Source organism: Lutra lutra, chromosome 10 (assembly GCF_902655055.1).
Source record: "Lutra lutra chromosome 10, mLutLut1.2, whole genome shotgun sequence".
In the NCBI taxonomy this organism is placed as follows: domain Eukaryota; kingdom Metazoa; phylum Chordata; class Mammalia; order Carnivora; family Mustelidae; genus Lutra; species Lutra lutra.
This window is the reverse complement of record NC_062287.1, coordinates 15,768,313-15,840,094: the sequence shown is the minus strand read 5'-3', so window position 1 is coordinate 15,840,094 and position 71,782 is coordinate 15,768,313.

The following is a 71,782-nucleotide window of genomic DNA, read 5'->3' as shown; positions in this document are numbered from 1 at the left end:
TCAGAAACCTAATTTACCAGAAGAGGTGAATTTAGGCTGGGAGGCTGACAATAATTATCACTGACAGTGATGATCATGATAATAATGACAGCTAATACTCAGCTTGGGCAAATTAATTAGGCAAAATATTTAAACTCTTAAAGTCTCCATTTCCTCATCTGTAGAATGGGGATAGTAGGGTTGATGTGAGGCTTAAATGAGATAAAATAGTCACAGCCTATATTTCAAGCCTGGAAAGGGCAAGAATTTAATACAAGTGAGCTGTTATTGTGGTATTCACGCAGCCCCTGGATTCTAGTACAGCTCCCTCCACTGCCCTGACCTCCCCCCTCCACAACCTGCCCCGATACCTCCTGCTCATCTGTCAAGTCGTATTTTAGATGTCACCACCTCCAGGAAGTCTTCCCAGATCCCTTTGACCTGCGTCAGGTGCCACTTCCGGGTATTCCTGCTCCGAGCCCTGCTACAGGGTGGATTTCTCATCCTGAATTAGTTGTCTGTTCCCTCTGCTAGTCTGGGAACCCCTTGAGAGCAGGACATGCATCTGACTGTTACGGTCATCTCATACCCCGTGTAACACTTGTAGTGGATGAGCAGGAGACATATGGTGTGGGAACCAACAAAGTCCTATTGGGCTCCACATCTACACATGCTGGTCCCCAGGGCAGGACCATCTCTGTCCTTGAGAACTTCTTCATCCAGATGGGCTGGCAAGAATAATAAGTATCCAGCAATGGTGACAGGTTCAAGACGGTACATGGGAGCATTACGGAGTGAGCAGAATGGACAATCAGCAAGCCGAGTGCTCAGAGAAGGGAACTATCACTGTCGGCATATTGAATATTGTTTGAAATAAGTGGGCCATCGACTAGGACATGGAAATTGCTTTTGTCATACAGAGAGTTTCATTGCAATGGTACTTGCGGTAACAGGATTTGACTTGTAATACAGAGCACTTATAGGACCTTTGTGATTCCCAAGCACTTACCGAACATTCGTGAAATGCCTACTGTAAAAAAATACCTCAATTGTTAGGAGATTGGCAGCTCCAATTTCCTGCAGCAAGTCTTCAGTTGCTCCTTGATCTCAACCTTCTGACTGGAGTTTGGGATTTCTCCTCCACGGGTTCATCCGAGGCGGGCGCGGGTTTCCCGGTCTCTGCCCGGGGTCGGTGGGCCTGTCTGCCCAGAGCGGTGCCTCTGGTCTTCCTGAGGACGGGAGAGGCTGGAACACCTCAGCCCAGACTCTGGCTCCTGGTAGCTTCTCAGCTAACAGGAGCTTCCCCTCCTTGCTGAAAGAGGACACCAGGCTTCAAAGTAAGGCCATGGCTTTTCTCGCTCCTGTAGGAAGGGGACCAGCACACCTCTGCTGGGGGCTTTGGGACACCCCAATGTGGCTAGCTGATTCATTCTCCCAATGAGCTGTCCTAGTGCGGAGGAGCGCCCGTCACCTCACCTTAGCATTTCTGTTTGCTGTGACTCACCACTTGCTGCTGGCCCCGTCCCCAGGCTTTCTGGTTACCTGACTTGGTCCCGATGCCCTGGCCCCCTGCTGCCCCTCCTGCCCCTTCCTAGGACAATGCTAGGCACCTGGCAAGCTCCGTCCAAGGGTGGGCTGTCCTCATCATCATTATCACCACCTTTCTCAGAACCCAGCTCTATCTCCACCTCTTATGAATAGGTTACTGAGTGACATCACCTAACAAGAATGGAGCCCTCTTACTTGGAATTTTCAGCACACGAAGCATTTCCACGTATAGATTCTTAGTTCAGCTTCACAGCAAACCGGGGATGTAAAGAGCAGGGCAGGGAGCGGCATTCACATTTTTCTGGCCAGGAAGGGAGTTGCTGAAAGGTGAAGTCACGTGGACCAAAGTCAGTCCTGTGCTCATCTCAGACCCAGAGCTTCGACTCCCCGTGATGCACAATTTTTAGACCACAATTCACAGCAAGAAATACATTGTACATCAGGGCCTAGTGCCCCCACAGGCATGCATGCGCATCCCACAAAACTGGAACAAAAGTTTCATAAAACAATACTTCCTTCACTGCCTGCAAATCCCTGCCCCACCCCTCCCGTCCCTCTTGTCTCCCCACTAGCAGGGCATAAGGCCCTCGAGAAGGGGAATCTGTCCTTTCCTACCCTACCTTCCCACCCCCCAGCTCTGCTTCTCACCTGAAATTTTTTTCTCCTCACCACTTCCTCAACCCTGATTCACTCCTTTGCACTTGTCTGCATCACTCCCATTATAGGTTATGAAGGAGGTGAGGTCAGGGACTGCGCTCTATGGTCTCTGCGGCCCTCGCGGTGCCTGTCCAGACCTGAGGCCACACACGGGGCTCTGTGCGCTGGTCTGGTGGGCCCTGCTGGCGACTGGCAGGGGAGGGGTACTGCCTCCCAGCTCCCCTCTGGCGCTCTTCAAATGACCTTGGCCGCTCTCTTGACAGGGCATATCTCACTGTGATTAATACAGGCCCCTTTGGAACCCTGACACCTGCCAGCGACAAATGTTTACTGGGCAGAAGGCACTGGAAATGCAGCATCTAGAGATAGCAGGACTGGGACCAGGATGGAGGGTGGGAGAGAGGACAAGGCGAGGAGGTGAGGTGGAGGAGGGGAGGCGGGGGGCTGACCGTTCAGCTTCAGCATGACTAGCCCTGTGAGTCAGAACGGAGCTCGGCATGGGACGCTCACCAAGGAGACCCTCCCAGCACCCCCTTGGGCAATGCAAGCCCCCGGTATGTGCTCAGCACTTAGCGCCCAAGGAAACGTTCATACCTGCTGCCTTTCCCCAGCCCACCCTGCAGGTGTTCCCAGAACGTCTGCCCAAAGTCTGCCTTCAGCTTCACTGTCACCCAGTGAAAGGGCTATTAGTTCTCTCTATGGCCAGTCAAGGAAACTGAGGCTGTTCAGCAGTGTGCCAAAAGTGGTGAGGAGCCGAGGTCGGTGTCCTTTTCCCCCTCACAGGGACATCTGCTTAGAGCACTGGGTCTCAGCTGAGGTGCTAGAAATAATTCTTTTTTTTTTTTTAAGATCAAATTTATTTATTTATTTTAGGGAGAAAGAAAGAGCAGGGAGAAGGGGCTGGGGAGAAGAGGCAGAGAGAGAGAGAGAGAATCTCGAGCAGACTCTGCACTGAACAGGGAGCCCGATGCGGGGCTTGATCCCCGAACCCTGAGATCATGACCTGAGCTGAAATCAAGAGTCAGACGCTTAACTTCCTGAGCCTCCAGGGTGCCCCCAGAAATAATTCTGATGGCTGGGTCCCCCTTCTACGCATTCTGACTTAATTGATTTGTGAGTGGCCGGTGGAGTGTCAGCCATGGGTGGGAAGCACCAATGTGCAGAAGGTTAAGAGTGCTTAACCTTCTTCCGATTTAGATGCTACTAGAAGGTAGGTGTTGGGGGAGGGGAGGGGGCAGATACAGTGACCTTGGGCCCGAGGGAAGCAGCTGGGATAGGATGGTGCTGGAGTCATGCCACTGGAGGGCAAGCTGACCATGCCCCACGCTGTCTTCGGAATGCCATTCTTTTTCTGTGACCTCTCTCTTGTCCCTAAGGGAGTCATATGGCCACGACCTGTGCAGGACAGCCATCACATCTGATGGCAAGCATCCTTATTAGCTTCTCAGCCATTTCTTCCAGAAAACTCATGAAAACAGTAGGTTCAGTGAGGTCAGAGAACCTGTCTGTCTCCATGATCATTACTCTGTGAGTATGACTTGTGGGAGTGTGTCTGCAAAATTTGGTGTAATGTGGAGTGAGCAGGGAGCAAAACAAAGAGCCTGCTCAGCCCTGTTGGATGGACACAGAGGTGGATCTGGAAGGGGAAGGGGAATGATAACAATAACATGTGCAGTAGTTCCCTTGGGCCGGGCACAAATGAGGCTCACCTTTACTAACTCCCTAGAATCTTCCCTGCAGCCCTGTGCATGAACCTCCTCAGCCTATGCTGCAGCCTATGCTGCAGAGAAAGAAACAGAGGCTCAGAAAGGTTCACATTTTGCCAAAGTTTGCACAGCAAGTGGGTGCTCAGACCGACAGCACCCTACCCCACTGCCCGCTCTGGAATGTTCTAGCACTCCTCCCTGCCCTGCTCAGGCACGCTGGCCATGAGGCAACTGTACCTTCTAGGTCCGCCCCTCTTCACCGGTTTTTGAATGATTAATAAATTCCATAGCAGTTCCTGTACGGATCGGCACAGACCTCTATTCCTGTAAAACAGTGTCTTCTCTGGCCGGCGGCCGAAAGTGGTTTTCAGGGTCATGGCAACCCTGATGGGAGGAACAAGGGGGAACTCCATTACTGAGAAGAACTTGCACACGGCCCCTGGGGACAGCTGCTTCTGAGCTCGGTGTCCTTTCTCCTCTGTAATTTCTGTGATTCCGGGATTCTACGTAAGCCTTGTTTCGCACGCAGCACCCTGAGTCTTGGTCCCCCTGAACCTTAGCTAAAGAAGGTCAAAGTGTTCAATCACGCCCGGTGCTGATTAGCAAGGTGTGGGACGGCCCATTCCTGGGGCGCTGCTCTCCTTTGGGGGGCAGGTCTCATCCATAGCCCAGCCTCTCGCAGCCAGGGGCCAGGCCTGGTGCTCTCCTGACCCCATGGAGCCCCAGCTGACCTGGTGCAGGTGTGTCAGAGGCACAGACCAACAAACACATGGCCTCCCTCTGGAAAGCCTTGCGATGTTTCCCGCCTGCCTGTTCTCTCCTTGCCTGCTTTCTCTTAGGCTCTGGCTTACTTTTTTAGGTCACAGGCTAATGGATCCAGCTTCCTCAGTGAGATAAAAATGTGTTTCCAAATACATTTTCCAAATACAAACAGGGTGGGTTGGGTTGAATTTGGTGCTGTGTGGAGGAAACAGCACGGGCGGTGTTTTCTGCAATCAGCACCCCGCACAGGCTGGCGGTCCCAGCTTCAAGGTGGCCGTGGGGTGTCACAGTCGGGCTTTCGGGTGCAGCAGGAAGATTCCTGGAGGTGAGGCTGAGCCTTGAGGTCAAGGCTAGTCATTACTTAGGTAAGCTTGGGAAATGACTTAGCATCTCTGCATCTCTGTTTAATTATCTATAAAGTGGACCTAATCATACAAACCACTGCATCTAATTAATATGGGACCCACAGAGCACTGTGTATATGACAGCAGGTTGCACATACCATCCAAGTGTTAGTTAGGCCTTGTGCTTTTAAACGACTCCTTGATTTTTTTTTTTAAGATTTTTATTTATTGATTTGAGAAAAAGAGAGAGAAAGAGAGAGTGTGTGCATGCATGAGCAGGGGGAGGGGCAGAGAGAGATGGAGAAGCCGACTCCCCGCTGAGCAGGGGACTCCAAGCAACCAAGCGAAGCTACCTGGGACTCGATCCCAGGACTCCGGGATCATGACCTGAACCAAAGGCAGACCCTTAACCGACTGAGCCACCCAGATGCCCCAAAGGCCTCTGTGATTTAAAAAGAGTCCCTTCTGGAGGGGATGAGGACATCCCCTCACGTGGGATTCGTTCTCCCACTTCTCCTGCACCCCGTGTCCCCTGTGAGTGTTCAGGCAGGAATGGGGCCTGGTAGGGACAGTGCCTGGTCTCTGCTCAGATCATTCAGCCCTTTCTGGAACTGAGTCAGGGGTGCCTCCTGATAGGCGAGGCCGTGGGAGAGAGGGGTGTCCAGAACAGGGAGGGGTAGGGTCCCGAAACCTGCTCAGCTCAAGTGCCAGTCCCACAGAGCCTCGGCACCCTGCGTCAGTCCCGGGAGAGAGGTCCCCCCAGCCCCACGCTGCCTGGGCCCTGAGCATCTCTCCTGAGCTCTCTCATCATGAGGTTACACTGGAACCATTGACCGTTGGGGGGTTCCAGCAGGTCGGGATAGAGCCCCGACAGGCACGTAGCCAAGGGCACCTGTGTGCACATGCATGGGGGCGTTGTGCATACTCGAGAAACCCCTGCTCCCTGGCATTTCAGTGGGCGGTGCCAGTGTCGCCCCAGGTACTGGGCTGGGCTTCGGGGCCAAAGGATGGATGGATTGAGGGCCGATCCTGGGCCCTCCTGGCTGGCTTTCCACCTACAGGCGGCCTCCTTTGTGGCTGCTGCGGAGGACGAGCTGAGAGAGATCAGGCTTAACAGGGAAACGCCAAGTTATGAATGACTCCAGAGGCTGTAATTAGCTGGTTCTCGGCTGCTGTATTTTTAGACACAAATATTGTCACCAGACGTTTCGCAGCCGCCCCAGAAGCTCTCTCCTCACAGGAGCCCCGATCCTCCTTAGCGGGAGGGAACTTTCCCTTTTCAGGTAGGGCTGGGATTCCAGGACCCCCGGGGAATTGCAGTCAGTGCTCCCTCTTCCATCCTGAAAACCCTCAAAGGAGGTCGAAGAAGCAGCCTGGGGCTGGTAGGCCATGTACCCAGCTTCCTTCCCCCGCCCATCACATCCTCGCTTGGTGACGGGAGCCATCTGGCATCCATGAGCCCCTTCTAGAGCCCAGAAACAGCCAGGATGGGCTCCTTTCTATTGTTGAACAAGAAACGGTGCACCCAGCTGGTGGGGTGCTCATTACCTACTAGCTGTGTGACCTTGAGCAAGCTAAGCCTCAGTTTATCCATCTTAAAAATGGGAAACAAGGGCAGTCACCATGTTATCCTCTTAGGAAAGTGGTCAGGATGGTGAGAGGTACTCCCACATGGGGACACTCCTGTCCCAGGGAAATCCCTCGGTGAGTGTCCCCTTCCTTCACTGCTTCATCTTGGGGAACCCAGCATCTGGAGGCCACCAATTCGCAGAGGTCATTTGTGGACACACCTGCAGCTCTTTCCTGATGGACATCAAACTGAGCTCCTGCCTCCATAGGCTGCCCCCAAGTCCCACCCCCAAAACCCCCTGGAGAAGAAAGGAAAAATTCAGCCCTTTACTGGTTATGTGCTTCCCTCAGTGCCAAACACCCAGTTTGACTGATGTCTCCCCATGTGAAGTGACAGGCTATCTGAGAGCTGTACTAGAACCAGACTGAGTAAATGTCATTTATGTTGGGACTTCTGCCTGGCGTCTTTTAACCCAAAAGAATCGAAACTTGGTGTCAGAAAACCTGGTTTGAGTCCTGTGTCTGCTAACTGCTAGCTCTATGGTCCTGGCCACTTATCTGAGCTCAGCATCCTCGTTGGAGAGAGGGAGATGCTTCTGTTCCCTGATTTCAGAATAAATGAGCTAATATATTTGCAAGGCCCTGTGGAGTGCAGTGTGCTGTAGGAACACATGGGATTTTGAGCACCAGAGCAACTGTTTGGGTCCAATTGGGTGAGAGAAAGAGACAGAGAGACAAAGGAAAGAGGGAGAGAGGGAGGGAGGGAGGGAGGGAGAAATAATCACAATAACCCTATGAAATAGGTTACTAAGATGACACCCATTTTACAGATAGAAGATTGAGCCACAAGGAGGTGGCTCACGTTCACATAACGAGTGGTAGAGTTCCAGAACCAGAGTCCCCCATGCTCTCACCAAGAGTCTGACCTGGGCCAGACACTGTGCTGGGCTCTCAAGATAAAAGATGGGAAGGACCCAGTCCTAGTTCCCAGGCAGCTTACCACCTGGGAGGGAGAGGATTCAAGCTGGGATGCCTGACTTAGACTGGCCATTAGAGATAATCCTGGCCTCCAGGTGAGTTTTCCTGGCAGTGATTCATTGAAATGAGGTGTCATCAATAGGAAAAAAGAAAAAAAAGAAAAAAGCCATTACAGATTTGACCAGAGCATAACATTATTAAAAGTGTCCATGCCCAGAATTACATTTTTGGGAAGACAGTTTGTGTTTGCTAAATAGCAGAGAATCTGGAAAAAAAAAAAAAAGGAAAAGGAAAAACCCAAACCCTACCCATAGCACAGAAGAAAAGTATTACAAATGTATTTGCAGTGCTTTATGGTTTGAAAAATGACTTCATCGGCGCTCGCTGTGTTTCATATTAACCAGGAAAAGGACAGGGGAGAGCTCTGCAGAACCCTCTTTGTGTGAGGAGAGCACTGAGTGGTGGGCGTTTCCTCTCTCCTGTCTATCTGCCCTCCTGTCCAAGCTGGAGTCCAGTCCTGAATCTCGCTGAGGTCACCCTCTTCCTATGGCCCCTCTCTGTCCCTAAGAGTCCTCCTAATCACCCATCCTGCGGTCACTAGCCAACAGAGAACAATCACTTTGTCTAGCTTTTAAACTTCTTCCTCAGACTGTCCACAGGAGCCGTGGGAGCAAGGGACCGTTTCCCACGGGAATGATGGTGGCCGAGGACTGAAGTCTTACGGCGTGCCAAGCGCCGTATGATATTAGATGTGATACATCTAATACCATTTCTTCTGCAATAAGTGCTCTCACCATTCCCCTGTTCAGATGTGCAGTGGAGTCTTGTAGAGCTTAAATAATTTGTCCCATTGACACAGTCAATAAAAGTTGGGCTGCCATATAAGGGAGGATGGTGTCCTAGAAGGAGCAGGGCTCGCAGCCTAGGGGAATGGGGGCCACAGGGGTCCCCAACAGAAACAGTGAGCAGAGGAGGAGAGACCACCTGGAGGAAAGGTGTTGATGAAGTCTCTACCTCTCTAGGCCTCGGAAGGAGAAGCTGCCCTTGCCCACCCAAGCCTTGGACTGATGTCTGGTGTCTTGGCCTCTTGGGACTGGCCAAAAGACAATACTGCTCAGAGAAGCTCGGCCGTGAGCAGGGTCCACCAAGAGTCCCCCAGGACTGGGCCCATTCTGGAACTTGGCTCTCCCATTGCTAACCCTGGGTAAATCTGCTGTCCGTTTCCCTCCTTGCTGCCCTGTCTGCCTTTCTCATTTTAGGATCAGAAGTCAAGAAAGAAAAACTGTCGAGACCCCAATCTGCCCACGGGAGTGAGAAGCCCCTTCCTGGTCTGAGGAAGTGCGGGGGCCAGTTCCAGGAGGCTTATTTGGGTGGGAGCTCCTGTCCTCCTGGGAGAGGTCCAGGGAACCAGTGCCCGTGGGTAGGCTGGGGACCCCTGGGAGGCGGGGCAGTGGTGTTGCTAAAGGTGGAGCCCTTGAAAAGCCAAGTGCTCCCGCTTCAGGTCCAGTGGGAGTTACAGCAGAGCGAGGATAATGGGAAGAACCCAGCTCCAGGCTGGGGACCCCCAGACACAGTGAAGAATGGAGCTAGCAGCTCAGGGTGTCCCCTCTACTTTCTTTTTGTCCCCAGTCCCTAGCACAGTAGCTGGCACAAAGGAAATGCTCAGTAAATCTGAACACATGAACACACGAACAGACAAATGCCAGATCACCAAGCCCTTTCCACGTTGTGTGGGACAGGCGACAACAGAGCGGTCATGGGCAGGACCGAAGGCACACCCTGCCGGGAGTGGGAGGGAGCTGGGAGACTCAGCTGAGCTGCCACTGTCTGGTGGACTATGGATGAACAGAGGAGCAGGCACCATGGGAGTGGCCTGTGCGGGTCATAGAGAGTGTAGTAGCAGAATCCAGAGTGACAATGGCCAGGATGGGGAGCTGCCAGGCTGCTGGCCAAAGAAAACCAACCTGCTGACCAGCTTGGCTGCCCAGCCCCAGGTTGCAGACCCTGGGATAGAAGGCAGCAGAGGATATGCAAATCTATGCAAATGATGCCACAGCCATGCTCTCAGGGTTGCCAGAGAAAGAATGTCAGGACTTAGCGCTGGACAGCTGGCCTCTGGCAGCAAGAATATGAGTCATTACACCACCATCCTGTGGCAAACATCCTTCGACCTCCCTCAAATCATGCCGCATTGAGGTCTCAGTTTGGGCCACCAGAGAGAAAAGGAGGGAGTGGCATTTGAATTGCAAATGTGCTGTATTGTTTAATCTATGCCAGTGTTGTCTGACATGAACTGTGACCCCAGAATGGAGTCTGGAAAGCCAGGTGATGGGCCTTGTGAGCTCTGGGCCTTTCCCTGAGGGGTGATGGAAGCCCAGGCCAGCCTTGGAGGTCCCAGAGCTCCAAGGGAGGAGGAGACACAGCTGGGAGGGGTGGAGAGGCTGACACCCTCCCCAGAGGAAGAGGCCAGTGGGCCAGGGTCCTTGAGCCTTAAAAAGCCATTTCACCCTGAAGCCCAAGAGGAGGTGGGCTTGAGGTCAAAGCCAGGACCTTGCCCTTCCAGGAAACAGAAAAGACCAGGAGACATGGCTATGGTTGAGGGAGTGTGAACAGAGGGCAGACATTGCTGATGGTGGAGGCAAGGCCAGAGGCTGGAGATAGCAGAGCCTGGGAGAGAGGAGTCTGGGGAGACCACCATGAAGATGCTGGCCAGGCCTGGGGTTCGATTCTCTCATGTGCGTGCCCCCTCATTCATTCATTCCTTCCACAAAGGGCCCTTCTGTGGCCATCTCTGTACTCACCACTGGGGAAGGAACAGGAACAGGACACAGTCCCACGTCTCATGGACATGTTTTCTGCTGGGGAGAATGGATAAGCAAACCGTTTTAGGTGTACGATAAAAAGGAGAAGTCAAGGAGCTACAGGAGAGCATGGCACGTCTAGTCTGATCTGGGGCAGTAGGGAAGGTGTCCTGGGGCCCTGGCAACTTAAGCTAAGACCTAAAAGATAAATAGGAGTTATGTTAGTCCTGGAATGAAGTCCATGCCAGGCAGAGGGACTAGTAAGTACAAAGGTCCTGGGGTTGGTAGAATCAAAAATCTCCCTAGAGGCTACAAGAAGACCTGTGTGGCATGAACGAGAAGGAGGTACAAGAGGAGAGTCAAGGTCAAGGGCAGGCAGAGGCCAGGGCACAGGACAGGACACATTCAGGACTTTGGGCTTGATCCTGAAGACAGTGACTAGAGGCCATTCAAGGTTTTTAATCAAAGGGGTGGCACGATCAGATTTATGACTTCAAGGTGTCCCCACAGCTGCTGAAGAATGGATGGGGGAGAGGAGAGCTGGTAGTGGCATAAAAAAAGGTAGCTATGGTCCCGAACTAAGGGTTAAACTAAGCTGAAATCTGAGGTCTTCTTCCTGTCTTCTTTGCTTCTGGGCAGAGTAGGACGGGTGGAACCCTGGTTCCTGCCTGTCTGGCCCCCCCACGGGGCCCTTCTGGAATCATACCTCTGACCTGTACCTACTGCAGAAACCATCACCACCTCCAGATACCCCCACCGCGGCCAAGAAGGTCCCCAGGGGAGCAGCGTCAGCCCAGACTGACCTCCATCCGCTATGGCTTTTGTTTTGTGATTCTGTTCGTCCTTCCCAGGGTCAGTCCTGCTCTTCCAGGTGCTTCCTCATGCTCCTACTGACAAATTGAGGCTACAGAGGGACAAGGTTGTCTTTCAAAGAAGTGGTCCCCAGCCAGTAATATCTTATGCCATGGTTATAGACAACACAGACAGGGGTGAATATGGGCCATAAAAGAAAGAGGCAACATGTGACATTTAATTCAAGATTAAAAGAAATCATCAATTGGAGCTGATTGTGCTCATCCAGATGTCACCAGAAACAGCTGTATGCCATCTGCTGGAGTGGGTACCACCAGCTGGAGCAGCTCTCCTCAAGACCCTGGTTCTGCTTTTCTCCACAGCAGGAAGGGAGAGCTGAGGTTGGAGGCCAACCCATGTGACAGGGACTGATGGCAGCAGAAGTGGCAGGGGGCTGGGAGGAGGAGCGGGCAACATTCCCACCCCCTCCCCACCTCCCAGGCCCTGTTTATGCTAACAAAGCCCAGTAATGAATTACTGATAAGTGGCCTCTTTTAAAGGGGAATCATTCAAGAGAGCAGGTGAGACTCTGCAGACATCCATCTTGCCAGCACCGGGCTCTGTGAGGCTGGCTGGGAGATGGGGAAAGGTAAGGGAGATGATTCATGGCCGGGGTGCTTCATCTGTCACTCGGGGCGTCCTCAGCAATGGGGAAGCAGGTTGGATGGGTCCTGGGTCTCAGCTTGGCAGTGCGGGGGGAAGCCACCAGCTCTATCTCATGAGCCAGGCCAGCAAGGCTGAGAGTCACGGGGGTGCGTGTACCCAGCACCAACTTGATGCCAAGGGGCCGTTTCAGCAAGGGATGGAGCAGGGGATGGATTCACTTTATGGCCAAAAAATGCCTGGCTCCAGTGCCGTTAGGTCCCAGCAGGGGAAATGCCTTTGAGACAGCTCAGGGCAGATGAGGGATCTTTTTAGAGGGTAGGGGATGTGAGCGCTAAGACAGCCCCTTGCATAAGTAAAGAACGCTGGTCTGGGAGCAGGAGGCACCCAGCACCAGGAGGAGGCCCTGCCTGTCTCCAGTCTCAAAGCTTCCGCTGCTCCCAGCCCTGGGTGGGCTCCACCTGACTTCAAACAGGTGACGCAGGCGACACAGGCAGAGCCTTGCTTGGTGCCAGCCCTGTGTGCCCCAGCCCTTCATCACCTACCCCTGGGTTTCCCTTTCCATGTTGAGCTGTGGACCCTACAGCATCCCTTTAACCCCCACACTCGTGCAACCTAAAAGTGGGGGAGTGAATGCTCAGTGAGGCAAAACTTTGATCAATGGAAAATGGGAGCTAGTGGAAAATTCTTCCTTTTCTCCCTCACCACAGATGCTCCTGAGACATACAGCTTCTCGAAATGGTCTTGCAAGATTGAGCAATCAGTCGAACTTGGCAGCAGCCAGCTGGGTAATGTGTCCTTCTAGTGGCTCTCCCCTCCCTGCCTCCTCTTCCTTCTTGGGATTGCACTCCCTAATAAAGAAGTAGCTAGTGCATGGGCCATTGCTTTGGGCATTGGTTTCCGGAAACCCACGCCAAGACACTGGTATCAGGAATGGCCCTAGATGGCTGCCCCTCAAGGTGGGGGTTTTGGAGTTGGGTTACTCACTGAGGTCTGGCATTAAGAACCCTATTGCTTGGGACGCCTGGGTGGCTCAGTTGATTGGGCAGCTGCCTTCGGCTCAGGTCATGATCCCAGCGTCCTGGGATCGAGTCCCACATCGGGCTCCTTGCTTGGCGGGCAGCTTGCTTCTCCCTCTGCCTCTGCCTGCCATTCTGTCTGCCTGTGCTTGCTCTCTCTCCCTCTCTCTCTCTGACAAATAAATAAATAAAATCTTTAAAAAAAAAAAAAAAGAACCCTATTGCTTGGTGATCAGCTGGGTGGAAAACCCCTGGCACGCAGAAGCACCACTTCCTAAAGATCTCCACTGTGGAACCCTAGGTAGACGAGCGGGCGGAAGGTGAGGCATTGAAATACACCAGGGCTGTGGTATCTGAACAATATGGGAGCAATAGTAACGACTGCGTGGCACAAAACCTTTTGTCAACTGCATTTTGAAAGCCTTGGGTGGAAAAAAAGAAAAGAGAGAATAGGCTCTTGCTAACTCAAGCAGGGAACCCTGAAGCCCAGGATGGGAATATATGGTTAGATGAGCCTGAGAATCTTAAATCTCCGGAGCCCTGACCACTTCAGGCTGCCAGATGGATTCACCTCTCCCCTGATGAGGGAGAAGACTTCCTTGGCCTGGAGAGCATGCAGAGACTTCACCTGAGACAGGGGCCTCTCCAGATGATTCTTGTTTCCCTCACCATTTGTTACCCCCAGGCCAAGAACTGGGGTTAGGTGTCCAAAGAACTGGAGCTGGAAAGTACAGTCCTGCTCCAGGAGGAACGAGCTTATATGTTGAATGAATGACAGGTCCTGACAAGCGGGAGCAGCCGGGGCTAGATGAGCGCAGGTGGACGTGGACTTGACTATGTTGGGGGGAAGAACGTGGTGGGAGAGGGGAAGTTGCATGGGAGGAGAATAGAGTATGGGGAAAGTATCCACCCTGGACTCAGGATCGAGTGTCAGCTCACAGCTGGTCCTAACAGTATGATGGGATGGCATTTTAGAGTTGGCCATGACAGTGGGCTACAGAAATTGAATAGAAATTCGAGGACTTTCTTGGCATAGCATTGAAGAAGGGGTCTGGTGGCTCAGAGAGAGAATGCTAGAATGGATCCTCTATGTAGGACCTGGAAACTGTTGTCAATGATTATTATAGTTGACTGTGTCCTCCAAAAAGATATTTTGAAGCCTTAACTCCCAGGACCTGTGAATGTGATAGTGTGTGGAAATAGGGTCTTTGGAGATGTCATCAAGTTAAAATGAGGTCCTTAGGGTGAGTCCTAATATAACCGGTGTCCTTATAAGGAGAGGACACACAGAGAAGCAAAGACAGAGACTGGAGTTATGTGGCCACAGTCCAGGGAACTGGAAGAGGCCCTCCCTTAGGGGCTTCGGAGGGAGACTGCCAACACCTTGATTTCAGACTTCTGGCCTCCAGAATTGTGAGAGAATTAATTTCTGTTGTTTTAAAACTCCTTGTTCTGGTATTTTGTTATGGCAGCCCTGGAAGCTCCAGGAGTGACCAGAGGAGCACCCCAACCCCCACCCCACTTACTAAGACAATGAGGTCTGCCCTGGTGGGGCTGGGGCAGGGGGGAACACCAGCAGCCTGGAGCTGGTGGTGAAACTGGGCTTCTGGTTTCTAATGGGCACCATAGGATTTTGGAAGGGCAAAGTTCAGGTAGGAAGACTGTAGTGTCAGAGACAAAATGGGCAACCAGGCTAGAATAGCAACCAGGGTGCCTGGACCTGTAGGAATATTTGATGTTTACTAATCAGCCATGATGTGAGAACGAGGGACAGTGGGCAAGGGTGTTACTTAACTTATGCGATATTTTAAGATATCAGGGAATGGTAAGCAGAAGGATGACTTCAGACCCTCCCTTGGTTTCCAGATCCAAGGCCAGACCTAGGGTCCACTGAGAGAAAGGGAAGAGTTCTTTTGAAGAAGGACCGTCCAAGGCTACCCCAAGTTTATATGATAAATACTCTTCCAATCTCTTCCCAAAGGACCGAGAGCCATTTGCCAGAGTAACTGAGCATGGAGGGAAGGGCAATGTCACCCGCATTTCCAGGGACTGTTGGGTACTGATCTGAGCCAACACTGACAAGGGACTTGAACTGCTTGCCGTCATGAGCTTCCAGTTAGTGTGGGGGCTTCTGGAGCTCAGGTGGCAAAGGGCCTTTGGTCCAAGTCTGTCTTTTAGTGGATCTGTGGGCCAACCCCGTGGTTATTTCCCTGGTTCCTGAGTGTGTAATTGGGATAGATGTACTAAGGAGCTGGCAGAAGCCTCGAGTTTGGTTCCACAAATGTGAATGAAAGGCCATTACAGTAGGATGGGCCAAGTGGGAGGCTCTGAAACTACCCTCCAGCTCAGTTCCAGCCAAGACAGTAAATCAGAAGAATTATTGCCACTTTGCGGGAGAAATTGCAGAGATTAGCGCCACCATTAAAAACTTAGAGGATGTAGAATTGGTGGTCCCCATCATATCCTCATTCGGCTTACCATTCTGGCCATGCTGAAACCAAATTGATCATGGGGAATGGCTGTGGATGAGCATAAACCTAACCAGGTGGCTACCCTGATTGCGGCTTCTGTGCCAGATGTGGTCATTGTATTAGAGTAGGTCATAGCCCCTGGCATGTGTATGAGACTATTGATCAAGCAAATGCCTACTTGCGCATCCACAGGGAGGATCAAAAGCCATTCATTTTCATGTGCTGGGGACACATTGGTTGTCTTCCCCAGGGCTAGGCTACCTCTCTTGTTCTCTGTCGCAGTGTGGTCCAAAGGGACCCCAATCATCTTGAATTTTGCGGAACATCACTCCACTTCCCTGCAATGATGCCTTCATGCCGATTGTACCTGGATGCCTTCGTGAGACACTCATTAACCGCAAGCAGGAGACAACCAGATAAAGATCTGGGGCTCTGCCACACTGTGGGTCTAGAAGTCTGGAGCATTCTAGGACATCCCCTCTAAAGTAGAAGACAAAGTGTTGCATTGTCTACCTCCACTGAGAGAGAGGCACAGTGCTGAGTGGGCCCCTTTGGACCATAGAGGCAGTATCCCGCACATTTGGGAATTGTGCTCTGGTCCATTTGTTGGGTAACTTGAAAAGCTACCAGTTTTGACGGGGCCCCAACAAAAAAGGGCTCTGTGAGGGCTTCTGCCTCTGATGCGAGCTGTCCTGGCTCTGGAATTTTAGGTCCCAACAGATCAGAGGGCACCACATGGCTATGTGATAGAGAAAGAAGCCATGAGGGGTCTTTGGCAAAAGCTCGGAAGGAGAGTTGCAGCGCACATCCCCCAGGTTCTGGAATGTGGCCATCCCTTCAGAAGCTCCTTTTGGTGTGCTCCTGGGCCCCTGTAGAGACTGACCCCACCCAATACCAAATGACTGGAAGACTCATGCTTGTCATCAGGAGCTGGCTTCTTCCCAGGTCTACTGAGTCACGGAGTTAAGCAGGCAGAGTCCCTTGTATGGTAGAAATGGTATATTCAGGGAGGGGCCCACTTAGGATCCAAAGGCACAAATAAATGAGCAGATAAACAGATTAACAGATTCCCATGCCATTGACCTCTTCTGTGGAAACCCCTCTCCCCCAGCTCACACCTATGGAGTCCTGGGGGAGTTCTGAACAACTGACGGTAAGGGGGAGAAAGAACAGGGACCTGGACAACAAAGAGACTAGCACATCATGTTGGTGGAAGAGAAGATGACCCTGAAGATCAGTGGCAGTGGAAAACCCTATCCGTGGGCAGAGCCATGAGCAGTAAATATGCCTGGTTGCCACTCCTTACAGAGGGGAGTATGGAAGTATGAGTATACTTCTAGAGTATGAATATTCATGGATGGTAGCAAGTGGCCTGGTTGCTGAGTCAGAAGCTTAAAAAGAATAATACTGAAAGATCAGAGACAAAGAAGCCTTGAGAAAGAGTGTCTAGCTGGTCCTATGGTGGTGGGGACAAATACACAGATCTTTGTGTCTTGAGAATCATCTATGGTTGATTCTCACCAATCATAGAAAGAATGAGTCATCCTGGAGATGTCAGCCAGCCTGTCAGTCATCCGGAGCAGGTACAGAGGGATAATGGTGGTAGTAATAGAGACCATGCATGGGCCAAGAGCATGGGCTCCTTCTCACAAGACCAGTCTTGCAAATGCCCCAGCTGGATATGTAAACTGTCCATAGGAGCAACTCACACTGAGCCCTCAATATGGCACTATTTCTTAAGGACACTAGTCAGTCACATGTTGGCACATTGACTGACCAGCCTCCTTCAGCCCTAGCAGGGCAACACTTCATCCTCGCCAGATACTACTCTGGACATAGGTCTGCCTTCCCTGTCCCCAGAACCCCCACTAGTACCAGCATCTGAGTGTGTACAAAATACTAGATATCCCATGTTGTCTCAAACCAAGAAACCCAAGTCAGCCAGGGAAGTGTACCAAAAGACTCATGATCATGGGATCTATGGTCTTATCATGTACTTATCACTCTGAAGCAGGTGGCCTAAAAGAATGGTAAAATGTCCTGTTAAGCTAAGGTACCAGGTTATGGACAATACCTTGAGGCTTGGGGTACTATCCCCTAGGTCAAAGTGTATGTGCTAAAATCATGACCTATATGTTATTTTGTCCCCAGTAGCTAGAATGCACAGAACTGGGAACCAATGGGTAAAGTAGGATTGGTCCTCTTGCCATGTTTCCTAGTGACCTACTTGAGAAATCTATGCCTCCTGGTTTCCGGTGATGAATGCTTCTGCCAGAGGACAGAGTAAGAATATTGAAGTTGCATAAGCTACCTTAGTACTCTGGGCTCTTTGTGCCAGTGGAGCAGCAAGTAAAGAAAACCGTGACCCGCTCGGCAGGATTATTCACCCTGACCTTAACCAGGAGGAGCTAGGGCTTCGGTGTACCCTGGGAGCAGGGAGAAGTATGTGTGGAACTCAGATTTGTGGGGGCATCTCATGGTGCTTCTATGATAATGATGACAATAACTGAACAGGGGTAAGGCCATTAGGAGCCCTGATTCCTCGGGGATGAAAGGCCAGTTCCCTCAAGGCAAGCAACCCAGACCAGCCAGAGTGCTGGTCAAGAGTGAGGCGGATCTAGGACAGAGGTTGGAGAAAGGGGATGGTGACTACACACAGCAGCCTCAGGGCCAGATGCAGCAGTGACCCCTGCAGCTCCTTTCACTCATCCTCCTGCTTTAGTCTCTTTACAACTGTAGCTGGCCGCCATCTTGAGGGAGACTCTGTGACTCTGTGATTGCGCTTCTGCCTCCCTCTTCAGAAAAGAGGGACATTCTCTGCTCACACAAAAAAGAGGCCCTGTTTTGTATTTTGAGTGCCAGATAGGATGCAAAGGCAAGGTGGGTCTGGCCAGAGGTGGACTTCATCTATATCTCTCGGGCACCACTTCAGATGCCTTTGGCCTGACCCATGTCTCTTCTTGCCCAGTGGTGAGCATCTCTGTGTGGGCTCAGCAGACACTGCGCAGGTGCTACCTGAGAGGGCCTTGCCTCAGGTCAGTGCTGCCCGCTGCACACCTCTCACTGCTAGCCCTGCTGACACCATGACACCAGATGCTGAGGGGATCTGCATTCATGGATTACAGTGCAGAAGGGAAGGGAAGTTTGTGCTCAGTGGGGTCAACCTTTGACAAACAGCATATTGGAACTGGTAGCTGAACCTTCCTTCTGTCTCACCCTGGACAGATGGTTTTTGCAGGTTTTGGAGAGTGGTTCTTTGAGATTGACTAATGAGTTGCCCATGGTGGTGGCTAGCTTGATAACACCATCCTTCTGGCCATCCTCCCCTGCCTCTCCCCCTGCTTGCCCCTCACTGTTTCACTCCCTGATAAAATCATTGCACATAAGCTTTTGCCTCGGGCTCTGCTTTCTGGGGGAAGCCAGGCAAAGACAATCTCCACCATTAAAGGCATGTGTCAGTTGTCATTTATCATCTGAACCCTATATTTACTCATTCACATCCCCTTCCGGGTCCCTGTGGCATCTGATTTTGGGCCCCTGAATCAAATGATCCCTTTCATCCTCTGCTCAGTCAGTCTATGGGCTCCTGTGTCCAAGAATCAAGGGCACAGATTCTTCTTCAAATTCATTGGCTAAACGCTTCTGTTCCTGGGGACTCTCTCCGGCCTCTGAGCTCGGAAGGATGAGGCCCTGGGCTTTCAGTTTGTCTTGAATTACACTTTTAGGGAGGCCCCTAGAGAGATTCCTAGAATTAATCTGCCCCCCCCCCACCCCCAGTGGGAAGGTTCCTCATACCCAGAATCCTCTGACCAAAGAAGGGCCCCAGAGGAAGTAGATGAGAGAGGACCGACCTGAGAACAAACTGGGGGCGTGTGGTGGGTCGCAAGAGACTGTGTCACCAAGAACCTCGATGAGCTGTAGGAAGTCTGCTTTGAGAAATAAAAGCCAGTCCCCAGAGTGCTTCTGGAAGCTCTGCATGGGGTCTTAGGAATCAAGGCTCTGAAAACCACCCCATGTGTCTAGAAGGCCTTCAGATGGGAAGGGAGGGGGGCTTTGTGCCCACACCCACAGCCACAAATGTCAGCCTCCGCCCCCGTCGGAGCATGCTTTGTCCCCACTACCTACAAGGCACTGGCGATGTCTGGGGGATGGGAAGGAGAGAGTGGAGACACAGGCTTGGATGTTCTTCCTGCCAAACTGGGGCTTTCCATGTATTTCTAGGCAACAGAAACGAGTCACCAAAAGAGCCATGCGGGAAGTGGGTGGTCAGGAATGATTTCCCTGAGAAGGTGGGTTGAGTCACTGAACAGCCACACCTTTCACCCAAAAAAAAAAAAAACCACTTACTGATGACCTGTGATGGGGAAGGGAGGGGCTCTGGCTCTGGATGGGGTGGGAGATGTCAAGGGGCGGATACATGTAACCCCCTCCCCCACTCCCCAGGGCCTTCGAAGCAGGGAGTTCTGAATCTGCCTTGAGTGGCCACAAGGTCAGTCATAAGGGTTGAACCAGATGATGAGTGAGAAACATTAATAAATCTGAGAGCACAGAGGATGGAAGGGCTCAGCGCCAACTTAAAGAGGAGGCATTCCTGCTGGGAAGGAAAGCAAAATTTCTTGTCAATAGATGAAAATGGGGCAGAGGGTGTGGGTTTGGAGAATGGTAGGTCCTTCCCGTCCTGCAACTTACCATCGCATCTTCCGGAGGCCAGGAGACCACCAGTGCTGGGGTTGGGTTTGGGTTAGGATTGTGTTCAGCAGAAAAGGAACCACATCTTTTCTGGATCTGTGGATCCTAGGAAAGTAACCGGAGAGCATTAGTCTGATGAGGGGCACGCTTGTTTGTTTCTCATCAGCAGAGTCCAGAGTCCAGGGTGCCGTGTGGGCACGGAGGCAGGGGGTGGTATCTACCCTTACCCCAGGAGGTGGGTGGCGGGAACAGTGCCCCCAGAGATCCCTGCAACCTGAAGGAGAGGGAGTTAACCAACCAGAGAAGAAGAGGGAACATTGCTAGGGTCCAGGGGACAACAGTGTGCGAAGGCCTGAGTGAGTGGCCATGTGGCGTGTCCACAGACTCAGAGTGTCATGGAGGCCAGAGCAGGGCCAGACCGAGAGTTCAGGATGGGAAATAAAGGGAGTAGGGCAAAGCCTAACGGAGGCTTTATTCTCCATTCAGACTTCGGGGCTTTATCCTGTAGGCAATGAGAGTCAGGGGTTAGGCCAGGATTGACATGCCCAGGACTTGCTTCAGAGTTCGGAGGAGCCCTAAACTTGGAGTCACCACCATATAGATTGCATATAAAGCCAACTTAAAGCCACGAGTCTGGATGAGATTACCCAGACGCAGCGTGCAGAGAGCAAAATAGAAGCGTCACACGGGCCGAGTGCTGGGTGCCTCCAATGTCAAGATGAAGGGGAGCCAGCAGAGGAGATGGGGGAGCCGGCGATGAAAGAGAAAATCCGGGAGTGTGTGGGGTCCTGGACTCTTGTGAAGAGTGCATTTGAGCAAGCTGGGAGTGATCGATACTGCCAGAGGCTGCCGATGGGTCAAGGAGAGTGGGGACTGGGGGCTCGCGGGTGAATGAATCCCGTGTTCTGGAAGGTAAGAGTGACCTTGATGAGAACACAGGGGCAGCACGGGCTGGCAGGACGAGCCTCTGAATGCTTTCAAGGAGGACAGGGGCGAAGACTCAGGTGTGAAGGTGGACAGCTCTTTCAAGGAGTGTAGCTGTCCACGGAGGAGGAAGCTGGGCACAGAGAGCTTTTCCTCTTTTCTTTTTTTTTTTTCTCTTCTTTTTGTGGGGAAGAAATAACAGCAGGTTTGTGCACTGATAGGAGGAGTGGCCCAGGAGAGAATGAGAAACTAGTGATGTAGGTTGGGTGGGGACCGTACACAGGGGATGTTCATGCATGGAGACTGGGGGCGCTGGCCACGGCCAGGAGCAGGGGCGGTCTGTCTGTGGCACAGGTGCAGAATTCGCAAACAGAAGAGGTGGGATGGCAGTTGTAGGGAAGAGAGTTTGTGGTTGTCTTCAATCTCTTCCCTCTTCTCCAGTGGCTAGACATAGATAGCAGCAAGGTGATTCGTGGAGATGAGGGTGTGGGTAGGAGCTGGAGGTCTAGAGAGAGAGAGGAGGGGTGAATGGGAGAGTGAATGGACCAGAGAAATGATGAATGATGACAGCTGGCAGCCAACACCCACCTGAGTTGAGGGACCATAAATTCAAAGCGGGAGCCTTTGGCCCTCAGTTCAGACCTGGGTGCTTATCGGGGAGGGAAGGCTATGGGCAAGGAGTTGAGGAGTGAGGAGCCAGGAGGACCCTCTTCTGCCTCTAGCCCCAGGATGGAGGGACAGGAAACAGCCCCCTATGTGTTGGGGGCTGTGGGGAAGGAGGCAGAGGGAGGGGATTCAGTTAGCAAAAGTGGGAAGGGCACGTTCAAAGAAGAGGCAGAGGGAAGCTGGTGTGTGGAGGGATGGGGTGGGGGTGGTGGCAGGAGAGGGGACTCAGAGCTCAGACCCCACCTGGTCTGCAGGTGTCCCAGGGAAGGTGTGGCCCTGGGCCCTCCAGCCGCCCCCTTCTCCCCCGGCCCTCCTGCAGATGTCCTCAGACCAGCTCCTTAGCCAAGTGCTGCCCGCAGCCTCAAATCTGAGGAGCCGGAGAGATAATCATCTTGGAGGCGCTGAGGTGTTCAAACGGCAGCAGGATCAGAGTTTGCTAATATCGCAGTAACACAGCCCAGGGGATGAGCCGTCCGTTCGCGAAGCCACAGAGGGCGCTTATCTTGCAATACGTCGCTCCTCTACAAGGGACACCCAGTGCCAGCGCGGTGGAAATTACAGAGGAAAAGGGCTGAGGTGGGGGCAGAGATATTAAAAGAAAAAAAAATCGGTAAAAGCCCTTATTTTTAGGCCTATTGAAGTGGAAAATATGTGCTCGGACTATGAAAACCTAACCACAAAGCCAGCCCCCACCTTGGGGAGAGGCAGGGGTCCTGGGCTGCAGAAGCCTGCCATTCATTACTTTGGATTTACTACAGAGCGGACAAGAGGCCCTCACATGATACATAGCTTGTGTATTCTTCTATCGATTTCCAAGACTTCGTTTTCTAAACTTCCCATCCATCAGCAGCATCCGTGCCTGCTCTCCCCCAGGGACAAAATAGGGGGTGAACCACCCCTCTTGTGTGGCGTGGCATGTTTTATGGGCCGGGAAGATTGGAAACGGGGGCTTGACTCATGCTGGCTTTGGCCATACAGGTGAGGTCCTCTTGGCCTGAAGTTGAAATGGGGGCGCAGGGAAGGGTGTGGTTGCTGGGAAGGGGCACAAACGCCCCCTAGAGCCCAAACAAAACAGGGACAAGGAAGAGCGAAGTAGTATGTTAGGGAAGAGGCATGTACTCGGTGGTGGTTGTCCCCTGCGGAGGCTGTCTTGGATGCTGCTACTCTAGATGCTTTGGAGCTGAAGAACCAGCATGAACACGGCCCACATTTGCCATCAGCTTCTCCGTCACCACAGAAGGGCAGGGACGGTGCTACTGCCGCGGGTCTGTGGGCCCTGAGGAAAGTACTGCTCCCCACCGGCAGCCGGATGAGGCCGTCAGGCCCCCGCCGGAAGACACATCGTTCTGTGCATATAAGGAAACTTGGGTACCCACGTACCACCTTAACTCCTCTTCTCCTGCCAGTATTCTCAGAATGGAAAAGGCAAGCATCTGTGATGTTACATCCACCCCCAACCCTCCCCCCCACCGCCCCCCGCCAACCCTATTTACAAAAGAGGTTCTTACGGCTTTCACAAAGCAGCTCTCAGTATCTGAGCAGCTCGGGGTGGGGGGGCAGTTGGGCTGGAGGAAAACAGGAAAGCTCTCACCGCATCCCTTTTGAGTCTCAAGCACAAAGGAGGGAGGCAGAGCTGAGGCCGGCCAGGGACTTGGGGGAATAGAGACAGATACAGAAGGCCTGCTCTCTGTTGTTAAGGCCACCTTGCCTTTGTGGGGGGACTGGGGGATCTTCGACTGAGCTGAGAACCTCAGCCCGGCTCAGAACATCCCGCAACAGCAGAGGAGACAGAATTCCAGGAGCCCAGCGAGGAAGCCAAGTCTCGGGAGCCTGGGGCCCGTTCGGCTCTGTGGACTTCGGCCAAACGTCCCATCTCTCTGTACCTCAGTTTCCCTCGGAGAAATAGTCTTTTCCGGTTCCTTCACCTCTCTGGGGTGTGGAGGCCTCCACGGAGTCCCAAAAGCGACAATATTACAAATAAGGGAATTATCAATGTGACTGATGGTTTCAATTGAGCCTTGGGGTTTCTGCTACTTAGAGGCAGGATCGATAGTAATAACAACAATAAATAGGGAATAACTCGGGAGAGGGTCTATAAAGGAACTCACGGCAGCAAGGCTGGGCAGTGTGGAAACAGGGAGAGGCTTCCGTGCTGCCCGCCTCCACTCAGCCTCTAGGCGTGCTCCGGGGACCAGCCACCCCGCTGCATGGCTGGCCTGTCTAGGGGCTGTGGCTGCTCCAGATGGAATTCTTTTTTTTTTTTTTTAAGATTTTATTTATTTATTTGACAGAAACCACAAGTAGGCAGAGAGACAGGCAGAGAGAGAAAGGCAGAAGCAGGCTCCCCGCCGAGCAGAGAGCCCGATGTCGGGGCTCAATTCCAGGACCCTGAGATCATGACCTGAGCTGAAGGCAGGGGCTTAACCCACTGAGCCACCCAGGCGTCCCTCCAGATGGATTCTTAAGGGACCCCGGCTGCGCTAGGAGTGAGGACAGGAATCGAGTGAGTAGGCTAAGCTAAAGGAGTTCCCCAGAGGCAGTGCCTGGTGTCAACACGGGGTGGCCGAGTGAGATAACACCCAAGGGCCCTCAAGCCGGTCACCAGCCATGTGTGAGAGAGCCGAGGAGGGGTGGGCGACAAATGCCACAGCATGGGATGGACCAGCCACAGCCAGGGCCCATCCTGCTGGCAGCTTGCGGGAGAGAGCAGATGTGCTAGAAAGGACATGGGATGTGGAATTTGAAGACTTGAGGTCCCGGCTCTGAAACTTCGTACTTGGTGATGGGCTAGTCATACCACCACCCCGAACCTTGGGCTTCATGTCTGCAAAATGGAGACACTGGCTGACTTGTTCCTATGTGACATCTTCCCAGAGAAGATTGGGGAAGGCAAAATATTCAGTTTTTATTGGACACTTACACGTGCGGGATGATGGGCAGTCTCCCAGGAACGCCTCCTTTTCCAAGGTGTTTTTGGCACACCCTAGTTGCCCCAAGACCAGCATTCTGACCTTCATCCTCACTGAGAACTGAATGGAGATGCTGAGTCCTAGGAGAGATGAGATTGCCTCCTTCTCCCCCATTCCCTAACCTGGCCTCTGAGCTGTGGCCGAAACATTTTTATACAAGGAGTTGTTTGCCTCTGACTTTCCTGGTGAGTTGTAAGCCCTTATGTTGCTGGTGGTAGTAGGCACCACCGGCAGGTCCTGACACATGCTAGTGCTCAGTGAGCGAGTGATCCTGTGGGTGAAGGTGGGTCTTCTCAGGCACGAACCACCAGCAGTGATCTGTCTGTCAAAGGCTTTTCCTCTAGGAGGGGTTGGGTCACATAGCAGATTGATACAGGATGCCTCCCGTGGGATCGGGAAAGCTCTTTAAAGGGGGAAAATTCTAGAAAGGGAATCAGTGGAGCTGAAAGGAAATTCTAGATAGTCTAGAGAGGCAATCCATGGAGCTGAAGGGAAAGTCTAGAAAGTCTAGAGAGGGAATCCATGGGGCTGAAGTCAAAACCCAGGAGCTTGAAGAATGTCTTCGGAAGGGCCAGACCAGGGTACCAACCGCAAGCTATCAGATCCCAGCTCACAGGCCTGACCCTCGGTGGCTGGAAAGAATCCATGGCATTACAGCCCTTATTGATAAACTCCCCTTTCCTCCCTCCCTCCCCCGCCCCTCTGAGTACAAACCTCCCAGAAATCAACAGAGGGACACGTCCCCTGCCAGCAGATGTGGCAGAGGTGCAGAGATGAACACAGACCCAGGTCCCCGCAGAATCTATGTTGATTATGCCATCAAGTAGAGTGTGGTCACACACGATGCATGGTAGTCGTCTGGCGTGGTGCACACCCCCACGCAAACACAGGCGCGCACGCTCCCCCGTGGACAGACATCCAGATGCACGTGGACACCTGCCCTTCTGCATACCCGCGCAGTTACGCATGCGTGCACATAATGTGTTCGAACAGTAATTCACACAGTGAAACTCTCTCCCCTTGGGCCACCAGGGGATTTCCATCCCACTAATAGATTACCGTCCCTGACCTGATCAGAAGTCTGGGCTCTCATAATGACTTAAAATCACAGAATTATAGTTCGAAGGGGCCTTACAAATCAGCTATTTCAACCTCCAGCCTAGAGCATAAAGAATCCTCCCTAACACACTGATGTGTTGACACAGAGCCTCTGCTTAACACCGTGGTGATGGAGAACCTATTACCCGCCTTGGAACCCCATCTGATCGTTGTTATTAAGAAGAATGGACATTTATTGAGAGCTGAGCCTGCGCCCAGTGCTATGCTAAGCACACTAGGTAGACGATGGTAGAGGAGCTGGCGAGGTAGGCATTCTTATCTCTGTTTAATGGGACTTTAGTCTGAGCCACATAAAAACTGACTTGTCCTGGGTGACGCATCTAGGGTGGGGCAGAGCTGGGATTTGAACCTGGGGCTGTTTGACTCCCAAATCCTTGCCCTGTCAGCTCACACTAACTTGCCTTAAGTCATATTGTATAGGAAATTGTTGCTCAAAATGAACCAAACTCTGCTTTCCAGATCTGACCTCAAGTTTTGCAGAGGCTCCCACCTGCCCTCCTGCATCTCCCTTCTCTCCACACCTGTCCCGCTTTTGATGCCCTCTGGAGGCCCTTTTCCAAGTACAGGCCCCCCAAAGAATTCTGTTTTCTTGAGGGATATCACCTCCATCATTTGGACACCTTACTTGGAGGATGCAACCCTAAGATGTCACTGGCCTTTTGGGGCAACACATCACATCATTGACTGTTTTAAACAAACTTCAGGGTTTTATTTGACTTTAGTTAGCTGATCTTACTTTACATAAACTACTATCAGCTACTTCTGTAGTTGAGATTTAAAAAAAGAAAGAAAAAAACGTGCTTTCAGCTTATTGTTCCCACTACGTTTAAGATTGTTTTGAAGTAGAGTTTGTCAGGTGATACCGTAGCCTTGCAGCTCGGAGGTGTTTGCAAATTGGGTAAGCTGAGTTTCTGTGCCAAGTCATTGATCAAAGCCAGGCCAAGATTCAAGGGCTGAGTCTCATACCATCTCCTAGAGACTGCCTACCAGGCGACACTGATCTATGAAACATTACTCGGCTTCTGATGTCAAATTCCGGTTACAGCTTGGTGTTCAGACTAAGCCTAGAGATACGCCAGGGGTCGCTTATGGAGAAGTGGAGAGCAGAGGTCAGTTCCAATCCGGAAGAAAAGGGTAAGGTCAAGGGAGAAATGCCAAACTCAGTAAAAATCACACCTATCCGGGAGGCAAGGATGCCAGGTGGTGGCATTGGGTCTGGAAAAGTCAGGAGCTCAGGGGGGTGTGTATACCAAAGTTAGGGTTTGAGGCATGCACCCAGCTTAGGAATATGCTGACACAAACGAGCCATTTCAGGCAATGTCCAAATGAATTCCGGAAGATTGAATCCTGTTGCCTGGGGCTCCTTTTAAAGGCACAGATATGCCTTTGTGAGTGCACGTGGCTGTCCTTAAAGGTGCCACCTGCCTTGTTCTACCTGGCCACTGGTCAACTTTAGATCTCCCAGTCGTGAATCTTCTTGATGATATTATTTAGCCCGTGTTTCTCCATTTTGCCCATAAGGATGAACACTGTGGTCAATAATTTTCTAAAATTGAAGTGTTTCATATGTTAGGCATTCATTCCCCTTATATCAGTTAGGATGTTTTTTCCCTGCAGGTTATAGAAACCCTATATCAAATTGGTTTAAACAATAAGGAGATTGTTGGTCTCATGTAACAAGAAGCCCAGAGATGGATGCGACTCGGGATTGGTTGACACAGTAGCTTGATGATGTCCCCAGAGGCTGATTCCCTCCATCTTGTCTACCATCCACAGCATTACCTTTTTGTTCACTTGGTTTGGTTTGGTTTAATTTAAATTCCCATTAGATAACATGCAATGTGATATTAGTTTCAGGTGTACAATACGGTCACTCAGCATGGCCATGCGTCACCCGGGGCTCATCACGACCAGTGCCCTCCTTAGTCCCCATCACCTAGTTCACCCCTCCCCCACTCCACCCCTCTCTGGTGACCAGCAGTTTGCTCTCTATAGTTAAGAGTCTGTTTCTTGCTTTGTCCCCCTTCTCTTCTTTTTCCCTTTGCTTGTTTGTTTTGTTTTTTAAATTCCATATATGCATGAAATCATACGGTATTTGTCTCTCTGACTGATTTCACTTAGCATAATACTCTCTAGTTCCATCCATGTCATGGCAAATGGCAAGATTTCATTCTTTTTTATGGCAAATAATATCCCCCCATATATATACATATATATACATACATATATATACACATATATACATATGTATATATATGGGGGATATTATATATATATACATATATATGTATATACACATATATGAATGTATGTATATACATTCATATATATTCATATACATTCATATATACAATGTATGTATATAGATAATGGCAACATTATCTATAATAGCCAACTTGGGGAAACAGCCCAGGTGTCTATCAATTAATGAATTGATAAAGATGTGATGTGTATGTATATATATGTGTGTATGTACATGTATATATATACGTGTATATACACATATATCAATTAATGAATTGATAAAGAAGATGTGATGTGTATATATATATGTATATGTATGTATATATATGTGTGTATATACACACATATATATACGTGCATATACACATATATACACACACATATATATGTATACACACACACATAAATATACATACATACATATACATATACATATATATATACACACATCACATCTTCTTTATCAATTCATTAATTGATAGACACTTGGGCTGTTTAAAGTTGGCTATTATAGATAATGTTGCCATAAGCATAGGGGTGTATGTATCCCTTGAATTAGTGTTTGTGTATCTTTTGGGTAAAATCCCAGTAATGTGATTGCTGGATTGTAGGGTGGTTCTATTTTTAACTTTTGGAGGAACCTCCATGCTCTTTTCCAGAGTGGCTGCACCAGTTTGCATTCCCACCAACAGTGCACGAGGATGCCTTTGTTCCCACATCCTTGCCAACACCTGTTGTTCCTTGCGTTTTTGATTTTAGCTGTTCTGACAGGTGTGGAGTGATATCTCACTCTAGTTTTGATTTGCATTTCCCTGAGGATGTGTGATGATGAGCACTTTCTCATGTGTCTGTTGGCCACCTGGGTGTCTTTTTTTCTTAATGTCTATTCATGTCTTCTGCCCATTTTCTGATTGGATTATTTGGCTTAGAGATGTTGAGTCTTACATGTTCTTTATATATTTTGGATACTAACCCACTGTCAGATATGTCATTTGCAAATATCTTCTCCCATTCTGTAGGTTGTCTTTTAGTTTTGTTGAGTGTTTCCTTCGCTGTGCAGAAGCTTTTCGTTTTGATGTAGTCCCAGTTGTTTATTTTTGCCTTTGTTCCCCTTGCCTCAAGGAGACGTATCTAGAAAGAATTTGCTACAGATGATGTCAAAGAAGTTATTGCCTGTGTTCTCGTCTAGGATTTTTTATAGTTTCAGGTCTCCACGTAGATCTTTAATCCATTTTGAGTTTATTTTTGTGTGCGGTGTAAGAGAGTGGTCCAGTTTCATTCTTCTGCAGGTAACTGTCCTGTTTTCCCAACACTGTGGAAGAGACACGCGGCTTTAGCTTCTTCAAGTCTGATTAGCCTCACGCTCCCAAGGTGGCTGCCAGAGTGATTGCAGCAACACGCCTTGTTTCCATCCAGGGAAAAAGAAATTGGATTCTCTTCTCCAAAGCCCTGAGCAAGTCTGTCTTCATGTCTCCTTGGCTCGGTTCTGTTAGGACTGCCTCAAACTGAACCAGGCATCCGGGGGTGGTATCCATGTCACGATGTGTTCGCTACATCCCAACCCTCCAGTCCAGCCATGCTCTTGAGAAATAAATGAGATGATTTTGGCTTGGCTCATGCTTCGTGAGCCCACATTGGTTCCTGGTGTTCACCATTTCCCTTTGCGTCCAAATAAACCATCTCTTAGTTAAGAACCAATGCTAGAGTTTTACCAAGGATGACAGTCTCTGGGATCTTCCTCTTCCTCCCATTTTTGAAGTAAAGGGGGGCACAATTTACCTCTTCTAGTCCCAGGACCATTTAGAGCAGTGGTTTGCAAATGTAAGTGTGGTGGCAGGTACCTGGGGAGGGTGTTTAAAATCTACAAGTGGCTGCATGGTTCACAGCATGGGAGCGGGGGGATTCAGAAACCAGACTGCCCATGCCCAAATCTGGGCTCAGTCATTTACCATGACTCAGTCTCTCTAGGCCTCTGCTTTCTTATATCTAAAATAGAGGTAGCAAGAGGCTCTCCCACGTGGAATTGTTGTGATGAATAAGGGAGAGGTATGTATAAATTGTTTAGAACTGTGCCAGTAAGTGGTATGTGTGTGTTGGCTAAATAAATCGATGTCCCCAGCCTTAGAGATTCTTGATGATTCTCTGGTGATTCAGGCTGGGTGAGGAAGGCTGTGGGCAGGAATCTGCTCTCGACGAGAGTGTCCAGGTGGGTTCTGATGCTAGTGGGTTGAGCACCCTGAGATGATGATGACGTGTCCATCCCGTGCGAAGCTCTTCCTGACCATTGAGATGAAACACGCTTTAGCCGGGAATAAAAATCCAAGCAAATACAGGTTTCCTCGGCTAGCCGAAAGTAGCGTTCCTATGAAAACTTTTGTAAGCCAAAGTGGTGCAAAGGGGAGAAACCATTACCGTTCATTTATATGGAAAAACGTTTAGGTGTTCCCAGACCCCCCAAAAATAGCCTCTCTTAGGCTTTTCTAATATCTTAGGACACATCTTGCTAATGGATGCACAAAAGAAATTGAGCTGAAGCCCCGATGCTCACAGACAGTTCAAAACTATGGGGTGCCTGAGTGGCTCAGTGGGTTAAAGCCTCTGCCTTCGGCTCAGGTCATGATCTCAGGGTCCTGGGATTGAGTCCCACATTGGGCTCTCTGCTCAGCAGGGACCCTGCTTCCCTCTCTGTCTCTGCCTGCCTCTCTGCCTACTTGTGATCTGTCTCTCTGTTAAATAAACTTTTAAAAATCTTAAAAAAAAAAAAATCTATAACGGCTGGAGGCTGAGAGGCTGCCTGCAGTTCCCCCGGAAGGAGCGTGGCGGCGCCACTCACTGCTCCAGGGGTCCCCTCCCTTGATCATGGATTACTGCAACACATAACGCTGAATGTTTTCCTTCTTAGGAAGCAAGTAGGGTGGGAATGTGGTTTCACTTGGGCCTCTATCAATGTTATAATATCCTCCCTGAAGAATAGGGCTCATTCATTTGTAATGGCTTCAAAAGTCTTTAATGTACTCACTGTCCCTGGTGTTCCCAGGCCACCCGGGGCTGTGATGTCGCTGGTACCCTTCCCCACAGCTCTTGGTTGCCTGGGATGTGGACCCTCCTCCCTCCCCACCTTCCCCAGTTTGGGAACATGCCCCCCCCCCCATTACAGCCTGAGCTCACCGCAGAGTTCCTCTGGGACCGGGGCTTTGCTCTACACGCTGCCTCCCTTTTCCCCATCAGCCTCATTAGTGATCACAGCGTCGGCACTCAGGGTTTCTCAGCCCTCCCCAGCTTTCTTCCCTGTACAGACTCTGCCCATGGGACCAACACTGTTTCCTCTGAACGTGGGCGACTCTACCTGCTAAAATTCTATGGTCCATTCTGACTATGCCTAGCTTTCCCTCTCGTCGCTTATGAACCCTAGGAACGCTTTGCCCCTAGCTTCCCATATCATTTATCTATTGCTGCACTAAAAAAACCCCAAACCTATCCAGGTACTCAGTGATTTAAAATGGCAACCATCTATTTACTTACGATTCTGCAGTTCGGGCTGTGCTTTTCCTGGTCTCACTGGGGCTCACCTTCGCAGCTGCCGCTGGAGGCACAGCTGAGGGCCAGGCTTCTTCCAAGCACCTCGATTGGATGCCTAGAGGCTAGCAGGATGGCAAGGATGGTTGGTATGGTGGCCTGGCCTCTGTCCCCACCTGTTTCACACCCTCCAGGAGGCTTCCTTACATGGTAGCCACAGGCAGCAAGGGCCAAGGCATAGAAGCTGCAAGTACTAGTAAGGTCTGGGCTCGGAGATCACGGAACATCGCTTCTGCTGGATTCTACAGGTCAAAGCAGGTCACATGACCAGCCCTATGAGTGGCAGGAAATAGACCCTCAGGGTGAGGAGTTGCGAAGGAAGTGAAACCATTTTTCCTCCACTGCACTTCCTTTCATTAAACCTATTTTGAGGACCTGTGTTGAGGAGACAAGGAAGATGATTCTGATCCTGGAAAGGACTCAAAATCTGGTGGAAGAAACAGGAAGCTAAAGAGAGAATTACAATACAACGCAATAAACAGTCATCACGCCAGCTTTCATGCATTTGCCATCTGCCCAGCACTGCTCTCACGGGTACATCCGTTCCCTCTCACCAAGCCTGGACTATCACCCTCTGGGAGAAGTGTGTTAATATTGTGCCTGCTTTTCAGATGGAAACATCAAGGCACAGAGAGGTTAGGTGTCAAGAATGCAAGGCAAGATATAAACTCAGTTGATGCGGGACTCCAGAGCTCTTGTTCTTACCAGGTACCGTGACCTTCCTCTCCAAGGTCAGCCAGCAGCAAGGACAACATCTTGCCCTAGGCCTTGGCCATGGGAGGAGGTCCATCAATCGGCAAGTAGATGGGGGAGCAGGAGAAAGATAAGAGATCACAACAGATGTCACAGCACACAAACGAGGAAAACCACCCGCCACCTCCCTCCCTGCCCTTCACTGCTCTTCTCTGGACCCTCGGCAGGTTCCCTGTGTCTTTCATGTGACTCCAACTTAGATGACCCACCAAGACCAAAGGCCAAGGTGGTGTGAGGCTGCATGCAAGGTCTGCGTACAAAGAAGTCTCCTCCTCCCCAACTGTCCCAGAGACATGTGATCGGGGAACAACCTGTTCCGAAAGCCACACAGGAAACCACGTCTCTGTAAACTCACCCATGACGTCAACCCTGTATCCAGAAAGGCCCTTGTACCTTCCTTCCCACTCATCCCTGCATTAACCAATTACTGAAAATAGCTCAAAATAGCACCTGTCCCTCAGCTGGGGCTGCTGCAGGAATACAGTTTGTGATCCTTTTGGAGAAAGAGCGAGTCTGTTGGAAATCAGTGCAGTGAGAGGATGATTCTCACGCTCTCATGCCAGGGTCTAGCTCAAACTCAAACCTGCCAGGAGCAGGCTGAGCTACAGAGTTGACACGTGTCCTACAAGGCAGTCATGGTGGAATGCGGCCTCTTGGACGAGCTACAGTCTGGGTCTTCAGGTTGCCATCGAGGGACAGCACTGGGACCCAACCCCACGAGCCAACCAGGCCCCCACTGGAAGCAGCCTCTCTGAGAAGTTGGCCAAAGCCCAGGAGTGGTCTGGAGAGTGTTCCAAGGCCTCCTTCAATCCCAGCCATTTCTCTACACCCCAGGCCCCCTAAGGATCCCCAGGACCTCCTATCCCCACCAGTCCCTCCTAAACCCACCTTCAAATCCGCCATAACTGTGTAAAAGGGTGCTTACTGTAAAGAATAAGAGAACAAGGGCAGCAAAGCAAATATCCATCCATAGCGTTACAGTGAAACGTGGGTACCACTTACTGATGGAACGCCGTGCAGAATTAAGTGAATGAAGGGCATCTCTTCACTGGCATGGAAATCACACCAAGGAAACTGGCAAGTGAAAACGGAGAGCCGCATAAACCTAAACCTAAACCATAAACATAAACATAAACCCACCTATCTCCCTATCTCTAGCTATTATCTACCTACCTACGCTTCTATCTAAACGGTGAACTGAAAATGGGGTTTTCCTTCAAGGAGGGGAGAGGGAAGGAGGGAAGTAATGAGGACTTTTGTTTCCCTTGTATTCTTCGAGTTTTTACAAGAAGGTGTTCGTGTATTACTTGTAGAATTAAAAATTAAATACATTCCTAAGGAAAGCAAAGTTAGAGGAATGATCCACTAAGAAAATGTGAACCAGTTCATCCCTAAATCCAGCCTTGTTTTATTTGGGTTTTTCTCCGGCTGGACGTCAGTCCTCCTCAGAAATGGCCTATGTGGCTCCTTACTACCCCCCAGAGCCCCTTCTTCCTCCTTGGCTGAAGGCCCTTGGTTTCACCTGCAGTCCCAGCCCCACCCACCTGCCTCAACCCAGCCTCAAAAGCCAGCAGTGAGAGGACAGATGGCTTGGGTCCTGAGTTCTGGGCTGGAACTGTGTCCCACAGCCAACGCCCTGGGGTCCTGTCCCTATTGCAGACCCAAATTCTCTCTACCTGGGTCTCTTCTAAGTGCCTCTCCTCTTGTCCCCTCAGCTTCGCTGCCCAGTTTGGGCCCTGCCCCGGGGGCTATATCCCCACTTGCCCCACTGGTACAACAGCCCTGGCTGGTGGCCTCATCCCAGCAATAGTGGGAAAGGCATGTGGGTTCCACTGGGGTCTCCAGAAATCCCCAAGGGGGCTTGGCCGCCTTGTCCTGGAGCAAGTGGTATGAATGGACTCTCTAAGGACCTCCTTGGGCTCGGGGGGGGGGGGGTCAACACGGACAGGTGGCTTGGGTGTTGGTTTCAGTCTCCCGTGAGGGGCATTCTGGGAGGAAAGCTAGTGCACAGCCAGGGCGGGAGGCAGGGCCTGGGGCGAGGGAGTCAGCACGAGGTCCCTTGGCGGGGCATCACCACCCCCTACCTGTCTACTCAGACTACTCGAACCATCTGGTTCTTCTGGCTAAATCCACTGTGTGAGGCTTTGGGGAGGATTTCAGGAGTGGGTCTGCCAGTACTGTTGTGCATGACGGTAGGGAGCCGTGTCATCTCTTTCCCCAGAAGACTCAAGAAGGAGGAGAGCTCCTTCCCCGCGACCAGTCTGTCAGACTATTTTATCTGCAGTGGGGCCAGGGAGCAGGAGAAGGAACGAAAGGCCCCCTGATGACAAGCCCATGCCAGGACCCATCAGACTAGAACAAAGTGTTGTGGTTGTAACAAGCCTGCTCCACCCCCCGCCCCCCCCCCCCCCACCTTGAACTTGCCCTTCTAGAAACACCGAGCTTCTCAGGAATGCAGATTTGAGGGCTCCTGGGATGTCCATGAACTTGAGGAGACACCTGCCCCTCCATGGTGTTGGGCAGGCCTGACATATGGACTTTATGCTAGAGGCAGCTTCCCTCTGGGTATTACGAAAGGTTTTGTTCTCTGTCACACTCGAGGTTGGGTCTGCCTTGAATTCACACAGATGCCATCTCTGAGGCTCTGCAGCACCTGTTGGTTCCGTGGCCTCTCTCAGATCCTCGAGTCGTAATGATGAACTCGTCCTGGGCTCTGAATTATCTATTAATAAATAACCATCCCCGAGATCACACAGTCCAATTAACAGAAGCCTGGTATGAGCGTGGCAGTGGGTGTCGGAGATGCGGCAGACTCTCACACATCTTGCTTGCTCAGGAGGCGAGGGTGCAGCATGGCAGCAGCCCAAGGTCCTTCCGAGGGCGAGGGACCCTCCCTCATTAGGATGGAAAAGGCTCCCGACGCACAAAGGCCGGGGAGAGGGATGGTGACAAGAGGCGCTCTGAGAGCCGAGACGTTTCTCGGGTTAGCAGCAGCTGCCAATATCTTTTGCATAAGTACTGGTAGGTGGGCGTCTGGTCGAAGCCGATGTGCGGGCGGTGGAAGAAAACAGTCAAATTGACGTGAGTTAAGAACTGAGGGTTATTTTGAATTCTTTCTTTTTTAATTTGAGCTTCTTCCTTTTTCTTGTGCGGGGGGGAGTTATTTTTTCTATGGAGAGGCCAGGAAAGGGGAGAGCAGAGGGCTGGTAGAGAAGGACAAATGTAGGGCACCTGGGTGGCTCAGTTGGTTAAGCGACTGCCTTCGGCTCAGGTCATGATACTAACATCCCAGGATCGAGTCCTGTATGGAGCAGGGAGCCCGCTTGTCCCTCTGACACCCTGCCCCATGCTCTCTCTTTCTCATCTCTTTCTCACTCTCAAATAAATAAATAAAATCTTAAAAAAAGAAAAAAAAAAAAGAAGGACAAATGTAGAAATGAGCCTTGATTCACTCCTGGCCTGGTTATTCCCCTGAAATCCTCCCTGGAGGCAGTGACATGGTCCAGAGGACCTTCTGGCATCCTTTCCTGGGGCCAGGGGTCAGGGGGTGGCGGTGGGGAATCCTGGCTGGGAGGGAGAGTCTAAGAGGCAAGAATGATGCCTCTGAGGCTGGAGGGGCACCTGTCGTCATGGCAACCATGCGATTCAGTTTCCCCATGTGAATAGGTTCTCCGGGTGTATGAGAATCAGATTCTGCACTTTGGGGAGAAACTCAAATCCAGGCACCCAAATTTCCCCAGGAAACCGACATGGCAATTCATGTTCTTCATGAGAACATTGCCAAATCGCCCCATGATCTTCCTTTGGGGAAGGAAGCACCAGCAGCTAGAAGGAGCTACTCAGAGACCCAAGTTCCCCAAGAGTGGGAGTGCCATAGAATGGGAGAGAGGAATGAAATGTACCCACCAGTGAGAGCGAACCTAAACATTTCCACAAGCTCGAGGGGAGAATACCGTCATGGCAGCGAAAATAAATTAACAACCGGACCAATGGAAACGGGGTTTGAGCGTCTCAGAAGGCAGAACAACCTTATAAAATATTCTTGTAATTCCCAAGCGTCAGATCCCTTGTACATCCGATCCTGCAGGTACAGATGAGGCCAGGCTCATTCGCCACTGTTCCAACCCAGGCTCCCAGGCTCTCCCACCCCAGCCGCCTCCTCTTCTCCTGCCAGACTGGAAGTGAGTACGCACACGGGACACGCGCGCCCGTGGCGCACACCTGCTGCTCTGCGCCCAGGGCCCCAGCACTGTGTGGAGCCTGGGGAGCCCCTCGTCCCGCGGCCGAGCTTGGGTGTCTCCAGAAATGCTACCGTCCCACTTTGCCTCGGTGCAAAGCCCTCTCATCCTGAAAGGCAGGAGAGGCAGATTTTAACTCAGACAATGTTTAAGACACCCGAGAGCAGAGACAAGCTAATGTTTGCATAAATGCCCTCCCACTGAACCTCCTCCCTGTCCATCTGTCCCCTGGCTCTCACACAGCCAGGGCCATTGTGGGTAAATAAGGGAGTCCCCAGAGAGGCAGGAAGCCCTCCTCCTCCACCTCCCAGGCCCGCTGCCTCCAGGCTTCCACTCCCACAGCCCAGCCCAGCCCCTGCCTCCTCCTCCTCCTCACCCTGCGCTGGGCTCCCCCACCCCCTTCCCATTCCCTTTATCTCCTTCCTCTCCTTTCCCATTTCTGGCCGGGGTTTTAGCCCTCTATAATGACTTAATCTTGCCGACAGGGTGACAAGCGGATGAATCGAACTCAGAGGCTTTTTTTCTCCACTCCAGATTCATTTGAAGATTTCTCCCAGATGCGGCACTAAAACCCTAGATTCAATTTCCCTTTGACATAATAACCGAATTAGTCTCATATTGTCATACATAAATTACTAGCCAGTCAGGGTGCCACCAGAGGGAGAGAGAGCTGGAGAGAAAGCAAGGCGTGAGCATCCAAAGGGGTATGACTATGACAAGCAGGGACCTGAATAACAAGCGGGGACCAGAAGGGTAACAGCTAATCATATCTGACAAACGAGGAGAATTCCCAGGCTGCAGCAAAGGTAAAGATTATTTACCTTCCTCTCCATGCCCCTGGCCATTAAGATGTCACCATGGGGAGCCGTGTACCTTACAAGAGATACACAGATCTAAATATCTTCTCGATTAAGTAATGCTCTGTTTGCAAAGGCTGCCTTCAAAGAGGAAAATGTAATTTTGTGGAACGCTGCGGCAGCCTCTAGGCCTGGAGACAGAGCTGAGCCCGGCCGCGGACCTGTAGGTTGCCTGCTTAGGGCACAGATGCCCATTCTGGGCCCCTGGGGGCTTGGCCTGGCTGATTCTGGGAATACAAGGGGGCATCCTAGCCTTCCCTACCTGCGCCCTGGGGTTGACCACTGGCCAGGACTGTGGCCGGGTCAGAACTAGCTGGAACGAGGCTTCCCTGCCTGTCCACCAACCATTTGGCCTCCCCTCCACGTCCCCCAACTCTTTTGCTAGTTCTGGCCAATTCTTTGTCTGGAAAGTTCTGGCCTCTGGCCTCACCCCTGCATCCTGTGTCTCAATGGGATGATGACCACAGCTGGAAGCTTCCTAACCAGTTTTCCTGCTTTCCATCCTCCCTGACAACCCGTGCTTCACTCAGCCATGAAAGGATATCTTTCCAATGCCAATTTGATGCCAGCACCTCCCTAAACTAACACTTACAGGTAGCCTCCAAAAGAGGGCTATCCAAACCCCTTAGCACGAGCTGTAAGTGGAGCACAATGTGGCCCTCGTCCACAGCTCCAGGTGTGCCCCTCACCCAGCTCCCTGTACCCACCGTTTCTCCAGTGCACTCATTCCCCAGGCTCATTCCCTAAGCTGCTTCTTCTGCCTGGAATGCTCTCCTCTTCCTTCACCTTTCTGCTTAAGCTACCTCCTTAGAAAGCCGCTCCTGGCCTCTCTAGACCTGGTCGAACCACCCCTGCCCTCGCCATGCTCCCCTGAAGTCCAACCTTCTTCTACATGGTGCCTAACACGTGCTTGCTCTTAGGGCTTACTTATCATCTCCCGTAGGGGTACCAAGTTCTCTGACGGCAGGGGGCAGGTCTTACTCATGGCTCTGTTTCCCTATACCTAGTACAGAATAGTATAGGACTTTGAGCAATGCTTGGAAAGTAAACATTCAGGACGGTGCATGAAGAAAGCCCACAGGAAAACAGGGACTCGCATAGACCCTGCACACCCCTGCCTAGAGGGGTTTGCTTGCTGTCTGTCATATCTATGCAGGGAAATGGAAGTTTTGATGGTGTGTCTGCCATGAGCCCTGCAGGGGCTAAGACTTAGGACATGCTGGATCCCCCAGTGGTCAGTACCGCAGAGCTTGGTCTGCAGTAGATGTTCAGTAAACATGTAAGTGATTGTCTGCTGTGGATTCTGTTCTCAGGAGTTGACTACTTTGAGGGAAACAAAGGGAACAGGTATAGAACAGTAAACGGCCAGGTTAATCATATATCGCGCTGGACCGTGAGCTCCCAGAGACTGGGATGGCATTCATGTCTGCATCTCTGTCCGAGGCACAAATGTCTCCCAGTAAGGCCCAGCATAGCCCTTGCTCAGTATGAGTTATAAGAACCATGTTGATAGGAACTCCTGGGTGGCTCAGTCGGTTAAACGGCTGCCTTCAGCTCAGGTCATGAGCCCAGGGTCTTGGGATCGAGCTCCACATCGGTCTCCCTGGTCAGCGGGAAGTGTGCTTCTCCTCTGTTTGCTGCTCCCACTGCTCGTGCTTGCTCTCTCTCTCTCTCTCTCTCTCTCTGTGTCAAATAAATAAAATCTTAAAAAAAAAAAAAGAACTATGTTGATGAATGCAGATTCCAGCTTGACCTCAGGTGTGACCTGGGGTCCAGGTAGTGATCTGTCACTGTCCTTTGAACTTTATATGAACATTACCACCTGCTCTGCTTGTTTTAGTCCTGTGTAGTTTACCTCCTCTTATATTTTCATTTAGTCCATAGAATCCCATAAATGACTTTAAAGCCAATGTATCGAGTGACCGGGCAGGGTGGGAAAATCAGACACAGCCTCTCCCCTTCTCTGCCACATTCAGACCTGCTCTCTCAGATGTCCTCTCTGCCCACACACCCATCCACACCACAGGAAGCAGATTTAGAAATTTCCTTTTTTTTTCTTGTTTGCAACAAACATAATTGTATGTATTTAAAGTATACAATGTGTTGATTTGATATACATACACACTGTAGAATGATTGCCAAGATCAAGATAATTAACACACCCATCGCCTCCCCTAGTTAATATAATTAACTCTTTGCGTGTGCGTATGTGCGTGTCTGGTAAAAATACAAGATCTACTCTCAGCAGCTTCCAAGGGTGTAATATCATGCTATTAGCTCCAGTCACATGCTTATTCTTCTTACAACTGAAAATTTGTACCTTTGACCTACAGCACCCCAGGTCTTCCTTCCGCCGCCCCCTAGAAACCACCATTCCATTCTCTGTTTCTAGGAAATTGGCTTTTTAAAAAAGATTCCATATATAAGTGACACCACAGAGTATTTTTCTTTCTCTTCTTGGCTTACTTTACTTAGTCCAACGCCTTCTAGAATCATCCATGTTGTTGCAAATGGCAGAATTCCTGTCTTCCTCATGGCTGAATAATATTCCATGATATGTGTATATCACATTTTCTTTATCCATTCATCCACTGAAGGACATTTTTTTTTTTTAAACAGGCTCCATGCCCAGCCTAGAGCCCCATGTGGGGCTTAAAGTCATGACCCTGAGATCAAGACCTGAGATCAAGAGCAGGACACTTAACCGACAGAGCCGCCCAGGCTCCCCTTCCACCGAAGGACGTTCAGGTTGTTTCCAGAGCTTGGCTGTTGTGATTAGCGCTGCAACGAACACAGGGTACAGATATCTCCTCAAGATACTGATTTCAATTCCTTCAGGCATATTCCCATTAAATTAAAGAGCTTTTGCCCAGCAAAGGAAACTCTCAATAAATTGAAAAGCCAACATATGGAATGGGAGAAGATATTCACAAACCATATAGAAAGGGTATTATCCAAAATATATAACAAACTCATACAACTCAATAACAAAAAAAAAAAAAGCAAATAATCCAATTAAAATGTGAACAAAGAGTCCGAATAGACCTTTTTCTGAAGAAGACATACAAATGGCCAGTAGGTGTATGAAAAGGTGCTCCACATCACTCATCATCAGGGAAAGGCAAATCGAAACCCCAAGTTATTACCTCACCCCTACTGGGATGCTATTATCAAAAAGACAAGAGATAAGAAATGTCATCGAGGATGTGGAGAAAAGGGAGCCTTTGTATGCTGCTGTTGCAGATGTAAATGGGATAGCTACTATGGAAAGCAGTATAGTGGTTCCTCAAAAATTAAAAATTGAAATGCCGTAGGATCCTATAACTTTTCAATCAACTTCTGTATTGTCTCTTTTCCCTTGTGAAAAAAAGCCATTTCAACCCAAATAAGAACTGCTGTCTCCTATCCAACTGAAAGCTCTTCTCCCTTTCCCCTGCCCCACCCGTCCCAGGCTTGAGAGCCTGCAGTGAGGAAGGGAAGCAGCTTGGGGCTTATCCTTCCTTCTGGCCCTTCTCTTCCTCCTCCCTGACTCTCTGCTGCCTCTTCCTCCTCCAAAGTCAGGGTGGGGAGACCACGGTCTTTTTACTTGGTTTAAACTGTTGTTGGCTCTCTGGATGAGCCCATAAATGTCCAAACACAAGCTTTGTCTCTGGAGGGTGGATTTTGTGGGTCCTTTGAGATATTTCCTGGGAAACCAGATAGTTTCTGTGTAACAGATCCCTGATGGGGGCAGTGGGCTCCCCACTGATCTCTCAGGACTCCCTGTCTTCTGCAACTCAGGAGTGTCCCCACACAGACTGCCCGGTCTCCCCTTCCAGCCAATGTTCACTGGAGCCTCTTCCAAGACAGCTCAAGTGAGGCCAACCTGTAATGATCGATCTGGCCTTCAGGAGGTAACCTTGCACCTCCAAACTCTGCCCATGCAGGCAGCTTCCGGGTGCTTGACTGAGCTCCCCTCCAGGAGAATTAGAGATAGGTCTCTGAGTTTCTATAGTATAAGCATCCTGTAAGAGGGTAGGACAAGGGGAGCAGATGCCACTCTTCTTGCTTGCAGACAAAACCTTCTTTCTATATGTGATTTTCTAGAAGCTTCCTTTATTTGGCTTGTGATAGACAGACAAAGGGAAACTCACAGTACCAGCTCCCCTCCAAAATTCAGTCTCAGACCACCTTACTTCTCTTGGTAAGGCTGTGGCTACGTCTGGCAATGCCTCTCCAGGGTAGGAAACAGATGGTATGTCAGAGGGACAACTGAAGAGAACTGAAGTCACTGTTTATAAAGGTGTAGGCAGGGTTTGGGGAACTACAAGGGGTTGACAAACATCTTGAGTGTAAGAGGCAAAGGGAGAGAGATGTTTCTGGAACCTTAGAAGATCCAGGACAGTCACACAGGTGCCACAGCCTTTACTAGAAAGATTCAGCCATTCTCAAAGCATGGCCAAGGGGAGAGGAACCAGAGGAATAAATACAGTGTCCTCCTCTGTCCTCCTGCCCTCAGCTGTCCTGCAGGTACCTCCCCTTGGCTGAATTCAGCCTGAAACCCCAGGGCAAAGGAGGCCAGTTGATACCGTCTGTCAGGCCTCTGTCACAGGTCAGCTGGGCAGGACCAGGGTGGAGGAAAACTGCTCTAGGGATCCACTGGGAATATCCAGCACACTCCCCTGTCTTCACGATGTGCCAGAGCTTGTCACCCACCGTCCTCAGCTCGAAGCCTCAGTGAAGCAATAGTGAAAGTCTCATTTGTCAACTAGCAACCCACAGCGCCCTGTCTTCCTCAGCTCCTCCCCCCTCCCCCAGGGCCGCTGTACCCCAGTATAGACCACAAAGCCAGGGATGGCATCTCTCCTTTTCTGCAAAGAGGGGCTTCGTTCTGAGCTTTGTCAACACCAAGGCGGCCGGTGCCCAGACACGACTTGCAAACCAAGTAACCACAGTGCAGAGAAGATGGGGACTGAGTTTGGATGATCTGCCGTTCTGGACTCCCCAGGCCACAGCGGCCTTGTTGTTAGCACTCATGATGAAGGGCTGGCCCAGGCTTGCAGGCCGAGGAGCCCCCAAGAGGCTGTGGGGAGGAGTGGAAAGGACACAGTTGGACCAGTGATGCCCAAGGCAGAGACAACACTGCAATTTGACTTTAGGGACATAGGGACGAGGCTGTCCTCTCCTTCATCTGCTTCTCTGAGGACTGCTTCTGGCGACGTCCAGCCCAGCTGGCACAGCCTCGTGGGCAGGGCAGTGGACCGGCACTGGCCGCCACACTCCTTGGGAAATGTGGCTCCTTCTGCGAGTGGGGACTGACTTTGAAAGACTCATTCATCAATGTCACAGCTCCCACAGACAGGACAAGGCCCAGTGTCGCTCGGGCCCAGACGAGTCTCCTTAGAGATGCATCGGCTCCTTGTCGCACCAACCATCGTGGATCATACGATATTAACACTTATCTTCTTCTCTCCCCCAGAAAGGTGGGGTGGGCTCGGGGCTGGTGAGGACACAAGCTACGAGGGGAGCAGAGGGCACGTGGCAACTCTGTCACAGGAAGGAAGGGAAGATGTCCTGCAGGCTTGCTGGGGTCCACGTGCTGCCCCAGATGTCTGCAAGGGGTTGTGTGGGTCAAGCCCTCACTGCGGGCTGTCGTATGGGAAACCCAGGACCTCTGGGCACCTGCCTAAGTTGGACGCTGGCTCAAAGCCTAGACTTTTCCATCAGACAGACCTCCGTTGAAATCTTAGCTGTGCTGCCCTCTTGCCTCGTGACCTCAGGCAAACTAAGGCTCAGTTTCCTGCCTTGGAAAATGGGAATGACAAATCTCACAGGGCTGTACTGAGGACTTAATGAGCTGAAGTGTGTCACCTGTGTATCACAGTGCCTGACTTGCAGTTTGCAGCTATAAATGGCATCCATTATGGTTATCGTTGGCACACTCCCCTGGTTCCTTGTTGGCCAAATCCCATATGGTAACAACTTTATTTACCCAAAAACTATTTACTTAGCATCTCCCACATGGCACTGGAGAAAAAGAGGTCTCAAGGAGCTCAAAGTCCAGGGCTAGAGTCACAGGAAGGGAGCTAACGGCTGTGATATGGGGTGAAGGCTGTGGGTATAGAGTCCAATTGCCTGACCCTGGCTGGGATGGTCAGGGAGGCCTTCCTGGAAAAGGCAGCGCTCAAGCTGAATTTTGCCCTGTGAGTGGGGCTTAGCCAGGCAGTCCCAGGGAGAACGCTGTGACCCAGCACTGACAAAGGCAACACAAAGGAGTGGCAGCTTTGGGGTGGTTCCAAGTGCCGGTGAGGGGAGGAAGGGTGGACAATGAGCCAGAGAGGAGGTCAACATGCTGGATGGGGGCATCTGGACTGCATCCTGGGGGGCAGAGAGATCCATCAAAGGATGGCCAGGAGTCTACATCATCAAACAGCCCTCCTGAACTTCAACCAGACTTTGACGGAGGCAGTGGAGGCTGCAGCCCGGGAGGCCATTTGAGGAGAAACCCGGAGCCAGCTTGCTTCCCTCCCGGCTGCCCGACATGAGACTGTGGTCAGGGGTCAGCCCCATAGGCCTCAGGTAACTACCTCTGCTGGAACCACCCTCCAGGCGGGCCCTGCCTCGACTAATCCCTGAGGGAGAAAGGGCCCCACACATCACCTGGCTTTCGCAGGTGGGGCAGGAGCCTAGTCCAGGCTGCTGGGGACTGGGGGAGCCTCCACAGGGGAGCCCCCAGGGCATCCAGACAGCCACTCTCTGCTAAGAGCACCTGACTTACCCAGTCCCTGGTCACTCTGACCATCGTCGTTCCTGGAGGCAACAGCTGAACCCACCATCCAATTATAGGGATGATCTGCTCCCTCGGAACTTCCTCTCCTAAGCGACAGGTCAGCTGCCTGCTGTGGCTGTGGCTGTGGAGACATGGGGAGCAGGGGTTTAGGGGGTCACCCTCCACAGTCTCTGAAACCCAGATGTCCTGAGCAGCATGGAAGTTTTAGGCTGCTTCTTCATGTGGCAAGGGCGGCCTGTCAGGCGGGAAAGCAGAGTACTACAACTGAAGGAGGTGGGTCGGCATCGGGATTTGGGATATTTTTAATCCGAACCTGGATGACTCCAGAAAAAAGTCACTTGACCTTCATGACTCTCACTTCCCTCACTCGCCTCAAAGGCACAACTGAATTACAAGTGAAAATTAATTGTGATAATGAGCATTTATGTTCCTCAAACAGGGGGCTCTGACCCTGGGCCTGCAGGGTGGTGATATGGGGGGGGGGGCGCGGTGTGTATTTTCCTCAAGCATAAACTTTATGCAAAGATTTCAGAGAAAAGGACTATATTAAACAAAGACATTCTGGAGACACACGTATCATGTTAATGAATTGTAAAGGCAAAATAAGAAACATACCACTAACAACTCCTTTGCGATAACCCCAGATCTCTGGGTCCCGCTTCCTGCTTCCCTGTCGTGGGGCGTGCCTCAGCTGAACCACCAAGCCCAGTGCAGGGGAGTGCTCTCGCTCTCCTTGACACAAGGCACAGAACAAGAAGGGGCATTAATCCATTACCCGAGGTGGGTCACTCTAGGCTTTGCTTCTTTGGGGCACGCTTTGCCTGTGAACTTCACTTGATTGTGACCACACACACTTGGTCCACCTCTCTCCTCTTTGATAGAATCCTAGAAAAACCATGGGTATCAAAAGACACTTACCCCCCAGACTGTGAACATCCTGGAAGTAACTCAGAGTGGCGGAGGGAAGAAGCCAGCCCAGGCTAGGAGGCAGGTCAGGGGAGAGGAGGGCCAGACATGGGGAGCAGTGGGGACCCGGACACATGGGACGTGGGACAGGAGGACCCCAGAGGCAAGGGCTAAGGAACCACAATGTCTTGAGAATTCCACGGAGGACTGGAGCCCTGGAGGCAGCTGCGGGCCAGGGAGGGAGCAGGAGCGGCAGGGAGGGAATGACGGCCCATTGCAGGATGTGAAACTGGCCTCCCTAAATCCGTGCCTCTGATTTATGCCCACTTTACTGCAGTCCCAGCTGAACAGCGAGTCCTCTGGGGTCCGTGGATCGTGTTCTGCCAAGGTTTATGGAAGAGCCGGCTCAGCCAGCCTCATGACTATTCTGTCTCCTCGAGCTCAATGCTGCTCAGTTGGGGGAACACAGCGATCTGCTTGCTGGAAGCACATTAGCCCGGGATACCCGGTTTTCTCCGCGATGGCCCACGTGATTGAAGCTCTGTTAAGTACAGAGTGAATGCAGTTTTAATGAATAACGATGAAGTATATTTAAAAGTATAGATTTTTTAGCAGCAATACAAATGTTGAAGGGTGAAAAAATGCACACCCCATTTAATTAATTTTATGCCTATCGAAGTGCACGGTTACGGGCCTGGTGCGGGTCATCAATCAGTTTTGATCAAGTGGCTGAGAATATTGTTTTTTAATGCTTGGAACTCTTTGAAGAATGGGGGAATGTGTTCATTTCTGCCTCCAGGTTTAAGAAGATGCTTTCCGAGAACTTGCCGTGGTCCAAAGATAGACCTCCGGGTCACACATGTGGGTCCACTGTTCTGGAGAAACTGTGGATCACAGTGACAAGCCCTGATATTTCAGAAAGTCCTGACGTTGGATCCCAAAGGATGACCCCAAAACCTAAAGCATGCCTCATGTTCATCTAAGTCTGTGAATCGCTTTTGAAACTGTGACTTTATTATTACTAGATAGGTCTGCAGTTCTCTAAAATATGAGATTCGAGGAGCTGGGCATTTCATTGCTGGAAACTGAGCACAGTCTCCCCTTGTCACTTGTCCGATGCTCCTGGCCCCATTGAATCTGAATGTTTATATGTCCTAAGATAAATCAGAAGTCTCCCCACGTCCCCCCAACAGCTTCAAGTCCTATGTGTTCAGATTTCCTCAGGGGGGAAAAAAATGTAATGAATTATAGGACACCTCTTGGTGCTGAGAAAGCATTCTAGTGAGTTCCTTTGACAAGTGTCCTCCACTCAGCAATGGGATGGGCACAAGAATGAAGTAAATAAACCATCCTGATAATGTTCCCCTATATGTTATGCAATAAACCTGTCTCGAAAAGTTAGCAACACAGACTGTTACGATGGTTCATGCACTTTTGACTGGAATAACTCTTGAAACCTTCTCTCTCCCTGTTTCCCTGCAGGGACCTCCCCTGAGAGGCAATGCTTCTCACTTTCTTTTCTGGTAGAGGACAAAGGCCCCCCTAGACGAAGCACACGAGATCATTAGGTGAAACAACATGCTTCATGACAAAGGTCTAGTGTGCGGCTTGGGGTGAAGCAGGACATCACCAGCCGGCAGTCCCTGAGATCTTATAGACAACCCACAGAATACAATCCGTAAAGAGAGCCCAGCTGACAAGAGAAATGGATGTAAGGTAGGTGACAAATTTTGGTGGGGAGGGGGGCACCGCATACATTTCTTGAAATTCACACTATGTCTTGTAGGCCCGAGTCACCAGCCCCGGGACAGGCTTTGCTTTCCAGGGCCTGGCCCCGTCTCAGCTAACACTCAGGGCCCCTTGCACCGCTGTTCTGCTCAGAACTCCCCCTTCATCTGCACGCTGCCCTCTGAGGTGGAGACCATGACTCCCATTTTATTGATGGACAAATAGAGTCTCAGAGAGGCAGAAGGGTTCCGGCTTCACCACCTGCCTTGTTGGCTGGCAACCTCAGCTGCCCCCTACGATGACTCGCCAGGGCTGTTTTGGTACAGCCTTGGTGAGAAGGTCTCCTCGCAGCCAAGTTCTCATCTCAAACTTCAGCATGCCTGGGACCGCCTTGTGAAGCATGGCAGGCAGGCAATTGTGGGGTGCCCACCCCCCAGGAGTCTGATCCAGGAGCACTGCAGACTGCACCTTCTAGAAGCATCCTCGGAGGCTACGATACAGGTGCTGAAGCTTTATACTTTGGGTTCCTCAGAACAGAGAGCTCCTCCCAGTCAGTCGGTTCTTCAGCCTCCCATCAGACGTGCCCCTTCTCCTCCCAGGATGCTCTGATCCAGCACAGGCACCCAAAGGAACTCCCTCACAACTTCCTGGGCCCAGCAAGAGAGGCGAGAGAAATAAAGAGGCAGCAGAGCCCCTCGGCTCCTTCCGCATCCAACACGCGGCACAGATGACCTTCGCAGGGCCACCTGGAAAATCACAGACTCGGGCTCTCTCTGCTAACAGCAGCGGCCAGCTCTCAGCCCTCTCCATGAGCAGGGCTCTGGCCATAATAATCCTCCAAGAAAGACTTTACGAGTCTGCCTCTGGCATTTAAATGTAATATACTTATTAAGGAGCAGGAGCGTGCTTTCAGGGTGAAGGTCTTTTTTACCTTTTATCCCCAGGGTGAAGGCCACTTAGCTCAAATTCAAAGTCAGCTGTCTCCCTGGGTTCTCGGGGGCACAGGGCGTCTTTACCGGACGGGTCCTGCTGCCTCTTCTCCCACGGTTTCCGGCTCCTCCCCTTAAGGCTTCAGGTGACAACACCGCTGAGCCTTTCAGGCCGGGATACAGCCTCTTCCAGCTGTATTCTCGCTGCTCAGGCAAGGACACGGCCATCTCCCAGCTGTCCATCCACCCATCCACTCAGTCACCCACCATCCTCCCGCCCTGGCTTTATCCAGCCAGCCAGAGCTTCCGTGCTTTGATTCGTCGAACATTCATTGAGCACCTTCAGTGTGCCAGGCATCGGGGATACGCTGATGGGTAACACACCTCCTTGCTGCAAAGGAGCTCGCATGGCAAGAAATCAGCTTCAAAGGCAAAGGGAGACATTATGCCAAAGCTACGACTGAGATTTTCCAATCTCGTCCATCTATCAAACTCCTATGCATCCATCAAGACCCAACTTAAATATGCCCAACCTACACAACTCCTGCCCACTCCCCTACCCCCAGAGATCTTTCCCCTGGGCTCTTAAAGCACATGGCTGGATTCCATGGCTCTCTTTCGGCCCCTGTCATTGCTGTTATAACCTGTGTCCTCTATCCTGGCAGAGCAACAGCCAGTCTTTCCTAAGTGTCTCTCCTGTGCCAAGCCCAGGGCCTGCCATAGAGCAGGTTAGAGGCTTTGCCAACTTTTGCGACCCTAGGAAACTACTTGGGAAATTTGCTAGAAGTGCCCACTTTCCAGTTCCACTCCCGTGCCATGGGATTCCATAGGTCTGAGCCTGGGGTCCAGGAATCTGCATTTCTCATGACTTTCTCGGGTCAATCTGACACATGTGATCCACGGGCCACACTTTGATACAACTATGCAGGTACCTCAAGCAGAGTTTGTGGAAGGCATGAAGAAACTAAGGAATGAAAGGTCAACAAAAAGTCTCTGATTTTAATAAGGTCTGTGGATTTCACCAAGGTGAATTTCCTAGTTTTCACATTGGGTATATTTCTATAAAATGCAGCGGTTTGGGGGAAGCCGGGTGCAGGGCCCATGCAAATTCCCATTTTTGTAACTTCCTGTGCATCCACAATTTTTTTCCCAAGTAAAAAGGGTTTTTTAAAAACTCTTGTTCGGGGACATCTGGCTGAGTCGGTTAAGTGTCGGTTAACTGTCCAACTCGGTTTCAGCTCAGGACATGATCTCAGGGTAGGGAGACTGAGCTCGGTGGGCTCCACGCTCGCCAGGGAATCTGCTCGAGATTCTCTTCCTCTCCCTCCGCCCGCTGCCTCACCCCGCTCGTGCTTTCTTTCTTAAAAATAAATAAATAAATACAAATAAAACTCTCTTGCTTTTTCCCAGACCTCCAGGATGTGCCCTTGTAATTTGCTTCAGGCCCCCTCCCCTGTCTCCTGACGTTTAACCCCACCCTCTGGTTACAATCCATAGACGTTGTCTGTCGGGTACAGTTAATTAGATGCTTAATTATTATACAATTAAGTCTCTATTATTAATGAAAGGCATTCCTTCTTTGCTTTACTTCTCAATAGCCTCCAAAATAATCTCATAAAAACTATTTCCTTGCTAAGTAAGGTATAGCAACACTGTGTGGGGAAGTCGAGGGCAACTTTTGAGATGAGATGGATACCCTGTTACAAAGCCAGAATCCAGCTGGAGAGCCCAGCAGTTCTCGGACTTGGCTGTGCACTGAACGCGGCTGCGGAGATTTCAACAACTCAGCGCCCAGGCCACACCTCATTCTAATTAAAATGAGAATTTTTGGATGGCGACCAGACATCAGTGTTTTTTTAAAGCCCCCAGGGGATTCCATGGAGGGTGACTGGCTGTAGGTGGAGGCCGGCCGCTTAGGACGGGAGGGTACCCAGGGGCCCTGCTTAGAGTGGAGAGAAACTCGGAAGCTCTCGCTGACCTGCTGGCTCTAAATTCAGCTCAGCAGGAGCCACGACACGATCCAAGGGAGGACGGGCCCTGTGGCTTCTCAAGCCTTTTCTCATCTCTCAAAAGCCAAGGCCGGGAGGCAGGCGCCAATGGAGGCCTTCGTGTAGGCTACCTGCTCTCCATGGGCACAGGCGCCTTCTTGTCTGTGCGGCTGAAAAGCTCCTTTCAAAGCGGATCAGCATGTCACATGGTTGGGACGCCCCTCGGTGGCCCCTGGGAGCTCCCCAGGCCTGCCTGGCTTATTTACAAAGAGGCCCACAGCGTCCGTCCAGGTCAGCAACCTCTCAGGGCACAGAGTGGGAGGTCCCTTCTGAGGACTCTTGTGACAGAAAGAATAGAGGCTGGTGCCCAGCTGTGGGGGCCAGACCAGCAGGCTGAGAGGCTGATGGGAGCCCCCTGGTCACAGAAGGGATACGGGGACCCCTTGGGAGAATCTGCTCTCCTTCCCTGATGAGGTCCTCTGTGCTCCATGCAGAGGCCACTGTCCAGGCTAGCTCAGGTTCTGGAGATCTTGGAGCAGGGCAACTCGCTGCCTGCCATGCTCCTTCCTCTTCAGTCCCTGGGGGCTCTCCCTTCACTCCTGCGCCTTCCCAAGCAGATGAAGGAGGCTGGAGGGGCGGGAGCGGTCCTGCACCGACGGTCTGCTAACTGCCACCTGGAATAAGAGTCGTGTGGCTGCGTCTAGAGGATGTCACTCACTCGGACCAGGGAGGGCCACCCCCGGAAGCCCCATCAGAGGTGGCCTAGTTAGCTAATGGGGCCTGGCTTGCTGCCAGCTGGCAAAGGTTTCTAACAAGCTCTGGTCTCCACAGACTCACCTGGAGACCGCTGAACATCTTAGCTCCAAGGACATCGCCCCTGTCTGTACCCAGGCCTGCCCATTCACTCCGGATCCCTCCTCCCTTCTCTCTGCTCTCCACTTGGCATGGAGTTGCAGACCAAGCTGAGAGGAAAAGGCCTCACACTGACTTCGATGCACTGAATTTTATGGCTGTATTGAACAAAAAAGTGAACTTTCCTCTGAATACATTGGATGACCCAAACCGCGGAGCAAAGGCTGTTTGTAATCTTGAGTCTGGTGGCTATGTTAGCCAAGCTTTATTTAACCTGTGAGCTCGATACTTCCAACCCCCACCCCCATACTGCTATTATTTTCTCCTGTCCATTTTACGGGTGGGGAATTTGAGGCCCTGGCTTTGACCTTCATCAAGAGCCCACCTATTTCATGGATATAGTCTCCTATGTCAGCTCTAGAATGGTCAGCACCAAGACCAGAGGCGCGCTCTTCCTGCCTGGGAAAGGCACCAGAGCCCCTTTCCCTGGGGGATGGATACATCCTACTGAGGGAGACCCCGGAGACAGAGACTGGGGGAGAGGAGCCTTATTGACTTATCAAGTGAGATACGGCCTAGCGGACAGAGCCCCAGTTTGGAGCAGGGAGGTGAGACTGATAGGCCTAGCCCAGCCCTTGTCTCCGAGGCTCTCCCTACTCCACCAGGACATTTGAGGAAGGGGCTAAGGTCAAAGATGAGGCCGACCCAATTTCTGTTCCAATCTGACGTGGGTTGCAGAGGGAAGTGATGTCTGGGGGGATGGTGGGTCCACTTCTGAAGGCGAAGCAGAGCCGAGGCTCTCCCACCCTGATCCCATAAAAGGGGAGAACTCACAAATTGGCTAAACGAATTTAAGACACGCATCTCACAGTCTGTGACTTTGGGCGATTGCCGTTCCTCGTTTCCCCCATCTGTAAAGTAGGGTAGGAACAGTGCCCGGCATGTAGGGTCGTGGTTGGGGGGCGGAATATTCAGAACAGTGCCCGGCACACACTCAGGGCCATACTGGCACTAGCTGGGAGGAGCAGGGGTCTCTTTTAAGACCAGATTTGTTTCCAGCAGGAGACACCACGGCTAAATAAATGAGCTTCTTGACTGTTACACACGTAAGACCTAAAAGAGTATTCTAGAAAGAAAAGAAGTAGCCTTCACTGTATGAACTGTGTTGGCTGAGGTGAGAAATGGTAATAAAAGCATATGTGAGGACCTACTATGTTCCGGGCACTTGCGTGGGCACCGTCTCATATAGTCCTAACCTCTGCTGAGAAGGATATTCTCTTTTCCAGAAAAGGAAACCAAGGCTCAGGGAGGTTAAGTGCCTTGTCCCAGATCACAAGTTCCACCTGAGCCTCCATGGCATTGCCTACATACGGTGACAGAAGATGGACAGACAGCATGACCTTCAGGAAACCCTCACAACCCCAAGGATCTTGCTTGGGCTCGTTCAAGCCACCAGCAAAGTAGAGATCAGAAATTCATCATGCTTTCCTCAAAGTGTCTCTCTTCTGTCACAGTCATAAATTCTGCCGACATTAGCAGAAGCCAGGGGGCCGGTCGGCCCAGGACACTGACTGACAGCTCTGGAGCACGCCAGCGCAGATGGAGGGCGGCCTGGTATTCTGTGTGCAGAGGCCATGAGCAGGGTGATTGCTGGGCTCCTGTGAGAACAGGCGGTCCACGAGGCTTTGACTCAATACTTTGTAAATTGGTTTCATGCATGGGCTATCAATGTGGGCCTGGCTACATAATAGGATTTTCCAACACAGTTCTTCCCCACTCTCCTCTGCAACCTTCCACATCTCCATGCAGAGCGCCTGGAGGGATGTGATGTGCTTGGCAGGGTGCGCCCTGGTCAGGGTCCGTGGCTCTGGCGGGGCCGTGTAGATCTAAGAGGCCATGGTTCAGAGCTGCCTTGAAGGGCGGCTTAAGTGCTCCAGTAGCAGGAGGCGGAGGTCGGGGTGGGTGGACAGGGAGGTGGGCAGGAAAGACAGTGTTCTAGGTAGCCCCCGCCAGGCAGGCTGGGGGTGCAGGGACTCCCAGACACACTTATCCGTTATGGGGGGAAGGGTGTTCAGCAAGTGTCCGAGGGTCCTTGGGGACTACTCATGGCTTGATTGTGCGGTCCCGCCAGACTTGACCGTCCATGGTGACTCCCTGCCACGGGCACCGAGTCTGACTCCAGAGAAGGCTGATCAGAGGCCCGAAATGCAAGCAGCCCAAATGCAACTGCCTCCTGGAGGCTGAGCCTAGGGAATGTGAGCTACCAGAGGAGCAGAAGAGAAGCAGGTCGGGGAACAAGGTCTGGGCTGAGATTAGCTTCAGCCCGGTGGGACCCCAGGAACAGGGGTTGTACCTCAAAAGTGGACTCCCCTTGAGGCCATGGGACTGGTCTTTTGGGCCCCTGTGTCAGTCAGTCATAATCTAATGGCTTAAGGCACAGTGACTAGGGCAGGATGACTAGGGCAGGTGACACTACCCTCTGGGGCCAAGTGGTTCCTGTTTATCCAAGGCTCATTCTCTAGAGAAGGGGGACAGCTGTGAGCTCTAGAAGCTGATGCTCAGCTGTGGGGGTAGTTGCCCCAGCCCAGCCATGGGGATCTGAGCAGGGCACCAGGCTCACCGTTACGCCATACCCCTGGGTATAAAGCCAGAACCCCAACAAGAGCCAGCCTGTTGACTCCGACTTCCAGAAAACCAGAAGGCCAAGGAACTACAGTGCATTACAGTGAGCAGTGTCCGTGACTGCACAGCCATCAGCCGAACACCTGTCCCTGGTGCTACAAAGACAGTAGCCGTTTCCATCAAGGGTTGAACGGGGACCTCTGCCCAGGCTCCTGGAAGCCCATCCACATAACGACACATGGACACCCATCGAAGCTTCCTCCCCCAGAACCTCTACTACAAGTTTGCTGCTAAAACAACAAGTCTCCACCCCCGATATGGAAGAGAGATTGAATTGGGAAAATTCTTAATTCCTTCTGGCAGAGGGAAGCGAGCAAGGGCTGTCAGTTCCCCAATGATATATTGTTAAGGAAATCCAGGTTTAAAGGTATTCCATAAGCTTGCCTTTGCCTGCTAATAAAGAGAGTCAGCTAACGGTATCTGATCACCAGGCAAGATGGTAATGAGATAATGCGGTGTACTCCACGGAGACCCAGCCGGCTCCTTGAAATGCCTCCGAGAGAGTTTCTGAAGTGCCACATTGTGACGAGGAAGGGAGAGTAGGAGAGAGAGGGAGAACGGAAAATGGGCATAATTAGCTGAGTAGATTAGGTGATTCAACAAAGATCATAGCATCTCAGCAGGCTGAAAAGCTGTGGTGTTTATCAACAGACCTCAAGGATACTTCTCGGTCTCCTGGCTTTTCTGTTTTCTCAGCGAGACAAGTGAGCTCAGCACTGTCTTCCTGGAATGTCCAGAAGCTGAAGGCCTTAATAAATAAACAAATGAGCAGATTCGCCTGGGGTGCTCGTGGGCTGGCTAGGGGTTGGGGCTCCGCCAGGCGTCCCTGAAAGCCCGCAGGTTTGGGGAGAGGGGGTGTGCTCCAAGGACCCCCGGCCTGGGATGACATCACCCTGGTGGGTGTCCAGTCTGGTCATCAACTGCCTGTTGGTTGCTTGGGCTGAGTGGCCTGTGATGGGGCTTGGGTTCTGCTTTGATGGTGTTTAACTGACATCCTCCTTGTTCCAGAGCCAAATCGTGACTCAGGCTGGGAGGTGGGGGGCAGGTTACTTCTGTGTGTGCACCTGGGTACAAATGACCAGCCTATCTATCAAACCAGAAGAGAGGACCCATCCACATGCCAAGAAAATGTAATTCAAGGCTCAAGGCAATAAAATAAACTTGAAAACGCCTACTCACAATTTGAGGTCACTCCGCTCTCACGCTCACCTTCATAGGTAGAGGTAATGTTTTTTGTCCTAAAGGGCTAGGGGGAGCTGATGAAGGCTATGAAAACTCTTTCCAGAAAAAATACAGACATACCCACGCACCCAAGTTGCGGTGCAATTTCAAGGGCTCACACATCCTGACCGTGAACCCCAGGTTTCAAAACTCTGAAGAGGAGGGCCTGTTGAGGAGATGACGTGCTGTGTTGGGCTGATGTGGGTGAAGCCCACGGGGGCCGATGCGGCCAAGGCAGCACCAGAGACAGGCGGGCCCTGGAGTGGGCTCTGGTATTTATTTCCTGGGCTCTCCCGGTTGTGATTTTAGGCCTCTGGGTCTCTGGGAGGAAGAGAAGCCAGAGGCCGGCAGGGTAGAGGCTGGAAGCCGTGGCCCCCAGATCCGTGTGCGTCCCCGGACAATTGCTTCTTTTCTGCTGGGATGTTGGTCACGTCTACTGTGTTCTCCAAATGGCCCAGCAGATGAGCTCCTGGAAGGAAAGGGGGTTTTGTTCTGGCTCTGGAAGGCAGCAAAGAGGGGCAATTGGGAAGACTGTGTGCCTGCCCTGGTGGGCCGGAGGGCAGAGGAGCCCGAGGGCCGGGCCGGAGCGGCTGCAGCTGTACTAGAGCAGAAGGGAAGGAGCTGGGGCTCTGCGGTCTGGAAGGAGGGAAGGGGTGTGGCCAGGTTTCTCCCGGGGGCGACTGCTAGCTTCCTACCACCGAACCAGAGGGGCTCGAGCTGACTCTAGTCATAAGTTTAGATACCAGCCGTTAGCTCTGCCATCCAAATGGGGTTTCTATCCCTCGGTGATCACTGATGTATCGTGTCCCCGTAATTGTGTATTGTATTTTGGCGGTGGTGCATCCAGAGGAGATTGGAAACCCAGATCGAACCCGTCCTCCCTGGCAGAGCATCCATCACACACACTGAGGGGCCCGGGTGAAGCGATGGAAATGAGCGGGAAGTTGGGGGATGCTCACAGGCAGCCAGAAAAATGTGGGAATTTTGTCTGCTCTCCAAACCCTCCACGGCCCGGTATCTTCTGCTGACAGTACACACTCCAGGGTCCGGGCCCCGTGCAAGGAGAACAGGGCATTGCGAGTGGGCGCCATGAGCTTACAGGGACCAGGTCCATGCGCTCATGCCTTCACTGACCAGCGTTCCTGGAGCACGCCCTACATGTGGGCACTGTCCTAGGCCGTGGTGATGTGGCAGTGAAAAGGCTAGACCACCCCCATGGAGGGGGCATTCTACAGGAGGCTCTCAGGCACAAATTCCTGGCTATGTCCCCCATTACCAGAGCGCCCCAGCCATACACTCCCTTGCAGAGCAGTCGGGCAGGCCCCTCCTCAAAACGGTCCAGGAGCAGCTTCTGGGCCTCCAAGCACACCTCTGCCTCCTCTCTCCTTGAGCTAAGAAGTCAAGGTGTGTCTCTTTCACCTTTCCACCTCACCTTGTGCCACACCTGGCTCTAGCAGGGTGACCAAGGGCAAATAACTTCCCTTCTCTGCTCCTTGGCATTCTCAACTACAAAATGAGGCTACGGACACCGGCTCTGGTCGTATCCCTGCAGTTTTGTTAGGATAATAGAACCCCCAGAAAGTCCAGACAGGGAAGACTTCAAGAGTCATTAAACCCAATGCCCTTGTTGCATAGAAGAAACTGAGGTCCAGAGTGGTACCTAATAAGAAAGTGTCAGAGAAAGCTCTTGCTGAGTGGAAAATACTGTCGATACATAAGGGGTTGTTATATTGTTGCTGTTGTGTTTCCTCTGAACGCACCAACTGATCTCCCATGGTGGGAGCTGGGAAGGGAGGCAGGAGTCAAGAGTCATTCCCGGCAGGTCCCTGAGTCCTTCATTTGCCCTCAAAGACCTCACTGGCCCCGAGCCTCATGTGGTTCCCCTTGCTGTGGCTGCCCAGCCCCACTAAGAGGATAGAAGCTGTTTATTGCTTTCTTGCATGGTGGGGGAGCCTGGAGTTATAGGCTAATTAAACCACAGACAGATTCCTCAGCAGTTGGCGGGGACCATAAGTGCTGTTACAACAGTAAAAGGCCAGAGATGACAGATGGAGCTTTTTCAAGATTATGTCACCGTCACCCCCAAACACAGCTTCCACTCCACCCCTCAGCTTCAGGGCCATGCTCCGTGGGGTGATCGCTCTGCATCAGGGAAGCCTATACACAACTAGGTGGGGGGGAAAGCAAGAACAAAGGACAAAAGGAGTAGGACAGGCTCCACCCAAATACAATGGCAAATACGGCAACCTGATCCACACCTCGAGCTCCCTGGAAGGATGGAAAGCTGCACAGGATGGTTCTCAGTGGAAGAACAGGGAAGTCCTTCCTAAAGTCTAACTGAAATTCCTTCTGTGGCCAAGACACCAAAGAGATGGGGGTGAGAAGACGACGCCCGTGCCAAGGGAGAGGCGAGCTGGGGAAGGGCTCCTCTGGGGTGATCAGTGATCTCTCCGAGGCAGGCCCTCGAGATTCAGAACAGCTGTTCCTTTTCAAGATCCCCAATCTACGGAGAACATTATTCTCAACTGTACCTCCTTCCGGTCACCTCCTCCAGGAAGTTGACCTGGATGAGATTAAACCCAAACCTTGACTGAACTTTGGTTTCCACACTATACAGTCAAGGAGCTTAAGGAAGGAGGAAGAGAAAGGCACATACATGATCTCATCACTGAAAATAACCTGCAGAGAAAATCTTCATCTGGTTGTGGAGTCCGCCAAGTTGGATTTGAGTCTCTTCTCTGCCTCTTGGACAGTTCATTTCACTTTCTCTGTGCTTCTGATTCTTCCACTATAGTAAATACAGCTAAATATTCCTGCCTTGTGGGGGTGTTGTGAAGCTCAAGAGAGATCATGCATTTAAAACACCAAAGTGCTTGGCAGGAGTGAATTGTGGTAATTCAACCACTCATTGGAGAATGTGGGCTCCAAGAGGAGTTGAGCCTTCCTTACCCTGAACAAGAAACCTCTCCTTTCCTTGTTGATGAATTTTCGCCTTGAGAATAAGAATGGTCACCCTGAAGTCTGGCCTGTCTCCCACCTGCTGCAAGGCCCATTGCACAGGGTCCCAAAGATGCACAGATCCCCAAGAGTGATTGCAAGATGGCAGGGGAGGGGGTTGGCTGGTAGTCAAGGGAGGACTGGTTCCCACTGCCCTCCGGATGGAAAGATGCTGTACATCCAGCCAGGCTATTTATCTCCTTCCCCGTTGCCCGTGCTCCTCAAAACCTACAAGGTCACTTGGCCCAGCTGGATTCCAGCCCAAGGCCTGACGTGATGCAATCTGACAGCCCTGTCTCCCGCTGCCAGGCTGGGGCGTGGATGTGGGCTGCCAGGCTGCTGCTTGGGGCTGGCCGGGCTGGGGATGGGCAGCTGTGTCTCAGCCCACTGGTGGCTCGGGGGAGGCCAGCGGGACCGAGGAGCTGTAAATTGCTACAAGATAGCAGAAGAACAGGTTTGCGAGAAAAGTTGCCTCCACCCTCCCCTGTCCCCACCTGCCTCCCTCACCTTGCAGCTCTGGCCCCAAAACCAGCTACAGAGTTGGCCCGATGGTGAGACACAGGTGAGGAGGAAGAGGGCACCCGAGCTCCTTGCACGCTGCCCTGGCTGGGAGCGGTCACCTCTCTTCTGCGGTGCTTATATCATGCTGCAGAGCCCGGGTCTCCCTGCTGCCGCCTGCCCGCACGCCGCCATCCCCCATGTCCTGCCTTTCGACCATCCCTTTCACTCTCCCAGAAGAGAAGAGGATCATTTGGAGAGCCTCTGCTTTGTGCCAATGTCTCTGGCATTTACATTACCTTGTGGAGTCCTTAGAGCCCTAATGTCCATTGGGGGCGGGCGGTGACACACTCGATCTCCATCCTCATGAAGCTGACAAGTGTTCACAGAGGTGCGGGCAGAGCTAAGGGAACTAAACAAGGCTGATGCAACGTCCCTAGACTGGCAACAGCAGGGTCCCTCTCCTCCCCTGGGCCTGAAGGGACAACAGAAGGGGAACTTAGTGGCAGGGGGAGAGAGTAACTTTCAAGGCGGTGGGGAAGGGGCTGCCTGATGGAAGCTGTGGCCGTTGATCAAGGGATACAGCCGGCTTGTGGGGATCCTTCGAGGAAGGGGTTAGGGGAATAAATCGACAACCTTGGGGCACCTGGGTGGCTTAGTGGGTTAAGCATCTGGCTTTGGCTCAGATCATGATCCTGGAGTCCCGGGATCGAGTCCCGCATCAGGCTCCCAGCTCTGTGGGGAGTCTACTTCTCCTGCTGACCTTCTCCCTTCTCATGCTCTCTCTCTCACTCTCTCTCTCTCTCTCTCAAACAAATAAATAAAATCTTTGAAAAAAAAAATCGGCGACCTTCCTGGGCTGCTGTCCTCCCATATTCTACAGGTGCCGCCCACCAGAGAGCAAGGAAGTTTGTTGACTCTGTGCAAGTGGGTGAGCCTAGGGGTGTGGGCCAGAGCAGGGTGAGGGAGGGTGGAGAAGGGTGCAGAGGGCCAATGGCAGGTGGTCAGCACACACAAGATAGGAACATCCTGGTTGACAAGTGTCCAGGGTCAGCAGCTGGTTACAAAGGCAGAGCCTCCCCCAGGCTCTCTTGAATGGTGTGTCTAATGTCTTCTCTCTGAGAAAGTAGGACAGCAGGTAAGGGAGGACGGATCACACAGTCTTCTCATCTCACCTGATCCGTGCTTCTAGCTCCTGGCAGCTCCCCAGCCCCTGATACCCTGGGGGGGTCCCTCAGGGTTACACCAGGTAGAGATTCAACCCCAACATGACCATAGGCTGGCTCGTGACCTTGAGAAATCCCTGAGGCTCTCTGGGCTTCAGCTTTCACATCTGCGAGGCGGGGAGAAAGAAAGAAAGATAGAAGGAAAGAAAGGGAGGGAGGGAGGGAGGAAATAAAGAAAAGAAAAAAGAAAAGAAAAGAATGATTTTATGATTCTGTCCCCATTTCCACTGCAAATATTTTTCAAGGATAAAAGTGAGATATACATGTAAAATTCTCTGGCATTAGAGTCAACCCATAAATGCAAAAGAAAAAAATCTTTCTTTACTTCCAACAAATGCTTATGAGACATCCTATTATGTGCAGGCATTATTCCTGGTGCTGGAGGTACAGCAGCAAACAAAACAGGCAAGTCTCTGCCTTCATGGAGATGACACCCTATTTGGAGGAGACGGACAATGAACAAACAAATGAAAACATAGTATGTCAAATGGAGGTAAGTGTTACGGGGCAAAAGGAACAGGACAAGGCAGTAGGGAGTATGGAATGAGTGTTGTGATGATCTGTAGAGTGGTTGTGGAAGTCCTCAGGATAAAGAATCATTTGAACAGAGGCCTGAAGGAAGTACGGAAGAAAGACACATGGTGATCCAGGGAGAGGAAGCAGCAGGTGCAAAAGCCCTGGGGCTGAAGAACGCTGGGCATGATGGAGAAAAAACATGGAGGCCAATGTGGTTAGAGGAGTGATCAGGATAGAGGGGTTAGGGAGCACCATGCTGTGTCATAGACTGAAGGACAGCAAGAGTGGAAGCAGGGAGGACGGTTGGAAGCTATTGCAGTAACCTACATGAGAGGAGAGTCTGGGTGGGCTGGAGGCAACAGAGAGCAGTCAGGTCCTGGGAAAACCAAAGGGTTTGTTGATGGATTAGATGTGAGGTATGAAAGACAAAGAGAAGTTAGGATTGAGTCCAAAGTTTTTGGCCTGAGCAGCCAGAGGATGGTATTGCCATTTGTGGTTGGGAAGGATGGTGGGCAGAGCATCTTTCAGAGGGGAAATTAAGGATTCTGCTCTGGACATGTTAAGTGTATATGAATGCTAGTTATATGAGTCGGGAAATGGGCAAGACTGGGCAGAAGTTATACATCTGGAAGCTGCTAGCATATAGATAGTACTAAAGCCACGGGTCTAAGGAAAATCACCTGGGAGTAGGTGTGGGGAGAGAAGGGAGGTAGAGTGACCCCGAGTCCCAGAGCATGCCAGGTTAGGGTCTAGCTGAAGGGGCTGAGAAGCAGTGACCGGTGACGTACTGGAACCAGATAAGGAGAGCACAGCAAGCAAGAAGGAAAAACCAAGGACTCATCTCACTTGTGAATATTGCTGCCCCAATCCGAAATAAATCATTAGCAAATGAAGTTGACCAATGCCTAAAGAATTATACCTCATAAACAATTTGGGTTTAGCCTACTAATATAGGCTGATTCAACATCACAAAATGTGTTAATAGAATTCATCGCATGATAAAGGAAAATTCTATGTGGTTGTTTCAGTACACACCCAAAAAGCATTTGATAAAATCCTATATGTTTTCCTCATTAAAAAACAAAGTCTCCAAATGCAGGAAGAAAATCAACTTCCTTAATTCCAGAACTTCCAAAAAACATTAGAAGCATCTCCATTCTGGCTGGAAACAACACACAGATGCCCGTTTTGTCCAGACAAGATTCCGAAGGTTGCATCAAGGGAAGAAAAGGAAGGATGGAGAACAAAGAAAAGAAGGATGAATGAGGATAATGGTAGTTTCAGATAACATGATTATCTACCTAGGAAATCCCAAAGAGTGAAATGACATGCCGTTAGATAATAAGATTCCCGCGTGATGCTTGAGTATCAGAACAATCCCTGAAACCCAAACATTCCCTCCATGCCACCACTTAAAAAAAAAATAGGTATGTAAAATAGAAACCCAAAACAAACCACAACAACAACATATGCCTTGAAGGTCCCAAGAATGAACCCGGTGAGATATGAACACAGCTTTGATGGAAAACCTATAAAACTCTGTCAAGGATGACAGAAGAGGATCTAGAGAAATGGAGAGGCATTTCCTGTTCCTGCCAGGGGAGTCTCAGCCTTGTGTAGAGGGTGAGTGTCCCCGAATTCAAAGCCACTTCTGGTCAAAATCCTAACCAAATTCTACAGACTTTGATCGACTTAATTAAATTCACCTGGAAGAGAAGAACAAGCACAACCAGAGAGGGCATAGTTGGAAAAGAAGTGCGAGCCAGCGGGATCTACCCCAGCAGTATGAAAGGTACTAAAACTACATCAGCCACAGCCCTGAGAACAAGAGGTCAGCCTGAGAATGGACCGATAGTACAGAGTTCGTGCACGTACAGGCGTAGATGATGGCATGATAGCATTTCTAACCAACGGTGGAGGGATGAACTGATGGGTCACAGATGGCACTGGACAACTGTTCATTGTATCAACCGACCTCAGAGATCTTGACTCAACTCATTTTCGATGATTAAGGAACCATATTGCTTGTGCGAGGAAGCCCAGGGGTAGATACGGTGGTGGCAAGGGCTCCAGGTTGGCCCAACCCAGGGGCTCTGACTCCATTCTTGAGGCTTCCTTCCATAGCCATGCCAGTCTCTGCAGGTGGCCTCATCATCAGGCTGGCTTTTCTCATTCCAGCAAAAGAGCCATAGTGGCTTCCGGATCCATAGCTACAAACCATGATGTCCAAAGAAAGAAAGGGTGTGTTTGTTTGTTTGTTTTCCTCTCCCAATGCTCTCCCCGCCATTCCCCCACTCCCAGTGCTATCTTTTAGAAGTAAGCACTGTACTTCACCAGGTGCACTCTGTGAACTTGACCTCACCTTAACTGGGTCAAACTGATTATCCCCAACTAATCACCAACGGGGTACCGTGCTCTGATGTTTAGGCAAGGTATATGGGATTACCCCTAAACTCAGGAGGCCCTGCCCCAAAGCCCAGGGAATGGACAGGGAAGGGGTGAATGCCTAAATGAAAATCTAGGGAAAGTGGAAATAAACACTAGGTAGGCCACCGATCATAGTCATGGAAGCTATCGATTTGGAAAATAGAGCCCACTGTCCACCATAACAAAATAGTAAATCTCAAGTTGACTAAGCTTCATAAGCAAAGGGAACACTATGCAAATATTAGAAGAAAATTAGAAAAAAGTATAACCTTGGACTAGCAAAGACCTTCTTAGAGAAGAAACAATAAAACCAAAATCATAAAAGAAAAAGATTGATAAACTGACTGTGTCAAAACTAATTGTTTCTGTCTGACAAAAAACCCTACAAACAGAGTTAAAAGGTAATTGGCAGACTGGGTGAAACGTGCATAACAGATGTGAATTAATATCCAGAATGTATGAAGAGCTTCCACAGAAATGATAAGAATAAGCAAAACATAGGGACAAGTAATTCATAGAAAAGGAAAGATAAATAAGGCAGTGAACATATGAAAAATGTTTCTTAGAAGTCAGGGAAATCAAATCAAATCAAATATTTTATTTTGGCAAAAACGTATAAAATTAATGAGATCTAGTGTTCAAGGTGGTGTGGCGAAAAGGGAAGTCTGAAACACTGCTGTTGGGAGTGTAAATTAGCAAAGAGTATCCAAATTAAATACGCTCTTACCTTTCCACCAACAATTTTACTTCTGGGTGTCTCAACTGAGGAACTGAGAATTCCTCAATTATGGGTATGAAAGAGGTTGGACAAAGATGTCCTTTGTTATGTTGTTTCTTTGTTGTTGTTATGTTGTTTCTAACAGTGGAAAAACACATGACCCAAACGCCCAAGAGAGGAAGAAAGGCAAACGATATACACGTGCATACATATATGTAAAGTGTACATACACACATATGTAATGTCGTAGTATTTAGCTGTTTAAAAAGGAGGTAGTTCTATAGGCAGCGAAACTGAAATCTCTCCAAGTCATATGGTTAAGCAAAAAAGTGAGAAGAGTGAATTGTAAGCGATAATACCACATTTTACCACTTATGTAAAAAACAAAGACCCAATATGTTTTTAGTTGTGCGTACGTGTAAAACAGAGAGGCGCCTGTCTGTAAGGAGGCACAGCGATCCCCCAGTTGCCACCAAAGGGGCACTCGGTCTATATCCCTCCTTCATGGACTTTTAAATGTAACTACATATATCACTGTATCATTAAAAAGAAATGTGAGCCTTTCATTGTTCCTCCCTGCGTTGGCCCAGGGCATGCTATACCCACATCCTGGCCCGTCCCCTCTTATTCTGCCGCTCAGATGAAGAAAGGACAGGTTTCCAGCCTCTCTGTACCAGAGCATCCGGGGAGCTGGAGCAACCTGTGAATTTCCAGAAGCTCCGAGGGGCCGAAAGGCCGGTCAGCATTGGTTGCAAAGCACATGGGCTTTGCAGCCAGAAGGCTTTGAAGTCTGAATTGTGTCTGCACTTCTAGCTAGCTTTGCAATGGAAGTCAAGGCGCTCTCTGTGCCTCAGTGTTTCTGTCTGGAAAGAGGGCTAACTAATGTAAACACCTGCCTCGTAGGGCTCCAAGGAGGAGCAAATGGACGGGGAGACTATTGGACATTAAAAAAAATATTTTTCAGTTTGAAAATATGAGTTTAACTCTAGGTTTAGAGGTCGTGTGTTTTTTCCCAAACACCTGTCGTCTCCCCTCCATCAACAGGAGGAACAGAGCTGGATCTTAAGTCCCTCCCCCACCTTCTCACCTGCCTCTCTGTGCTCACCAGAGCTGGACCCTGGGGGGCGGGAGCCCCTGGTTAATCTCTGTGAGTCTGGTGTTTCTTGATTCTCATCCACACACCTGTTAGCAAGCCACTAAGACTGCCCAGTCTCCGGGCAGCCAGCAGTTCCCCCCAACCCCCTCCTCAGCCCAGGACCGGCCCTGGCCCCCGGCCTCCTAGGGGCTGAGTTGGTCTTTCCCCTCTCAATCTTTTATTAGCAGGGGGCAGGCTTCCTTGAAGCCAGCTGTGAAACGTCTTCCCAAGCAAACCAAAAAGAGCAGAAGTTCAGTAACACTTCCCCCATCACCCCCCCGCCCCCCATCCATGCCTTCATTCACACTTGATCCTAGGGGAGGAGCGAACTACCCAGAGGCCCCCTCCTTCGCTTCTGGTCTGGCCAGGAGGGCAGACAGAGAGGCAGAGAGAGAGATATCGCTTCTGGCCTCTCCCAATCTATGGGCTAGCCTGGTCACCATCCGCTGTCTCTCAAGATGCAGCTGGGGACGGAGATGAGGAAGCGGTGTCCTGCCCACACAGTCTCCCACGGTTCCGCGTTCCATTTATTAGCCTGTCTCTCTCCTCCAAAAGACACGTCAATCACCAGTGAGCTCCATGCTCTTCTGTGTCTCTGTCTGGGCGAAGCAAAACAGGAAGCCAGAGGATCTGAGCCCAGAGACCCTCCATTTTCTCCATCCCTCCTCCCCTGCCTGCTCCCCAAGAGGCACACAGAGCACACAGCCAACAGTGTGTGCAAACAAGCACGCATGCATCCCCAGGCCTCCCCTGCACGGTCAGCTGTTCTCACGTCTCGCTCTCTGGCCCTGGCATTTGGCCAGGAGGGCACCTTTACTTTAAAGACACCCAAAAAAAAGATTCTTTTTTTTTTTTAAAGATTTTATTTATTTATTTGACAGAGAGAGATCACAAGCAGGCAGAGAGGCAGGCAGAGAGAGAGGAGGAAGCAGGCTCCCTGCTGAGCAGAGAGCCCGATGCGGGGCTCGATCCCAGGACCCTGAGATCATGACCTGAGCCGAAGGCAGCGGCTTAACCCACTGAGCCACCCAGGCGCCCCCCAAAAAAAGATTCTATCGCCTTTACTTATCCTTTCAGACCTGGCTCAAACATCATAGCCTCTATGAAGCCCACCAGAGCCCCTTCTTTCCTTCCCCACAGTGTACTTCCACTTGTACCCCAAAAGGCATCAATTCTAGAACTGACTTCATAGTATTTCGTTTTATGGCGTACACCTATCTCCACCGCCAGCTTGTGCCATCTGTGTCTAAAACCTCTATACTTAACACACAGTGTTGGCACACTCCCTGATGGGGGATGGATGGACGGACGGACAGATGGAAGGAAAGGTTCCCCAGAGCATCCTCCTCTGCTTTTAAGAAGCAATATAACAAAATTCCCTCCTGCTTCTCACTTCCTCAACATTCCTATCTCTGTTGGTCTATATATTCATATATAATGAAATATCTTCATAGATATCACAGAACCTGATAGACCAGTGGTTTTCTCCTTTTGGAGAAGTCCAAGCCTTTTTGAGGGTCTAAAGAAAATGGCAAACTTCAGAAAAATGTTAAAATGCAAAATTTTCTTAATAGGAGGCTTGCACGCACTCCCAAAGAGCCCCCATGGGGGACCCCAGGCAGCCATGCACCCAGGTTCAAAATCCTTTCTTGGTGGTCTAGACGGAGACCAATACCTTTATCCCTGCAGAGATGACCTTGGATTCATCAAATGGTGGGACATGGGTGGGCATCTGGCCTTTGTTGACTCTCATAAGCTGAAGATCATATTTGAGAAACTCTCACTTCATTTTTCTCCAAAGCATATACTCATTGCTCATAAAGTCAGTGGATAGGGACTCTGAATTTTATATTGACAACAAAGAGGTCTCTACTTTGGGCTAAACTATTCTATTTTAAAAAGAGTGTGCACTGGACGCCTGGGTGGCTCAGTCAGTTAAGCGTCTGCCTTCTGCTCAGGTCATGATCTCAGGGTCCTGGGATGGAGCTCTGCCTGCTCAGCAGGGAGTCTGCTTCCCCCTCTCTCTCTGCCTGCCTATCTGTCTACTTATGATCTCTCTGTCAAATATATAAATAAAATCTTAAAAACAAAAACAAAAAAACCAGTGTGTCCAGTGGAACTTAGGATTCTCTGGATGGTATCTCCCACAGGAAGCCCTGGGCTCGTTCGGGGCAGCCCCAGAACACAGCATAGGTTCCCCTCCTGTACGTCCCCTGGTCCAGAATGGCAGGAATGCAGTGTCTGCTCTTCTCTGCTTCAGCGAGTGCTCTGGCCAGACTCGGCGAATTTCAAGCTCAGAGTCGGAGGGCCTCATACAGCTGAATCCATCAGCACAGTCTGCAGCCGGAGGCCTGGTGGCCCGAGACAGGAGGGGCTCGGCCCTTCTCAGCTGTGAAAAAGCAATGAGGTTGAACTTTATATTTATTGATCACAGCTTCTCTAGACCTTTACTATCATTTAACTCTCGCTTCTAACCAAATCCCCTTCATCTCTTTTTGCCAACTTCACTGCCCCAAATCGTTTTTTTTCCCTCACCCTGTAAACACATTTCCATTTCACTGTCCAGCCAGCCTGCTCCCAGAGCCCTCTCTGTGTTTATTTTCCTCCCCCATCCAAGAGTGTCCTCATCATGGGGAAGAATTAAAGGAAGGGGTGGCCTAGAAGGGGTTAAACTGACCCAGTAAATAAATATCACAAATTCTCAATTTCTGGAGCCACACGTATAACCTGGAAATTACCGTTAATTCAAAGATAGTTTCTTTTGAGTTTTGACGGAGTTGGGGTCTTTCCATACGCAAATGGAAAGATAATCATGTGCCTGGATTGTCCAGAGACTCCAAGCATTGAAAATAAAAATTGCAATGAACACTGAGAGTTAAAAATACATCAATTAAATAATAAAGTCACCACTCAGAGACTAATCTCCCAACGGTCTTTTCTTTGCCTTTACTTGGACCCACTTCCTGCAGGGAGGGGATCCCAGGCAAAGAATCCTGGAAAGAAACAGCCTAAATGAATGTGCCCTCGCTCCCTCTAAACTCTCTTGGTGCCTGACTTACCCTCTAATGAGGTTAAAAATATGCTGTGTCTTGATTAGGAAGAGAATCTTGAAGGCCCCCTTCCCTCTCTTGCTGAACGCTGGGGAAGGCTGGATCAGGCCGGAAGACCAGCACATACCTCCAGGAGTCGCTGGGAGCACTCTCCCTGCCATCTGCCTCTCTGGGCGGTGTGTTCCTGGGCCTCCCCCTCCTCCCCCTGCACACAGGCAGGACACGGTACCATCCATCCACCGGGCGGCTGGATTTGCTAGGACGCAAGCAGAAAGCAGCGTCGTCCTGTCCTTGTGTTACAACCCCTTCAAGCGCAGTCTCCCCTGACTGCTGGAGGACCTCTTAGAAAAACGTCATAGCTTCTGGAGTGACTCTCAGTTTAAAACAAAAACAAAAACAAAACAAACCCAGGCCAGGTCATTCTAACATCAGAGCCTCTTGTGCGTATCCGTCTGGAGCTCTCATCCGCCATCTTGCCCTGAGCACAATGGAAACCCAAGGCGGGGGTGGGGGGCAGGGATGGCTGGTTTTATCACTGTGTTCTCACTCTACTCTTCCCCCACTCCTGTCTGTTGTTGGGATTCCCCCGCACCCCGACCTCCCGCCAAGGTCAGATAGGGTGGAGATGGGGCAGCGGGGGAGGAGGAAGGCCAGGGCAAGTCTTCCTTGACTTGTTGGATGCTAATATAGCCTCCGTACCCTCTGGACATGGCAGATTCCAAATGTCAAGTCTTTCCCTTTTGGGGGGCTCGTGTGTGTTCTCTCACCTGTGATTCCCCTCGATATGCTGACAATTCTCAATTCTTTCCTGGAGGCTTACAACCCTCCCCGCCCACCTCCTCCAGTCCTGCAGCCAAGGGTACGGCCCAGCCTCGGGCACTGGTGTGAAGCCTTCGAAGTTCCCAGCATCCCTGCAGACTCTAGGAGGACCGAAGTTTGAGGCCACCATCTCCCCCTCTGCCCAGCACCCACAGGCCTGCACCAACCACAATCTCTCACCTTCAGACCTTCTCAGGCCTTAGCCAAGCTCTTGAGTGTCTCTCTTCTTGTCCCCTCATTTGGGCAGGTGGGAGGGAAGCAGCCCCCTTCCCTCTCCCATGGGGGGAGATGGGAGACAGCCCACTGACAGCTCCCTCCAGAGAAAGTCTCCCAGCCGCCTCACTGATTTCTCTGCGTCCTGTTCCTATATCCTTGAGGTGGGTGAGAAGCTAAGGATCACACAGCCAGAAGCGAGGGTCACAGACCCTGGGTGGTGGGGTGTGCACAGGGACAGACAGAGCTCTTGGCTTCGGAGCCTCGGCCACATCCTGCATTCCAGACAGAGCTTCTTGGGGTCATTCATTCATTCACCCACAAACATTCCATGAGCACTTAGCTCAGGCTGCCCTAAAAAAACACCATACACCGAATAGCCTGAACAACAGAAAATTCTCATCGTTCTGAAGGCCAGGAAGTCCAAGGTGAAGGTGGTGTCAGTGGGATAGTTTCATTCTGAGGTCTCTTCTCTGGCTCGTAGGTAGCTGCCAACTTGCTGTGGGCTCAGATGATGGGGGTGGGGTGGGGGAGAATCCCACACGGGGTCCACCCTCATTATCTCATCTAACCCTATTATCGACCCCGAACCTCACCTCCAAATACTATCACATGGGCAATTAAGGCTCCCACACGGGAGTTTGGGGGGACACAAACATTCAGTCCCTGCCAAGCCATTTGTCAGGCACCGTCCTGGGTGCTGAGCATAAGAACATCCAATGGCATGAGGCTCACTTGCCTTCTCCCAGTCTTGGAGGAAAGACCAATGTCTAGGTGAAGAGTGGTACAGCAGTGCGGGACATGCAAAGCAACAGCACAGAGGAGGGACTGATGGAGGGAGCTTCTAGAAAGTCCACTCCCTTAGGAGGGGCTGCAGGGATGTGGGGGGACCCCAGCGGCCAGAGAGCGTGGCTGGCCTCCAGCAGGCCTGAAGAGACCACTCACTCAGCCTTCCCCCTTATGGAGGGTGTTCCCTTGAATGGCTGCTTCTTGCAAGGAACGTGTGCTCGGACTGTGTGGACAGCCTGATAGCAAACCAGGACAGGCTCTCACTGGCGCTAACTCAACACTCTCCGCGTGGCTGACCTGGGCCGGGGCTTTCTCAACAAATCTAGAAATCAGGGAGCTGACCTCCATCGTGCAGATAAATAAACGGAGGTTGGAGTATGGAAATGGGTCTCTGCACCCCGGGAGCAAACACATGTCCAGCCCAGGAGAAGGCTGCCTGCTCTCCAGGGGAGCAAATCCCTCAACTTGAGCTCCCAGTTCCTGCAGGATTTGTCACCAAGAGGTTTCCACCCACTCCCAGCTTTTTCCTCGAAATGCCGTAAAGGCAAGTTTGTCTAACTCCGGGTTCTTTGCATTCTGTTTAGAGACACAGATAAAAATGTGTTCATTATCCCATCTGCGGCCACTCAAATGAGAGAAAAGTGCTTCTGTATTAAGCGACTCAATCCACCCAAACCTTTTTACTTCTATTAAAAAAGCATGAAGGCAATTTACCAGGATGTGCCTGTCACCGTTTGAAAAGCAGAAAGGCCTCTTTTATCTTCGGATTTATTTACAGGTGCAGCCTAGTGACAGAGGCAAGTGTTTTCCCAGCACAGTGACTTGGGAGGAAAAGCTGTTCTTGGATGCTCCCTTGTCCCTAAAGATGAGTGTGGCACTGCCACCATGACACAGTCCTGAAGCGGGCCCCCACCTGCTGAGGCCACCAGCAGACACACTCCCTTGTTTGGTCCTACCCCTGCCAAGGCGCCAGCCAGGGCTCTGTGGGCTTCCCTTCAATCCAGGTGGAGAGGAGAGAGAGCAATTCGGGTGCTCCTGGTAGGAAGTGAGCTCAGAGAGGAGGAAGGGGACATCCAGAAAGATTCTGTGTTTCCAAGAATCTGCTAGGTACAAAATGGGGCCAAAGGGTAGCGCTGACATCATCACCTTTTTGGGAAATTTTAGCAGTAGACCATGAGTTTCTCTGGGGTGGCTTCTGTGTTGTCCTCACTGGAGATATCTTTTGATGTTTTCATAGAAACCTTCTCTAAGGAGCCCTCTGGGCACTGTTTCAATTTCTGTCACTGCAAACACTGAGAAAACACGAAGGAAGAACGGGGCCTGGGAGAGGGGTAATGGTGCTCAGTGCGTACCTGGTCCAGTCCAGGATCAAACCGGGCATCCGATGTGGCCACAGAAGACCTTTTCTCCAACGGTCAACAATATTTATTGCATCCCTGTCCTAGTGGCCAGGCCCTGCATTCGGGGCTGGAGATACAAGTTCAGGCAAGGTGCGATCCTGCTCCATCTGGGAAGAAGACAAGGCAAGAAAGGAAATCATCCCAACAGAAGGCAGAGCAAAGCAAGTAGCAAGGAGAGGTGTCCCAAAGCTGTTGTATGAGCACGGAGAAAGAATGAATACATTCTGAGTTGGGACTTGGGGAAGGTGGCCTACCCCTCTGCCCCCGGGAAGCAGCATTTACTTTGGTCTCCATTTATCAAGGGTTTTCAGAAGACACCTGAGGAGGGGATGGGGGGCACGGGGGCGGAAGTGGCAGCTCTGAGTATTCCCTCGGCCCTGCTCTGGAGAGAAGAGCTCAGCAGGGGCACAGTCATACCTCCGGCCAAGGGTGCCCCGTCATCCTCTGTGGCTTCTGCAGGATCAGGCCCTCGTTGCCATGGTGTCAGCATCAGGTCTCAGTGACCTTCCTCTGCAGGAAACACTCGTGCTCCCCAGCACCCGGGACTCGGGGACTCCGCATTCTGGGAACCACAGCTGGGATGAAACCTTCAGAGCTTCAGGCTGAAATCAGCACTGCAGGAGGGGGTTGGAGCGGGTGCTGAGTCCAAATGGCTCCCTGAGAAGCACGGAGGGAAGCACTGGGATCCACACCGTCTGCCCTAATTGAGGGCCAATAGGGATTTGGGGTTTTTCTATGAAGGACCATATAGTCCATACCACTTAGCACGCTTTCAGAGCCCTTTGCAATGCAACACCTGCCTGACCACCTCCCCAGCAGGAGACCCACCCCACCGCTCTCTGTATCCCACGCTCCAGCTTCAAGGAAGAGCTTCTCCTTCCCCCTCTGCCTCTACTCTCCTGGGGATCTTGTAGGCTGGACATGGTCCTGCTCCTCCATTAGCACTTTGCTCTCTTGGAGGCATCTTTGCCCTTATTTAAACTTCGAGGAAGGTATGAATGCTCCCACTCTCCAGGTAGGGGGGCAGAGAAGGTGGGTGCTCAGCCAGAACCATGGCCAGCTCTCCTGTCTCCTAATTCTGAGCCCAGAGCCCCATCCCTCCTGCTGTGGTTCCGACCTTTTAACTTCCTGGGATCTCTTTTATTGTTTTTCCTTCCACAGACCCCAGGGACTCCTATGATGTCATCCCCAGCCAATCACAGCTCCCAAGGAGCATGAGATAACCACTGTCAGCACACGGAGTTGACACGATCCCAGTTGAAAGCTGAGAAAGCTGTGTTTCAGGTAAGCCTTGCGGCCCGAGAACAGATAACAGTATGATTTCTGTTGGGCTATTTGAGACATTGACAGAAGCTCTCAGAACCTTTTATTATGACTTTCCCTGGGGGTCCAAAGACCTTAGGTTGGGGAATGCTGTGCGATTTTTACAGCAACCGCAATTTTCGGGAGAAAAATCAGGACCTATGGTGTGACAACTGTGAATCCATGTAAGGAGTGATGAGACAGGCTGTTTGAACTCAGTACTGTCTCCAAAAATCTGGGTTAGGTTGCCATTGATTCACTCACACATTCTCTCACCTATTAAGCACCTACTG